Raw genomic sequence first — 72,089 nt, 5'->3', positions numbered from 1 at the left:
CATGGGCATGACACACGAGCTGAATCCGGGCTTGAATACTCAACATTTTTCCTTCAAGATGGTATCCGTATGGATCCATCAAAGTTAGAGGTAATAAAAGCATGGCCTAATCCAAGGAATCTACATGAGCTAAGAATCTTTATTAGTATTTGTACATACTATAAACGCTTCATAGAAAAATTTTCTCAAATAGCAGGACCATTACATGACTTAACAAAGAAGAAGGTTAAGTATTCATGGACTGCTAAGGAGAAAAAAGCTTTTGACAAGTTAAAGATAATATTACCTCTCAACCAGTCCTCATGCTTCTGGATCTCTCAAAGCCATTTGAGGTTTAGTGTGATGCTTGTGGTGATTGCCTTGGAGTAGTCTTGCTTCAAGAAGGGCATGCCATAGCATATGAGAGCCAAAGGCTCAATATGGATGAACAAATCTTGGGCATTTATGATAAAGAGCTTTTAGCTGTTCTACATGCCCTAGACACATGGAAGCACTATTTATTGGGGACTCCATTCATTTTACAAACAGACCATCAAAGTCTCAAGTACTTCATGACGCAAACAAAGCTTTGCAACAAACAAATGAGGTGGGAAAATTTTCTTTTGCAATTTAATTTTCACATTGCTCACATTGCTGGTAAGCACAATAAAGTGGTGATGCACTATCACGACGATCGAAAGTTAATGTTGTGTCTATAGCAACTCACGATGATCTATCTTCTATGATAGATGAGTATGATATTGACCCTGACTTTAAAGACATAATGTCAGTCCTTGCTTTGGGAAAAAAAGAGGAACCATTTACCTTGCAGGATGGTTATCTTCTCGATCAAAATAGGCTATGTGTTACCCACTCTCTTCGTGAGAAAGTCATGTATGAATCCCATGCTCCTCCCTATGTGGGGCATAGAGGCATTCAACCTACTCTTCGAGGAGTAGAGACGTTGGAGAGGGGGAATGGGGAACACACCCGACACACACACAATGGCCCCTATATAGCTCAGGGTATTCACAACACCCCTGTCCTCTCGAAAACACCTTCAAAAAAGACGATTCACACTAGCAAGGCCTCGCCTGCACTTCGCCCAACGCACACACAACCTACACAATCCTCAAAGAGCGACCACACCGATACTGGCCTCTTCCAGCTCTTCCACAACTCGACACCTCTCTCTCTTTCTCTCTCACACACACAGGGGGCCCGGGGGACGCACACGCTCACACACACCAGCACCACACACCTGGGAGCCGAGCAAAGAAGAAAGGGGGGAAGGAGGGAGAGACGACAACAAAAATCAGCAATGACAGCTTCTCCTTGAAAGAAAAAAACTCCATGTACAACAACCATATTGCTTGCTCTAGGTCGCAACATGGCCATCACACATCCTTGCAGAGGGGCACACACATCCCTCAAGACCGAATCCATCGACACAAACCTCGACGGCAAAATTCACCTCTCGCTTCACTTCCGCAGCACTCTTTCCTCTTGGCAGCTCTCGTTGGCTCCCTCTTCAACAGGGAACTCGCCCTCCCGAGCTGCTTCGTGAACAACACATCTCGGCTTCGACCGTCGAGCGCGAGCGTATGAGGAGCTCCTTCCTCCTTCCTTAAGCCAAAAAGAAAACCTATCAGCATACTTTGCATTGCATAGCACACTTTATAGTGCGGACCAACTTTGGCTGCACCAACGTATTTCTATTGGCCTACCATGCAAGTGGACATACAAGAGTATGTTTCAAAATTTGTGGTATGCCAAAAGACTAAATATGATAGAGGGAAGAAACTTGGATTACTCGAGCCATTACCCAACCCTAATTCACCATGGGAGTGTATATCCATGGATTTTATCTATGGATTACCCAAGTCTATCCATGGGAATACAGGAATATGAAAAATAGTCAATAGGTTTAGCAAGCAATCACACTTTATTCCTATCAAAAATACAATTAAGGCACACCAAATGGAAACCATCTTCATAGCTCAGATTTTCAAACAACATGGATTACCAACATCCATCATGTCACATAGAGATCCTAGAATGACCAGTAATTTTTGGAAAGGTCTCTTTGAGAATCTAGGTACAAGATTGAATTTCTCTTCGGCCTACCACCCACAAACGGATGGCCAAAGTGAGATAGCCAATCTTACGATACTCGATCTACTAAAGACTTATGTTACAGAAGTAGATCAACGATCACAATGGGAGAAGTACTTACCCCTTGTAGAGATGCGTACAATAATACTATCCATACTAATACAGAAAAAGCACCTTTTGAGATCATAGAGGGAAGACCTAAAAGTCCCTTTCTACTTAAAGTACATGGGAAGATCTTCGCTGCTGTTGGAGAGAATAGCCGTAACCTACAAGAATCTTTTCAAAAGGTTAAGGAGGCTATATCCATCTCTCAACAAAGGCAAAAAGCTGTTGTTGACAAGCACATAAGGGCCTTAACATTTTAAGAAAATGAATGGATCTTACTTAAGTTTCCAAGGATCGATTGAGACAAATGACGGGCAAAAATCCTACGTGCCATCGAAAGTATTATGCTAAATTAGTAAAATGATACTATGGTCCTTTTCAAATCTTGAAGCCAATCAATGACATGGCCTATCAACTCAAGTTGCCCAACCATTGGCTCATACCACTACAAGAGGCTATTCATATTAGCGACGCTCACACAGCGACGCTCAAAAAAAAAAATCCCGGTGTCGCTATGAGCGTCGCAAATTTACTTGTAAATTTGCGACGCTCATAGCGACGCCGGCTGGGCTAAAAAAATAACAGAGAGCGCCCAAAAACTCAGATCTCAGATCTGAGTTTTTCGGCGCCTTCAAGCAAGGAGCAGGTAACGCTCTCCCTCTCCCTCTCTCTCTCTCTCTCTCTGTCTCTCTTTCTTCTCCACACACACACACACACACACACACACACACACGAGGAGAGGAAGGAGAGCCAGGTATGCTCCTTCCCTCTCCTCACTCTCATGTTCCCTTCCCCTCTTTCTCTCTCCCTCTCTCTCTCTCTCTCTCACACACACACACACACACACATAGTGTTTTTTAGAGAGAGAGAGAGAGAGTACAAACATAAACAAAAACGCGCACACACATACATAAACAAAGAATTCACACACACATTGAGAGAGGAAAAGAGAGAGAGAGAGAGCATGCATAAACAAAAAACGCACACATTGAGAGAGGAAAAGAGAGAGAGAACATGCATAAACAAAAAACGCACACATTGAGAGAGGAAAAGAGAGAGAGAAAACATGCATAAACAAAAAAACGCACACACATTGAGAGAGAAAGAGAGAGAAACTAATTTAACGTCGTAGGAAACTAATTAAAATTAAAAGACCTAAAGATCTAGCCGACGAGGAGTTGAACTCAAGACCTATTATTCAAGAGGGAAATGGCATAACCAATCTATCATACTTGGCATGGGTGATAGAAAGGTTATACCATTTATCTCTTTTTATTGGCACACACATCCACACACGCGCACACACACAAGAAGAAGAGAGTTATAACGTCGTAGGAAACTATCCTAAAAGACGTTAAAGATTAGGTTAGATGTAGACTTACGTTAAATTAGATTTAGGTTTATTTAAGTTAAATTAGATTAGATTTAGGTTTATTTTTAATTAGATTTACGTTTATTTACGCTAGATTTAGATTTACGTTATATTAGATTAGATTTAGGTCTCCATAGACTGCGATGCCTGCATGAAGCGGGTGAAGAAAGCCCTCAATGGAATATAGGGTATTGCTGCCTTCACTCATGGTGGGCTCCGTCGATCCAAAAGTACTGGTGAAATGTCTTCAGAAGATAGGGAAGAAGGTGGATCTTCAGGGCGGCAAGAGTCACTACATCCCCGACACAATGACCATCTAGACAACCTCCAGTCATTCAACAACAACTTCAAAGTTAGTAACAAGAGCAAGAATGGTCTAAAGGGCCGATTGCTGTCGTCAGATGTGGATGGAGATGAGGCAGCGTCACCGCCGGAAGTTAACTCTCACATCTTTAGTGATGAGAATGCCAACTCTTGCCGAGTTATGTGAAAAATTATGTGTTAAATCAGTTTTAAGGTTCTTATAATCCCTGTTAGTTTAGTTCTTTGTTTTTAATATAACATAATTTACGTTAGATTTAGATTTATGTTATATTAGATTAAACTTAGGTTTATTTAGGTTTACCCCCCCCCCCCCCCCCCCCCCCCCCCCACACACACACACACACACACACACACACACACACACACACAAGAAGAAGAGAGTTTTAACGTCGTAGGAAACTATCCCAAAAGACGTTAAAGATTAGGTTAGATGTAGACTTACGTTAAATTAGATTTAGGTTTATTTTTAGTTAGATTTACGTTTATTTAGATTTACGCTTATTTACGTTAGATCGAGTCCACACAAGAATTACTTACGGTTTAGGGTTTAGAGTTAGACGAACAGTGAAAAGATCTACTGTGAAAAGATGTTAAGATGCTGTGAAGTGCTACAACTAGAGAAGAGGCAAAGGGGTTTTGTCCACTACATGCAGTATCATGTAGACGTGGGTCTGTAGATTTCTTGTACCCACAAATATAGGTATTGACCAATAAAGACGAGATTATAACCCGGTGGTTCTGATCTCCGTGCACCTCTAGACCGAGGTGTGCGGGGATTGGACATGACTAGAGAATGTGAGGTAGAGAGAGAGAGAGAGAGAGAGAGAGAGAGAGAGAGAGAGAGAGAGAGAGAGAGAGAGAGAGAGAGAGAGAGAGAGAGAGATAAGACGAAGAATATTAAATTTGTTGTCCAGGTTATAAGATTTTTATCCTCATTATGAGTAGTGACGAGGATGTGGGACCGTCCAACCGAAACACCTATCTCTCAACGAGGGTCTTATGTCCTTGTAATCAATGCAAGCATGCTGTGCGACGGACAAGACGTGTTTCTTTGCAGCACGTTCGCGAATTTGGCGAGTTTGATCCATCTATTATAGATCGAGTTGTTGCCAATTATAACTCGTTGGACTCTGACGCTGGCCAACAAGCAGCAATCTTGCAACCCAATAGACGTGTTCGCAGGCGCTTTGGTCAAGCAGCATATGTGAGGCCACAAGATGTAGCCTCTGACAGCTCGGGGGATGATCATGCAGAGCACATTCCCAACGAGGCAATGTTTGAGCCCGAGATTGATGAAATGATCAAGACGATCATGGATTCAGAAAGTCTTATCTATGATGATATGAAAAGTGAAGCCGATACGCCATTGTATAATGGAGCACGTATGTCTAGATTGAAAGCACTCCTGGTTCTTCTCAACATGCAGGCAAAGTTTGGATGGAGTGACACTAGCGTCACAACGCTTTTCAGGTGATCTATTACAATTAGTTTACTTTAATAAAACTCTAAATGTATAATGATCTGATAGATTTTTACACGACTGTATCGTATTTTTATGTTGTGTAGATTGCTTAAAGAGCACATACTACCAGCTGACAATGTGATGCCAGATTCCCGAGATGAAGCAAGAAAGATTTTGCGAAACTTGGGGATGGATTACAATTCTATCGATGCTTGTCCTAATGACTGCATTCTTTTCAGAGGGGAATACATAGACATGGAGAAGTGTCCGAAATGTGATTCCGAAAGATATCGAGTAGATCTCCACGGGACAAAAATTCTACAAAAGGTTTTGCGACATTTTCCTCTGCTTCCTCGCATCAAGCATTTCTTCGAATGTAAGTCCATGGCCGCCCTAGCATCATGGCATGAGGAGAATAAATCTTCGGATGGTGTGCTACGAATTCCTGCAGATTGCGCAGCCTGGAAACATATAGATGGAACATGGTCGGATTTTGCCAGGGAAGCTCGAAATTTGCGCTTAGGCCTGGCTATGGATGGCGTAAATCTATTTGGTCAAAGATCAACATCTTACAATGTATGGCCCGTTGTCATCGTCAACTACAACATTCCCCCGTGGTTGACTACGAAGAAGGGGAACCTATGGCTAAGCTTGATTGTGCCAGGGCGATATAAAGTGGAGAATATGGATGTGTATCTTCGTCCACTATTGGAAGAGCTACAACAATTGTGGATTGGCATAGAGGTGGTGGATATGAGCCGACACACAGGAAGACGGAATGCTTTGATCAGAGGCATTCTAATGTTGACCATGCATGACTATCCCGGGCTAACAGAATGCTCAGGTGATCTATTGACACTCCTCACTCAGACACTGTAAATCTTGTTTTTTCCCATAGTTGATCTATTATCATGTGTATACATGCAGGGCTTCAAACAAGCGGATACAGAGCATGTGTCACATGTGGACCTAGACTGAATGCACATAGGGCGCCCTCACTGAAGAAGCAAATCTACAAAGGTCATCAAGCGTATCTTCCAGAGAATCATGTGTTACGCGACGGCTTTTTGGGAAGAGAGCCACCAAGGATGTCTGCACAAGCATGGTTAGAGCAGAAGGAGATGTGCGATGACGGATTTCCTCCAGGGATGAAGAGACTATCTCTATGGTACGAGTTACCATACTGGCCCCGACTCATGATCAATCACTTGCTCGATCCAATGCACATATTCAAGAATGTGGGTAATCTACTATGGGACCATCTGACCGGCAAGAAAGATACTTTGGGAGCCAGAGTTGACCTTAGAAATGTGGATCGTATGGAGCAATATTGGCCGCAAACAGCGTCTGATGGATCGATAAAACTCCCTAAAGCACCATGGATTTTCACAGGAGCCCAAGAACGCAAAGTAAAAGAGACCATTCGATCTTTGCGGACCCCCACTGGCGTAATGCACTCGCTCCGAACGTGTTTTACTAAAGAAGGAAAGCTTACCGATTTGAAGTCACACGATTGGCATAAAATGTGTCAGGTACGTTCATAGTGGAATTTAATATCATTGCATAAAATGTGGACTTTAATATCATTGCTGCACATACTTTACAGTTTATTTTACCGGTTGCCATTGAGGGATGTTTGTCTCTCGACATCCGTAACACAATCTATAAACTTGCAAAGCTGGTGCAATGGATCTCACAAAAGGAGATCAACGTAGACTCCATACCATTCGCCAAACTAAATGCTGCGGAGCTTGTGTGCATGTTTGAGAAACATTTTCCTACTACCATGCTAACCATTCAGGTGCATCTTCTTGTTCACATAGTTGATGAGGTGGAAATAGCTGGCACAGTTCATTCCAGATGGATGTTCTTCTTAGAACGTTTCATGAAAACGCTTAAGGGATATGTGCGTCAAAAGGCACGTCCGGAGGGTAGCATGGCAGAAGGTTGGTTGGTATCAGAGTCCCTAGTGTACATTGGAGAGTGGCTAGACGGATTTGATAAAGCCCGGGACACGCTATGGCGAACCATAGATGATGAGCGCATATCTGGGATTGTCATGTGCAATCTCGATGTTGAGAAGAAGATGACGGAAGATCTAGAGGCTAAAATCAATTGATTTTGCATGCTTCACAATCCAGTGATGCAAAAGTGGATTTCACAATATGAGGATGCAAAGCAAGAGCGACAAAGGGCACGAATCGAGTGGAGACGGGGAAGACGACCACTAATGCACTATCTGACGGTTCTAGAGAGCCTACCAACCTTCATGAGCTTAAGATGGTTGCACAACCAATTGAAAAGCGCACAACAATGCGGTGACGAAGTGACTGAGGAAGAGTGGGAGTACTCTCGGGGTTGCGCGACCAAGGTAAGTTTGCAATGTACGACTAGCTAGTGACTTTATTTCTAAACGTTTGAACGGCCACTCATAATCTTTGTTCGTTGTAGTATAAGTCATACACAGCAGCATGGTGTAAAGGTCGACATTTTAGGGTGGAACGAATCGACAAAAAGCGTTTTACTCAAGATTGTGGAATCATGGAAAAATTTGAACAGTCTAGTCGACGACGTTCCTCTGATGCAGATCCTGTGGTGGCGGAACTCACTTACTTCGGCACGCTGCAAGAGATTTTGAGGATCGATTACAGAGGATTTTTTGTCGACTTGTTCGACGTGCAATGGTTCAAGATAATCATGGAGGGTCGCAACGCTACTGTGCGTAGAGGAGAGTCTGGTTTTCTTGAGGTGGATTCTACTAAGAAATGGACTGACTTAAGAGACACTTTCGTACTACCCGAGCATTGTGAACAAGTAAGTATGTAAATAGTTAACATCCCCCTTTTACAAGTTATGTGCTTGAAAGCTCTCATGTCAGTTATGTGGCTCTGGCAGGTAATATTTCATCCTACAAAGTCTACATCAAACTGGTGGTACGTCATAGAGGTAGCCCCTCGTAGTGCAAGGACGTATGAAGGCTACCATGTGCCAATCACAACGGCATCAATGGAGGAGATCAGAGAAGATGCTTAATCAAAAGCCGCTGCGGTGGTGCCAGACGAGCATCAAGATGGTACTACTCTATATGGGGTGCATGCAGAGGAGCTACAAAATGAAACAGAGGATATGTGTTTAAACGGAGAGCTCTATATAGATATAGGAAGTTATGTTGAGTTATGCGAGGATGAGAGAGAGATCTCTTAAAGCCACAAATATTGTATTTGAACAATTTTGCTCCGTGTTGTAAAAGCTCTGGCTCTCTAAGTACCTTCCATGGTGTATAACGCTCTTTTCTACTCGCGCTCACATCTTTTGATTGAAAATTTTGAGTTTTCGACTTGCCTCTTCTATCACTCAATTCATTGCGTCATTGTATTTATATGTGTCATTACGTCATTGTATTTAATGGTCTTTGCGTCATTGTCTACTCTATTCATTCAATATTAAGTTTAAATATTCGTGTGTTTAATGCAGGTATGGATGATGAGGAGTTTCTTTCTTCTTTGTCACTGCAGCAGAGACAGTGGTACGTGGAGCGTCATCGCTCTGGCGCATCATCGCGCATTCCTACTCCATCTGCATCTCCCTCTCTTTCGGAGCATTCGGCGCGCTCCGAAGCTTCGGCGTCGACGAGACGAGCTTCACACTCGTCTAGACACCGGCGCTCTAGTGGTGGCGGTGGCGGTTGTTGTGGGGATTCCGCCACCGATGCCTCCACACCGCCTCGTGTTCGACGAGGCTCTTTACCCTCCCCTTCTTTGACCGCCCCCACACCAGCCATAGCATCGCCATCTACGCCAGGTTTTGCACTGCTGACTGTTCCTAGCAGCTACACACCTCTACCTACTCCTCCAGGAGCCACCCCACTCGACACTCCTCGCTTCGGGGCCCAGACGCCGGTGGAGACACCTGACGTCCGTACCCCCATCGACACGCCGTTAGAGACCCCTGCCGGGACCCCCAGGTTCACGCCTCACCGGCCAGAGGGCTTGCCTTACTCCGTCGACTTCAGCGGCGGCATCATCATGGATGATGACGGCAAGAACGTGATCTCGCGCATGCGTGGTCTTTGCTCTCAGTTGTTTAGACACTACATACTAAACAAATGGAGTGAAGTACCAAGTGATTTAAAAAACAGAGTCATCAACATACTTCATGATGAGTTTCCCATTCCAACACGGGATCAGCGCTTCAATGAAGACCTGATGAAGATTCGAATGCGCGAATACTGCAAACACAAGCGTTCCGAAGTGCAAAAAGCAATCAAGCATGGGTGGAACACGCCAGATTGGCTGGCCAAAGAAGATTGGAAGAATGCGAAGAAAGCAGCGCGCGAGAATCCCGACAAGTGGAAGCAACAAAAGGATGCAGCCAGAGCACGAGTAGAGGCAGGGAGCTCGCACCACTTGGGGAGCGGTGGATGGGCATCATTTGAGGCCGATTTTGTAAGTGTTTTCGCATTGCTCTTTATGTTCGATAGTTTAGGGTTTATGAGTTTGTTAATTCTAACATAATGAATTCTTTGTATGTTTTGACAGTGGTCGATGACAGGACGTGATCCCACACCGTACGAGCATGAGTACGCAGGCAGGAAGGGCTTAAACGCCCTGATGGACATTCTCAGTTCTCGCGGCGGCATGGTTAGTATTAGGGTTTACTCTTTTCTATTTTTTGTATTGTTTTATAAATGTCGTTATATGTTTATACTTACTGAAAGCTGTCTTATTGTCTTTTTTTGCAGAATCCGACAGATACGCCGCTTGGACGCGATGAGACGTCTGACTAGACGACGTCAGTTTAGCCGTAGCTAGATAGCATTAGTTTAGGGTTTCTCATAGCTTATGTATCATGAGACGGATTTTATACGTCTTTTTGAACCATGTATATTATTAAATTTGTCACCGCAGTTCATTTTGCCAATCAATTCTTTATGCCTATGATGTTGTACAATTGTCATTATTACATTTGCCAATCAATTCATTTTGCCTATGATGTGTACAATCGTCAATTTTACGCTTGTCAATTTTGCAAACAATGCGTCTTGTGGGTGACTATTTTGGGTCTATTATCTACCCTTGCACTTTTTTTAAAAAGTGAATCAAGTACAATATGGTTGATGGGTGGCAGGGCATTCAATGCCCTGTCACCAATTTTTTTTTCTCTCGGACGTCTCTATAACCGTCGCTATTTATGGCTCTGTAGCGTCGCTATAGACTTCTGTGTAAATGTCGCTATAGGCGTCGCTATGATCGTCGCTATGAGCGTCTCTATATAGCGACGCTTATAGCGACGCATATAGCGACGCATATAGCGACGCCTATAGCGACGCTATTAACGACGGTTTTAGCGACGTCGGGGGTTATAAAAACCCAGTGTATTTCCGTCGCTAACAACGTCACAAGAGCACACAACCTCTTGTAGTGTACACAATGATTTTCATGTGAGCCTACTCAAGCCCTACAAACGAGAGCCACCAATAGAACCAATTATTGCCCTCCATAAATCGAAGACCAAGAAGAGGTGCTATAACCCAAAGCTATCCTTCGGCATGAAGACAAGGTACTATTGAAGATGCTAGATGGATGCAAGGAATCCAGCTTAAGGATAGTATGAACCTTGCCAACACTTACAATGCTACATTAGAGTAAGCAAATGTACATGTTTCTTTTAAATAATCAATGTTTTTGTCTTATAAGACTAATTCTCTCTTTATTGTGCACAAATTTAAGTAGTATGCATAATAAGAATCAGGTTTGTGATGACGACGTCTCTCAAAAACCATGTAGAATTGGTCACTCTACTTGGGAGGTTGAAATGGACTAAAGAGCAAACATGCTTGCGGCAGCTATGTCTCCCAAGCACCAAATGGATTAGTCATCCATCTTGGAATGATGTTGTAGGGTAAAAAGGGATCCTCTACCCGCTAAGACAATTTGACTAATGACTATGGCTTTATCTCTCTTACCTCATAGTCGAGGATGACTATGATTTCAAGAGAGAGGTAATGTCATAAAATATAATATCTAACCAACCCAAACGATTTTCTCATATTAAACTGATCATTTAATGTGGGATAATAAACGGGAACAAGGCTTACGGATCTATCTCAACATGGGGCCAACGATAAAGGGGTCCAAATGAGAAATGGTCTATCAAAGAGCAATGCTACTTAATGGAGCTTAAATACCGTAGGGTTAGCTTCATTAAAGACCTCCAAAAGTTAGTGTTCAAAAGTACTTTGACCTTAGGTAAGCTAGGGCTGACCTTGAGGTGGGAATCCTACCCAAGCATGAGGTGCTTGTTGGTTTGCTAAGTTTTAGTGGGAACTTTACCCAAATGCTTGAGGTGTTTCTCACATGCTTAAATTATTAAAGTTCTTGAAGTATTCAATTCAAAGATAGCTCTCAAAAGACATGAAGGTGCCATGCTTGATTGATTAAGTTATTGAAGTATTCCATTCCACCAAATGACTTAATAAGCACAATAGACACATGTTCAAATGATCCTCCACACATGTGGCCCTCATGATGTGTTTGAATGCTATTGGGTAGGATTTAAAGGGGTCCAATGAGAATTTAGATACATAAAAATAAACAATTAAGCTCTTTCTCTCAAAGAGGAAAAAGAGGACACATGTCCAAATGAAATAATACGATAATAAGTAAGAGAGAGAGAGAGAGAGAGAGAGAGAGAGAGAGAGAGAGAGAGGTGTGGACCAAGCATGAGAGGGGGGTATACTCTCCCACACACACACACACATTCTCTCATTGTGTGGAGTGCAAAATACAAGAGCTCCATCTCCTTCTCCAAGTTTGTTGAGAATCGGAGAGCCTACACCAACACTCTTGGCTATGGAATGCAAATCGAACCAAGATCCATGCTTCAATGCTTAAGCTTTTCATCTTCTTCATCTTAATTACTATGCTATTATGTTATGCTAAGCAAGAAGAGTTATGATAAGTGAGGAAATATTTCTTTCTCCTATGGAATGTTCGTCTTCCCTACCCTCATTCCCCGCTAGCTCTCTCCACCTTCAAAGGTGTTTGAGGCCTTCGGATAGTTAATGATGTTTGCAAAGTTTATGTTAAGCTTATGATGCATGAATCTTTCCATCTTCATAGCATCACCAAGGTCACAAGGAACACAAAGATTGTATTGTAACAAAGTCTCTCTTCATGGGAAAATCTATAATACAAATGCCTTTTGGAGGGGGGACTGGCTCCAAGTAAATCCAGTCCTCATCTATTGTCATGTTCTCTAATACTCTCTCTCTTGCAAAAGTATTGTTCATGCCAAGTTAATTAAGTACTATGTTTATGTTGCTACCATCAATTAAGTTCACTCTCCAAGTTTTCAAAGTAATCTCACAAAAATGCTCACTCTAATTCTCTTAATTCCGCTATTCTCAAAGTTCATAGGCCATTTACATTACACCTCCTATGATATGTTGTTGGGGAGGCCTTGGTTCAGATTGGTTAAAGTCAATCAGGATTGGGGTGAGAATGAAGTTGTTATAAAGAAAGGGAAGCAGGAGATTGCAATTCCTATGCTTGGGAGAAAGAACATTCTTTTTAAGGAAAGACCATTGTATGCTCAAGAAATCAATTTGGCAGAGGAAGTGGAGGATGATGAAGAAGAAGCATTCTTAAAAGAAAATCCAACCATTATACCAGTATTTGAAGTTGATGTTGAAGGCATTTTGCAGAAGGATGAAGAGATTGAACAAGAAGATTTTGACTTAGTACCTGGACAGATACTACAGGGATCAAAATTAGTGTAGATGTTGGATCGGAATTTGATTCCTAATTCGAAGGAAGCATTGTTGTTGGAGGAGAAGGAAGCAAGATATTTGGCTGAAAAGATTTATAATAAAAGATTTGAAGAATCAACTAGAGTAACACAAGATGAGTTAAAGGACCTCAATTTGGGTCTTAAGAGGATCCCAAGTTTGTTAAGGTCAGTATTCATATAGATGGACAGTTTTTGCATGAGTTGTTTTAGTTGTTGAAGGAGTACAAAGATGTTTTTGCATGGGATTATTATGAAGTAAAAGGTATAGCTGATTTACATCAACATCATATTAATCTGAAGGAGGATGCAATTTCAATTTTGCAACAGAGGTATAGAATGAATCCAAGCTTTATAGGACAGGTTAAGGAGGAGATTGATAAGCTATTAGCTGTTGGGTTTATCAAACCAATTCATGAGGTTACATGATTGCCACCAATCATTGTGGTGCCCAAGAAAAATGCAAAATCAGAGTTTGTGTTGATTCCAGAAAGTTGAATGCAACCACTATTAAAAATCTTTTTCCAATGCCATTTTGTGATGCCATATTGGATGTTGTAGCAGGGAAATAAATGTATAGCTTTTTGGATGGTTTTTTAGGGTACAATCAGATCCAAGTGACTGAAAAGAATAAACACAAAATAACTTTTATAACAAAGTGGGGTGCTTTTGCATCTAAAATTATGAATTTTGGACTCAAAAATGGACCACCATCATTCAATTTTACAGCATACAAGATATTTGAACCTTACTTGCAGGATTTCATGAGAGTTTTTATGGATGATTTTTTAGTATTTGGGAAGAAGGAAGTACATCTACAACATTTGAAGTTGTGTTTTGAAAGGTGTCGACAATTCAGAGGTGTCAAAAATTCAGAATGTGCCTTAATCCTTTTAAGAGTGTCATTGCTGTCAAAAGTGGAGTACTTTTAGGTCATGTGGTTTCTCATGAATAGATGTCCATTGATGAGAAGAAGATTGAAGTTATTAAAGGAGGAAAATCCCCAGAGAATGTAAAGGAAGTTAGTAGGTTTGTTGGCTAGGTGAAATGGCATGCTAGATATGTTAGATATTTAGCAAATGTTTGTCTGCCTATTACTCATCTAACAAAGAAGAATGTGACTTTTATATGGGCTGAGCCTCAAGAGAGCTCATTTTAGATGTTAAAAAAGATGTTGGCAGTAGCACCAATATTACAACCTCCATATTGTTCATTACCATTCCATGTATTTGTTGATGTGGATATGGATATTGGTGTTGTCCTTGTACAAGAAAAAGTGAGGGGATGGTTCAGACCTGTTTACTATGCTAGTAGGGTTTTAACATTAGCTGAAAGGAATTATGATGTGACAAAAAGAGAAGCTCTTGGTATGGTATATTATTTAAACACATACAAGCATTATTTGCTAAGAGTCATATTTCATGTGGACTATCAAGCATTGCTTTACCTGATTAAGAAGTCATTATTGACAGGAAGATTAGCTAGATGGATGTTATTGTTGCAAGAGTTTGACTTTGTAATTGTTCATACTCCTGGAAAAGAGCATACCATTGCTGATTATTTAAGTATAATTGATTTTGGTTGAAGAATTAACAAGTGTTCAAGATGATCTACCTGATGCTGATTTGTTTGAAGTTAAAAATACAGTCTCTGAATCATGATATGATCAGATGTTACTATTTTTGATAGATGGTACAATGCCAATGGGATTTTCAGGTGAGCAGAGGAGGAAGTTTGCTTTAAAAAGTAGACCATTTTTGGTGATAGCAAGAGAATTATACAGGAAAGGGATTGATCGAGTCATTAGAAGGTGTATTCTAGATTTTGACTGTCTTGCAAGAAGCCCATTCAAGAACAGTAGGAGGACATTTTCCAGGTGATATAACAGGTAAGAAAGTGTTGCAAGCTGGATTGTGGTGGCCCACTGTATTGAAGGATGCCCATGAGCATGTTAGAAGTTGTGTTATTTGTCAAAAATTGGGTCAACCAGATTCTAGAGATCAAATGTCTGATCAAAAGTGGGAAATGGACTTTGTGGGACATGTCAAGCCCACTACCAGTAAAGGATGTAAATAAATTCTGATGGCTACAAATTATTATATTAAATGGGTTGAATCTGTTGCTCTCAAAGACAATAAAGCTCATAGAATAGCTAGATTTCTCTATCATAACATCATGACTAGGTTTGGATGTCCTGTGGAGTTGGTGAGTGATAGAGGAAGCCATTTTCTCAATGAGGTGATTGCTGAATTAACAAAAATTCATATGATTATGCACAAAAAGTCCACAACTTATCATCCTCAAGCTAATGGATAGGCTGAAAGCACTAATAAGACCTTGGTGAAGATATTGAAGAAAATTTTTTAAGATAACAAGAAGGATTGGGATCAGAAGCTTGATTCAACATTATGGTCCTTTAGGACAGCTTTCAAGGTCACCACATGTATGAATCCATTCAAATTGGTTTAGAAAGCCGTGGTCCCTATGGAATTTGTGGTTCCAATCCTTAGAGTAACTGCAGAAAAAATGAGTCCCGAGTTGTTAGTCAGGTCCAAAAGCAGATATTTGATGCAGTAAGAAGAGGATAGTCTGATTAGTTCCTATATATCTAAAGTGATTTAGAGAAGGATAAATCTTGGGTGAGTATGAATGCTAAGCTTAAAGTTTACCAGGTTGGAGATTGGGTAATGTTGTATAACTCCATATTAGGCCCCCATCCAGGCAAGTTAACTTTGAGATATATTGGTCCATATAAGATTGTCTAGGTTTTGGGACAACGAACATTCATAGTTTCTGATGTTTTTGGTACGAGAGTTGAGAAACTTGTTAATGGTTTCAGGTTAAAGAAATTCCAACGGAAACCACCCCATTTGGAATGGCCTTTAGCAGGATTGATTCAACCAAGAGAGTTTGCAAAAAGTGGTATGGGAAGAAGGTTTGTAGCTCATCAATTTCAGAAGGTTATGACCAACACTGATGTTGAGGCTAATTGTACAATGCACATTAGTTCAATAACAGGACAGAGTAACCAGAGTTCAGAGTGGTCAAGTTGGATTTTTGGATTACCTAAAATCGGAATTTCGCTAATCGGATTTTTTGGGGTTGGACTTTTCACTAAGGGAGATTTAAGAATAAACTCTAAAATGCAGGTTGATTTTCCATTAGGTGAAATCATCGTGCAGTGGATACCATTAGTGATGAGTGTAAAGCAAGGTGTGCTATTCGAAGGTGTGAGCTATCACCTCTGTCACATGTTACATTACCATATGTTGTCACCCGACTTTTTCAAGTACACACCCACCCTACACTTACCTTCAGCCATGGTGAGAGGGAAGTTGACCAATGCCATGCAGCCTACACTTGGAGAATGATGAGCTGCCAAGAGGATTGTGTCACAAGGGATAGGTGCTAAGTGTCTGGACATCAGTAGCCCAGAGGAAGAAGAGGCTTCAGGTGAAGAGGAGGTTGCTGCAAAGAGTCCTCTTAGCACAGTAAAGCTGCAACAATCCTTGATGGACCCCTTTACAGATTTTAAGGTATCCCTAGAGCTAACACTAGAGCCTAATGTGGTGTGGTTACAAAGCATAGGATTGCATGAATTTGCAACTTTTCCATGGGATGAATGGAGGCATAATTACTATGCAAAGTCACAACTGGATATTCTTAGAAAAACCAAGGGTATGATTTCAAGAACGTTATCCTTTACCCCGGAATTGGTATCACATGTATTTCATCTGCCATTGAAAGGTATCACAATTCCTAAATGCTCTAAAGATTTGTTGAAGAAAGACTTTGGTCCTACTAAGGGTGGTAGGAAGTACTATATGCTGAAGAATGTAAACTATGTGAGGAAAGAGCATCTCAAATGGTATTTGGAGAGATTATGCTTTCTCATAAAGTTTGATTGTATGCCAAAGGAGAACTATGCTCCATTGTGTTTTGTAGAGCAGGGAGGTAAGGTAAATTGGGCTGATTGGCTGTATGACAAAATTTCTGCGCTCAGGTTTATATGTCAGATAAAAGAAAGTCTCAGAATTGCAGTAGGTAATCTGCATTCTTAGCAGCTATGCTAAGTTTTCCTCATAAATCTCTACGTGAGGATAAGGGTGCATATGAGCACGCATGTACAAGTTTGTTGGGCATAACAAAAGTGTTGAATAAGGATGAGAGTTCCAGTAAAAAAGTGGAGCTACTAGTAGATATACAGGAGGATGAAGAAAATATGTCATCCTTTAGGTTTTTGGTACAAGTTGGATATCTAGAGGAGGAAGCACTGAAGGTTGTGCAGAATTTAGCAATGATTGAATCCATGAAGAAGTTGGATGTTCCAATCATTACCTCTAATGAGAAACTACAAACACCAACCAAATTGGGAAAGGTATTCACACTCTCAAAGAAGAGAAAGGTAGACTCTGAACTGTTCAAAGCAGTGAGACAACTAGACTTTGAACCTAGGACTGCCAAGAAAGTGCAACAGAAGGTTTCCATTGAGGATGTAGGGATGGCTATACACATGTTAGCAGAGGCTCATAAGTTTCTGAGAAGGCAGTAGATAAAGTTAGATAATCAAGTGCAGTCTATGTCAAACACAGGGGAAGCACAGGTGTTATTGTAAGAGCAGGCTGATATTGTGCAAAATTTGAACTTGGAGATGGAGAATTTGAAGCTAAAACTTAAAGATGAGATGCAAGATGTTTTGATGCAACATAAGAGTGAATTAGAAAAGGTCAAAATGTCTTTAGGGATGTTCAAATAATGGACAATGACTTTGGAAGGGAAAGGGAACCATGAGCTGAAGCAATTGGCCAGCAGAAATGCAGATTTGGAGGTGCAGAATATGATGTTTGATCAAAGGCTTAAACCCTTGTTGGATATGGAGAAACAGGTGTTGAATCAAGAGGATTTAGATGTTAATGGAGTATTAATGTCAGAAGGGGATGTGCAAGTGCTTAGGCAACAATTGAAGAGTGCAGTGCAAGAGGCATGGAAAGCAATGAAAGATAGATTGACCACTTTATTGAAGCACCTATATGAAATGGTTAGAACTGGTTTTGTCAGTACCCATGAGGATGATTTGATGATGGAAGTAGATCAACTAAAGAAGGAAAGGGAGCATTGGATTAAGCAGGTCCAGGAACTTAAAGCAAAACAGAAGGAGAAGCTGGTAGTTGAAGACGAGTAACAGTCTGCAGAGCAAGCTAAGTGTTCAAAAAAGCCATTGCAGGAAATGGAGAACCAAGAGTCAAAACATAAGGTGAATGCTGAGCATGAAATGGAGCTAGATGGAATCGTCTTAAGAGATTTTTCAATACCAGCTGATGGTAATTTTGAGTAGGTGGAGGTTCCTTTTGATGCAGTTGAAGGTGGTGCTATTTCTGCGGCTATTGAGAAGTGAAATGTAGCTTTAGTATTTTTAGACTAAGTAGCATATGTAATTTTTTGAACTTCTTTGTGGCCACATTCTATTTTGGATCAAGGGATATGTAAGTTTGAGTTAGATTCTACAAAATCCACCACCGGGCCATGCCATGTGTTGAGAGGGTAATTGATTAGCCAAAATAGTGCTTAGTCGGATTATGCTTTGCTGATTGGAATTATACTTAGTCAAAATGTTTCTAGGTTGGACTTTGTTGAATTGGATGTACAAGAACATTTAGTTAGGAAGTTGTAACTCTCTTTTATAGTAGAAGTCATGGGTAACAAAGACACAACACACGAGATGTACTCAAGCTATATCAATGAAGTTTCTTGTTGTGTTTGATATTTCTCTTGGCTCTGACTTTGCTCTGCGTGAGGTGGTCTAACTTTGTTATTTGCTGAGTCTCATTATCGAGTGAAGTTTGATTCTCTGATTGGAGAGCATGTTTGTTGAGAGAGATTCTTGTGTTGATGAACCCCAACATTCACACATTGTATGAGAGTAGCTATGCCTCGCAAAGTAATGATTTCATGAATTTTTAGATCCTGAAAAATCTTTGTGATTTGTTTCATAGACTGCTTGACCATGTTTAATAATGAACTTGATGTCATTAGAGATATATCAAAAGCAGCGGGCGTAAATACAAGCTAGATCTGCTCAAATACAGACGTCGCTACGGCCTCTGTGAAGTAGTAATAATTCTCCAGAGCAGAGGGGTTTAGGCAACGAGAAAGCTTAGGCTTTGACATGTGATGAAAGTGATGTACTATCACTTCAAAGGCAAATTTTTGTTGATGTTCTGCGAGCTTAGTACCCGTTATATCTGCAAGATATAATTTTAAAACATAAACGTTGTCAGAGGAGAGGGTAAACTTTCAAAATTGTGTCCCGACCCTAATCCATAAACAATTGACATAATTTATAAGAAACAACAATATATTATGATTGCAATCCATACATTGCACAATAGAGAGGAGAACACACAAAGAGAGAGATGGAGAGAGGTGAACTTGCCAGGAGTGTGAGAGACACTCATCACAAGAACTGGACCCTATTATGTGAATTACATAATACACATAAACGATTGGAGCGTACATGTGAACAACCCTGCTTGTGTGAGATATGCTCAACACAAGTACGGGATGTTGTTGTCATGTTGATTGATAGTTTAATCAATCTAATCCATGATGAAGTGTGTGGAACACACAACACAACCATCACGGATAGTTTAACAATCTCACGTTGTGGTCAGACATTGTACACATTTACATCCAAGACAACACCAAGTCATCTAGTGATGCGTGGCGTATCTACGGATAAAAAAACACAAGGGCAAGGCGTGTCATGCTTGCTAAGATGAATAGGGCATAGGTATTCATCTCTCCACTCTTACGTAGACAAATGTAACACTCATATTTCTATGTAGTAAGAATGATGATGTGACTTAATCTAATCCCTCATGAAGTGTGTGGAACTCACAACATAAACATCAATGGCGGACAACTTAACAATCTGAGATGCAAGCCAAATATCGTATGTATCTACATCCACGACAACACCAAGTCATCTAGTGATGAACAATGACGTGTCTTTGGAGGCTGAAGCACAAGAATAAACAATGCATCACACAAGGATGAAGAGGGCATAAACTATGCATCTCTCCATTCTCTATTTGACAAGTAGAACATGTGTGTTTCTATGTGGTACAATTGATGATTTGAGTTAATCTAAAATTGAGAAACCTATAGGTCACTAAAAGTGAGAGGTGTAGCATCATGCCTACTGCACTCCACGAGTCGACCATTAAATTCTAACTCATCTCTGTGGTGAGAGATATACTATTGCACCACACGAGTGAGAATCTAAGTCTGTCCTAAACCTTTCCCTGCAGTGAGCCAAGTGGCTGCACAACACAAGAAAAGTGATTAGCCTCTACTCGCTTCTGGAGTGAGTCGGATGACTACAAATCACAAAGTGGCCTATAACCTGCAAACCAACTTTGTGGTGAGATAAAAACTACAACACCGCATGAGTCTGGCACAACAAATAAAAACAAGTTGGTACACACTAATTAAACAAGTTTAAAAGTATATCTCAATAGTCTCTAGTTGTCTATTTATCTCTAACTGCAGTCGTCGATGGTTTCGATCGAAATCGGCAATTGCCTTTATATAGACAATTTTTTTGATCAAAAGATCTTTTGATAGAAAGATATTTTGATTGAAAAGATAAAATACGGCAATTTGGTGATTATTCAAGATTTTGGCATGTAGTGACGTTTTATACGTATATTGTTTTCAATACGGACGTGTAAATGCAACCCAACTCTAGGTACTTTGGGGGTAGAAAAAAGTATAGAGTCCCTTTCAAAGGTAGTCATGGAAGTAACATGATAGTAAAGAGATCCATGTACTCTTGAGATACAAATCATAGAGTACCCTCTCAAAGGTATTCTGGTGTTTCATGATCATTGAATCAACCATATTCCTCACATGTTCTCAAAGGTACTCATGGAAGTACCAAGACAACAAAGGGGCTCTCTAGGTACTCTAGAAAGCCTGGTTGTCTCTTTGTGATTGTCTCGCATTTTATCCTTTTGCTATGTGATTTGCATTAGGAAAAATTTGGACTTTGAAGAGGCCCAATACGGAGGTTTGACTTTGCCTCTCTTGTCCAAAGTGGGCAACCTGGTGAAGTACATAAACGCTTTGTCAAAACCCTACCAACCAGCTTATTGTTGGAAATACCTAGAAAGTAGGTTCTAAATCCTCAAACTCCAAAAAAAATGGAGTTTATTTGTAGAATGTATGGCCTCCCACTGAAGTTGAAATGTGGGGAGATATTCCATTTATAAGATGGAGTTGTCACATCAAAAAAATGGAATCTGATAGAATATAAGGAATCTGATGGCATGATATATATGAATGGATAGATCTTGATGAGTAAATTCTAAATCCAAAAGGTCCAACAATTTTTTATTTCATTTGTAAAATTTTACCGTGCGCTTGTTTTGGACAAGAGAGAGAAAGTCAAAGTCCTTATATGGCCCCTTTGAGAGTCCAAATTTTCCCTTATGAAGGATAGTAGGCTTTAGTATCCATATTTGGCTATTACCATGATAAGCGCCTTTTTTGTAGTAAATGACTAGGTATACATTTGGAGGTTGTATCACCCTTTGTTGTGATTGGCTTTTGTCAGCTCTTGGTTGCGACTACTTGCTTTTGGGTGGAACCTTGTGCTACATGACTAACCTGAGTTGTTCCAGATTGAGCTATTACTTTTGGTAACCATATCTAAGAGTTATCTTTGCAAAATCCTTTTGCTTTGAGTATTTTGAATGGGATCATCCATTGCTTCACCTATGTTTTTTGGGTAGCTTGGTAGAATGCTGATTTTGGTACCCATACTAACCACATTGCTTGTTGCTTTGAAGGTCTTTGCTTTTTCCTTTTGTGGTTGATCTTTCTCCTGATTGAGGTGTTTGTCTTTTGTTGATAGCTTGGATTTCTCTTTATAGAAGTGGTGTTTTGAGGTGAGTAGGTCTAGGCTATTACTTTAGGCTTTGTGGTCCAAACATTAGCATTTCTTTCAAAGTATCCTTGAGCAGTGATTGACTCATTTGATGCTATCCACCTTGTCAACTATGGTTGGTCAGGTTGAACTTGTAATTAGTGTATCCAAACTGGTTCTTTGACTTTGATGTTCTCTTTGGATACCAATACATTGATTCTTTTTGTCTTTGTTTGGAGTCTTTGTTATGATGGAAACTTTGGTTGAAAAACTTTTTGCTTGAGTTTCCATTGTATTGTTGATGGCATGGCTGTTGATAAAGAGGCTGCATGGAGAGCTTGATGGATATTTGTTGAAGGTAACTCTGACTTGCAAGGTTGGTGTGCTTTAGTGCTCACCTTAGATTTACCTTTCTTTGCAATGGTTGGTTGTTTGTTTTTTGCATGGATCTGAGATGCTTCTAGGAATGCATTTTTTCGAAAGAAGATATTTATCCAAATTTTTTCTAGGATCAGATTCTCTTTGATGTGATGGGATTTGATTACGCAAAATGTGTCCTTGAAATCCCTAGTACTCAGTTTGAGTACAACTTCTACCACATCAAAGCTAGGAATTGGCGTTCTAGAACTTGTGTACACTATTTCTTCTGACTCTTTGATTGGTGCTCTTAAGCCTTTCTTGGTATGCTTGCATCATGGAGTCTAAATGCTCATTAACTTTTTCTACTCAGACTGAACCTTTCGATGAATTTTTTGACACTTCCGCTCCTTTGACTTTTCCTTCGTTTTCTTGCTCATGCTTGAGTTGTTCCCTTGTTTGCTTTAGCTTTGTCTCTAAGGTCTTTTTTTCCTTGAATCTTTTTGCTTTCCATGATTTTCTTTGAGTCCTTATTGGTAGGCTCTCAAATTTATTTTGAATAGGCAATATGGGTTCCTCAATAGGTTTGTTTTTGGCAGCTTCTTGAACATGAGCTCTAGTTATCACATTTATAGGAACCATTGGGTGCTTTTTATAATTAGGAATGAGATGTGTAGCAGCACATTCAAGAAAATACCCACATATGTCCACTGTCATTCTTTGTTTGACAAGGACAATTTCTTGCCCAATGATCATCTCCACACTTGTAGCATGGTCCTACTTGTTGCATAGTTGGTGGTGCAGTTGATGGTTGTTCTTTCTTGGGAAGAATGGTCTTTGAACCATAATCTTGATTGGCTATAAAAATCCATGGAATAATGATTTCTTGGTCCGTGGTACATATTTTGGATGAGTGTAGTTAACTACTACTCTACCATTTTTCAAAAGATGTGGTTGTTGCCCTAGCATACATTGTGGTCTTGGTTGAGTGTTACATCATTGGGTGGGATGTTCCCCTCCATAAGTGTCACATCTTCTTGTGGGGTGTTTTCATTCATTCAGGTTCTTCCTATAGGAATGGTTCATTCTCCTTACCACTTCTTCAACCAATTAATCAATGCTCGGCATGGTAGGAGTTCGAACACTCATATTTCTTATGGATTTTCTCACCATAGAAGAGTCACTACTAGTCGCATCGTCTATATCTTCCATCACCTCTTTAGAGGCCTTGCAATTGTCAACTAGATATAGCACTTCTTTAGTGACTTTGCTCAAACATTGTGCATGCTTTCAAATGTAGGTCTTTTTTGAATGTTTGTTCCTCGATATCTCTATGAAGAGAACTAAGAGCCTCTCATCTTGTGGTCACTCGTTTATGAGACATCTCTCTATGTATTTTTTGAAGCAAAGCAAAGCTTCCTTCAATTTCTCATTCTCCCTTTGTTTGAAAGTGTAGATTTATGACACTATGTTGTGCTTGATCCCCCATTTAAAGAACTCCTTTGTGAATTTGTTCAAGAGTTGTTCTATGTGTGGAAAATCATCTTTGCTAGTGATTTTCCACAACAAGGACATTCCTTGTTGTGATTAAAACCACAACAAGGACATTCCTTCCAATGTGAGCCCAAATTGTTTGTACTTGGTATGAAAATTCGTAATCTATTCAGCTCTCATAACTTGTTTAAAGAGTGAGACATGAGCATATGGATCCCGTGACCCATTGTACTTTGTTTTGATACATTTTTGAACTTGAGATGGTCTCAGTTGTCATGGTTTAGTCACCCATCTGACCAATTTGAGGTCTCTTGTGAAGGCATCTCTTGCTCTCTCTTCTTATCTTGAAGAAAATATTGGTGGAATCCTCTTTGACACATGCTCCTGCATAATTTTTCCCTAAAATTAAGCAAAAAATGGGTTACCCTTGTATGTATATTTCTCTACTCCAAATGGATCCACAAGTTTGTACTCTTGTCCATACTTGTCTACCATCAAAACTTGCACTCCTTGTGGGAATTTGTATACGTGAATACATAGAGGTTCTTATGGTTAGTCAACTCTATAGAATTGGGTTCTACACACTTGTAGAAAATGTGGCAATCCATGTTTGCGAACCTATATAAGCCACCATCTAGTAAGGGCTCAGAAGGGCTTATAGCAATCCATGCAATAAGGGCTCATAAGAGCCTATGCAATCCATGTTCCACCACATCTAGTCTTGGTCTCTGGAGGGCTTGTTACACTATATGTCTATAAGCTATATCTCAAATATTTTTGAATCTAGAGCTATTTTTATAGGTCAAATGCCCAACCGTAGGAGATCTGCTCTGCGGTTTTCAATCGCTCACATGGTTTTCTCCCTTTTGACCCAAATTTGCTAAATTATTTCCAAAGTTGGACTTAGAGATATGTTTCCTTATGTACGCACTACATATCTAGAAAATTTAGGTAACCTTTCACCATGGGTACATGGATCATGATCCCTTTTTGGAGGCCAAATTGAATTTTCTTGGTACCGTAAGGATCAGCATGACTAGTAAATACTATGGTGTCAAGCCTTTTAGAGTACTTGGTAGTTCTAGGATGCTGACTTGGGTTTTGATGTCCAAATGATATGAAACTTTGGGACTAGGCTAGAAACAACATGTAGAACACAGTGGCTAAGTTTTGGTTTCAAAATTTAAGAAAGATACATGGATCGCGATCCCATCGCGATCCACGTTTGGAGAATTTTTAATCCCAAATTTGAACCACAAAGAGATGAAGGTATTTCTTGGCTTTCCCCAAGATCTTTTTGGATCTGGACAAGTTTTGGTTAGCCAAAAGTGAAACCCTATGTCTACTTTAGCAATTTTCCACTTTGAAGCATTTTTAATCCACTTTTGATCGTTTTTCGCGACCATGCTTTGAAAAGTTTTGCTCACAATAGTCTTTGCTACAAGTTGCTATATTGTCCAAAAATTTAGATGAGATAGATGGATCCACTAGAACACCTATGTAAGAGTTTGATTTAGCTACATTAGTAGGATTTGAACTCCAAGCATGGTTAGGAAGATCCAAACAACTATGGATGTGCGGAGCTTCAAATTGTGGAAGCTTAAAGCAACAAGAGTGCATCTTGAAAGGGTTTTAGAAGACAAAAACCACATCCCAGAGCGCTTTCTAGAAGAAGACCTAGAACCTTTAGGATGGGAACACATTTTGGAAACTTTGGATGTGTGCCCAATGGTTGACGATCCCATGATTAAGTTCTATGACAAGGATGGTTATGATGTGATCCCATATTACATGGTCAATATAGTTGAGGAATAGGCTGAGTACTCAGTCCTATATACTTCCCATGTATTATGCTTGCTCTTCTGAAGCGGCTTGCAATCTTGAATTTAGTAGGAAGAGTGCACGCCGATGTGTAGAGCTTGGTGAAGCAAATCTAGAGTTTGAGTGGTGAAAACTACATGGTGTGAATCTCATTGAAAGAGTGCATGCCGGTGTGTGGAGATTGGTGAGTGAAAGTATAGCTTTGAGGAGTGAAAACTATTAGAGGCACAAACTATTAGAACGATCACTTTTTTATTAGGGAAAACTACCAAAATGCTCTTGTAATTTGCGGAAATTCCCAAATACCACTCAAACTCGACAAATTCCCACCATACCCCTCATATTTGGACAAAAATTCCCAAAATGCCCTTCAATTTGGACATTATTTTTAAAATAACCGTAATAAACCTAGCAAACATCTCAAAAACAATTCTTTCGCAATTGTTCATTGGAAGACTGGCTATCCTCCATAGAAGATGATAGAATCAGGATTTAAAATGGTATTGAGGGCTTTTCACATGAAATCGTTCATCATTTTTTAACATGATGCCTCTATTTGTGAGCTCATTGGTGAATAGTTTTTTCTGAGACACTAAAAGATGGATCTCCATTGTTATCAACATTAGACTATGTAAAAATTGGGGCAAATCCATCCCAAAATAACCAGAGTGATGAAAGGGTATATTGGGAATTTTTCAAATTTGAGGGGTATTTTGGAAATTTACAAAAATTATAGGGGTATTTTGGTATTAAAAAAATTTAGGTGGGGAACAATTATTTTTAGGTGCTTGTTTATGGGGTATCTAACAAGATGCTTTAATGTTTTCTAGTGAAAATGAAGGGTGGTGGCGAGAGAGAGAGAGAGAGAGAGAGAGAGAGAGAGAGAGAGAGAGAGAGAGAGAGAGAGAGAGAGAGAGAGAGAGAGAGAGAGAGAGAGAGAGAGAGAGAGAGAGAGAGAGAGAGAGAGAGAGAGAGAGAGAGAGAGAGAGCGAGCAACTAGGACAACAAAGCTAGAGAGAAAGAATTTTTTGACATGAAATTTGACCTATCAAATGAGGGCAGGGTAGAGAGACAAAGAAGGACCAAAACTTGAAATGGATGGAGAGGCATTGAATTTTGGATGTGCACCAATGATGGGCTACACTTGTGTGTTGAGTCCCAGTGTGTCTAGTCAAGATGAGAGAGGAAGAGAGAAGTGCAAGAGTGATGTTTGCTTGCATAAGTGCAGGGTTAAGCTATGGTGTTTCACCACAACAAGCAACAAACCACAAAAGATGTGTGGCATTTTGCATTGTGTTGCAGAGCCAAGCAGGGATCATGTAGGTTGAGAGAGAAAGAAGAAGAAGAGAGAGAGAGAGAGGGGCGGGGGGGGGGGGGGGGGGGGGGGTGTGCCATATTTGGTAGAGTTCAAAGGAAGATCCGCCTAGGGAGAGAGCAATCAAAGAGAGAAAGAGTGAGAGAGACGGCAACCATAGTGAGGGCAGGGGTTGCACAAGGTTGACGCTTTTCCTTTCCTATTCATAGATTCGATGCAAATCTCCAAAACAAATTGATTGAATTTTCAATTTTGGAGCGAGTAGTAGGTGACCAACATCAATATGTAAGTGAATAGATAATATTAACCAAAACAATGCATGATAGTCCGTGCTCACCACAAGCCACACATACCCCACCAACCATATAAATTAGAATTTTTTAAAAATATTATGTATACTTAACTCTTATGTGGTTAAGATGTGATCCATATATGAAGTGCCAGCGGCAAGGATCACTAGGAGGAGGTTATTATAGTCAATGATATGTGTATGCACTAGAGTTTAAATAATGTTATCCCTACTATTAATTTTTTTGTTTGCAGTACAATAATTTGATGTTGTTCTTTATTGACAGGTATGGAGCACCATCACCACTTTACATCACCAAAATCTTACTAAAAGTACACCACTTTTTCTTGCATATGTCACTCTCTATGTATATGTTTTGAGATACATTTTTTCTTTACATGCCTTGTATTTTTAATACCATGGTATGAAAACACTTAGGAGGCTATTGGTGTGGTTCTGATTGATTTTGTGCTCACTCTATTTGCACCATTTTGTCTTGATCTCTTTTCTTTGATGTGCTGATTTATGTTTCATTGAAGTGCCTTGCTAGTGTATATTGAGATCATAGGCAAGAAGGACGGTGCAAGATCCAAGATGTTTGTTGGGTGATGATGGATAGGGAGGATAATAACTAAGCTTTTCCATGGCAAGAAATAAGCATGCGAGAGAGAGAGAGAGAGAGAGAGAGAGAGAGAGAGAGAGAGAGAGAGAGAGAGAGAGAGAGAGAGAGAGAGAGAGAGAGAGAGAGAGAGAGAGAGAGAGAGAGAGAGAGAGAGAGAGAGAGAGAGATAGATTTTATTATCATCTTGGAAGGTCAAATATGACCTGTGGGACCAAATTTACATGTGATGTAGTATGTGTATGAATAATAAGTGACTGTTGATGCTCCAAAATTATGGTGATGAGAGTGGCAAGGGAGAGCACACGCTATGGCTGGGTGAGGAAAGTGTGTAGGTCTAAGTCATGGATGAAAATGTGAGAGAAGCAAGTTTGGATGTGACTAAAATCTGAGCACTCTAGTAGTGTGGTACTCAGACTCTCAAACTTGCAGTGAGCATAATGTGCATAGTTGATTTGAACTTTCTCCATTGCCCCAACGCCCTGTCTCACATCGAAGGAAATGGGAGCTAAGCCCTCTCCAAGAGAAGGAGAGACTGTAGGGATCAATCAATGAGGATACCAAAACATATTTTGCCATAAATGGTGAGGGTGTTGTTTGTGCATGTGGGTAGTTGACATTGGCAGTGCAAAGTAAAATGAGATAATGTGAATGCCGTGAGCCAGATAGAGGCAAGATCTGTAAAATCAATTAAAACAAAGTGTGTGAATAGAGCACCCACATCTGGAGTACTTTCTTTTGGAGGAATCAAAGGGAATGCTCGGCTAGAGTTTTAATTTTGACTTTGTAAAATTGAAGGGAGAGGACTTACTATTCATAGAAATAGAAAGCCGGTAAAAAATTAACCGGCCCCCAAATCACTTTCAAAAGAAAGAAACCAACATCAGTCTCTCTCTCTCTCTCATCTCCCTTGTGCACTCTATCTTTGTCTCTATTAGCTCCCTTGATTGCTACATGTCGGAGTTCTCTCTCTCTCTCTCTCTCTCTCTCTCTCTCTCTCTCTCTCTCTCTCTCTCTCTCTCTCTCTCTCTCTCTCTCTCTCTCTCTCTCTCTCTCTCTCTCTCTCTCAGGCACGCATTGATGTTTCAGTCGGCTTACCTGTCCACCGTTGGCACTGCTCTCGCAGTTGGTTCCAATTATAAGATAATAGGTAAGTACTAACACTATCGTTTGTTGGACATTTTGTGAAATTGAGGGATCGTGTGAGTAGGGCACACGAACGATCAATAATATCTTATAAGATAATATGTGAATAACCTATGGTAGGTTGCTGGCAGCATATGGCAACTAGGCAAGCCAAAGTTGCAACTTGAAATTCAAAAAGGGACACACAATCAAGCATGGCCAGCCATATCAAGCTACATGGAGAAAATACTATTTTTTTTTAATGTGTTTTGTTTTGAAAATTTTATTAAGGAATTGTTCCCCAAGGGCAAGTGAGGGTGAAAACAAGATGTGGATGTGGCTGAAGCTGGATGTGAGGATATGAGAAGGAGATCTCTTTGCAATCATACACAATTCATTTTCAAGTCTTATCCAAGAGATTTGAGCTCTTCAAAGTGACCAAAAAAATTATTCTCATCTATCATTGAAAAATTTAACTCATATCCAGCCCTCATACCAAATCAATTTGAATTAATCTCCGCATGCATAATTATGGAAGTTTCTTTAAGTTTGTGATGCCATATTACATCAATGAATGTTATTTTCAGTGGCCGCACATAAAAGATCTTTAACTTGACTTCAATCAAGCAATCATAGCTAATCCAAAGCAATTAATAGGACACACAGTATTAGCCATTTCATAGGGCACACACCTACATAATGGAAAAATTAAGCACAATACCAATCCACATGCTTTCAGTTGGAATGCACACATGCTTGATTTTCTTATGTCAAGTTCAAACGTTGATTGAAGTTACACTCAACTGAGCAATGTACATATGACATTTGATTTCACACGTCCTCTTCTTTACAAAATCAAAGCATTTTATCAATCATCGCAATTTGAGTTGCTAATATCATCATTAGAAATCATTCAGACCTAATGGATTTTTCATCTTTGGTTTTTACAAAGCTTCATGCTTGTGATTATGAAACTCATGGATGTGCAACTTAATGAAATTCTTACCATATCCAATCTTGTCATACATGATCATGGTAAAACATAAAATCATTTTCAATTAGGTACCAATTGAATCATCCCAAGTCGCACACCAATCTTTAGGTCTTGCAATCATCATGATTGGCAACCGAAACCAGCCATTCATTCCCAATTCGGATACCGAATGCCACTAAGTAGGCACACATACCTAAATTTAAGCCAAAATTACATGCAAAAAATCCAATTACTCATTGCAATGCTCAAATTGCAAAGCTCGTTCAAGCATAAACAAATGCATGCATGCATGCTCAATTTCTCAAAATCAAACTTAATTTTCCCTAATCAATCAGAACACACACTCCAAAATTAAGCACAAAAATGCAAGTTTGGCTCAATTGGCAATGCATTTAGGCTTCTCCCTAATATTTGAACACACATTTCACACAATTCACAATAAAAAAGCTTTTGGGTGTCCCAATTGACCATCAATAATTCAATCAAGTGGTATTCAATTAGGCACAAACACTCAAATTTTTCCCACTTTTTTGGCAATTAGGCACTTCTAATGATTGGATTAGCCTAGCATTCATATCATTTACATGATTTCATACTTATACATCATCAATTTCGTCAATTTCTATGCATGCACACACTCAAGACTAGGTGCACACACACTTGAATTTTATGGCAGTTTTTTCCCTCTTTGGTGCATTACACACACGTTGATCTTTACACACACATGAATTCTTGATGAGAATTCAGAATTATCTTGAGACACACAAGGTTATTTAGTCAAAATTGACTATCAATTTCATCCCAAGAAAATCAAATTAGGTGCAAATTTTAGGTCAATTGATTTAACACCTAATTTTAGCAAGTGATTAGCACACATTGAACCACATTAATCAATCAAGAACTGAAATGAGCAAGTGAGTGCACTTAAATCATAATTATGCTCCAAGCTATTCCTTTGCTCCATGCAAAGATACATCCTTTCACACACAACCGTATGAACCACCAAATTGGCTCCAAAATTGACCAATGTAGGTCAAAAATCAAACACTCAAATCATCAGATTAGGCACAAATTAGCACAATTAACTTGATTAGAGTGATAATTCCACCTCTTATAAGGGGATTAAGCATGCATTACACATCAATGTTAGTGGTTAGGTTAGTGAAGTTAGTAAAAAAATAGTAAAAATGAGCATGGAATTAATACAATTAGCATGGAAATGAAAGGAAATTGGTAATGGTGGTTAGTGAGTGAGAAATTAGTGAAATTGGGAGTGGAACGGGGGGTTTGGGGTATTCATAACTCAAAATTTAGCTTCAATTACTTGCACACACATCATCAAATCACACTAATTTGAGTTATGCACACTCAAAAACAATGAGATTAATAGTGTAATACTCTTATCAAAGCATCATCTACTCCTCTAGCTTAGGCAACTACTCCCCGGCAACTACACCAAATGTAAGGAGGTAATTGTACCATAGGCTAAATCCAACAAGATCATCAATCCAAAGAGAGAATCACCCGGCTAGGACATGGAAATATCACACAACTAAGTGTGAGATCATCATCGGACACTATGAATAAGAGGATTCAAGAGAATGCCTCGTCAATGCAAGTAGTGCTTAGCCATGGCAAGACTAACTCTAATCACACTATGAATAAGAGGATTCGAGAGAATGCCTCTCTAATGCAAGTAGATATTAGCTATGACAAGACTAACTCTAATCACACTCTAATTACTAATCAAGTAACTCCTACACACATCAAGCCCACCAAAGTCGGACTTGACAATCTTATTTGAGTCACAAGAGCACATCGTCAACACAAGCATCCATGACCAAAGCACATAATAATTGCATTGAAGTTCGCCTCCCCAATCATCACATGCCAACCAAGGTACTCTAATCATATCACCAGTGTCATTGAGCTCAAGTCTTTACATGCACAAACTCTAATCACATGACTAAGAGTGCACACACACTACACCAATCAAGAGAATTAGAGAATTCATCAACTAATTGAAATACTTATGGTAGAAGAGATTTAAGATCAAAGAAAGAAGTCATTATCTCTCTCAAATCTAGAATAATGAGAGTGTAAAACTACTTCATGACACATTGAAATGTAGAGAAGACAAGAGATTTAATTAATCAAGAAGATCTATTCATATTACAAAGGATTAGCACTAGCCTTCTAAACATGGGCATTAAGATCAAGGTTAAGCCATTCATAAAGTGAACACTCAAGAGTGAGCTCTCAAGAATGATTCTTGTTTGCATAAAAGGGCTTCTTATAAAGGCATGGACTCCAAGCATTTCTACTATGGGATTAAGGTGAGCCCTTTAGCTTATACAATTTGGAAATTATAAATAGGCCCAAGTCTACCTTTTACAATGTGAATAGGAAATATTGTGCACATCAATAACACATCCCCAGCTTGGTGCATAATCGGTGTAGCATGTGTTAGTCACTGCTACCAAAAACCATAACAAAATTCCAAAACCATAACCAAAGAGTAACTCCATAACCATGACCACGATCAGAACCATAACCGTAATTATAATAATGATAATTTCATAACCATAACCATGATCTTGATCTGTATCATAACCAAAATCAAAATTGAGTATACATGAACCATACTCAATGAAAATATATACATAAACCGTCAAGGTAATGCTTCCCAATTGACGGTCTCTCCCTCATCTTAAAGTTCGTACGTAAGATTTGAAAATCCATGTTTGTATCCATACTTTTATTCATTACGTATTGAAGAAAGCTTCATGGAAATTTTTTGTAAGATAAAAATTTAATCATAAGATAAATATTAAAAAGAATATTTGCATATGCTATTTAAATAGTATATGACACTTACAAACTCATTGCCAAAGAGTATCGTAGCCTCCAATCCCAAGATGTGATGATCCATAGATGTTGGCAAGGGGGAGGTGGGAAAATTCCTAGCACACAACAAAACGCCTCTCTACAGGTCAAGGCTTTCATAGAACCCCTATCCCCTAATAATCACCTTAAAAAATTCTCGTTTCCATGCACAAACAACGACCACATAAATGCAACGCAAACACACACCACAAACTTGCTTTGATTGCACACACCCAAAAACCACTTTTTTCCTCTCTCTTTACACCACACACAAGAAAATTGGCCCGAGGGTGATACACACACACATGGATCTGGCAAGAGAGGCAAAGATGAGTAGAGGAGAGGGGGAAAGAGGAGAACCAAAAATCAAGCTGCAATGGTGAAATCCGGCTTCTTCTTCTTCAAAATAGGTACAAAACGGTCCTCTAAACTTAAAATGGACAAAAAGACCTTCTAAATTCGTGTGAATTCCCTTCAATAGGGCCTTTACAAAGCATTAAATAGAAAAACAATTGGTATTATCTAACTTGTGCAGGTAACTGGAGCCTCATTTGACATTTCTTGTGCTTTCTCTACAAGTAGCATACTTATTTTAGTATCTCCTCGCATGGATTGACACATTGGCCACCTCTTGTCTTCTCTGTCTCTCTCTCTCTCTCTCATACACTACATAGAAACTACCCCTCGGACCTTGGGATCTCTCCCCTTTGTTCCACATGAATAGCACCCTAGGGGAAATGGCGATGCCATCGTTGCTCCTCAAGGTCTCCTTCAAGAACTTGTCGCCCTTGTGGGCATGGGAAACAACCCTGGGCAATCCTACCCCCTACAACATCATCAACTACCAGTGGGTGCCGCGAATGTCAAAGTCCAGTAAAACAGCCACCAAACACCCAACTCTTCCATCACTGCCACCATGTGCGTGCACACAGTGGTGCTAGTGCTAGATGCCATAGCTCCACGAGCTCAAGTGGGTTATCCTCTCCTTGTCATGCCCATAATAGGCATCCGCTTTGGGCCTTATACCTTGTGGTTTGCACCCCCCAAATTTGCATGTGGGTCTTAAGCCCACACCCCACGTGTCATGCCCTGCTTAATGCCCCCCCCCCCCCCCCCCCCCCACCCCTCTGAAGATCTTGCAAGCTTCCAATTTCCCCTAAAAACCTTTAAAAAAAGCCATTTTCTCCCCCAACTTTTCCTACCTGCCATTGCTTGCTCACAATGGGGATTACCGGGCCGTAAATTCCTAGCTCTAGACTTGATTCTTTGATTTAATCCGTGCCAGTATCGACCCATTCTAAGTTTTTCATGGCTTCAAACTGCGCAACCCAACCCGACAAAAAAACACTAGATCACTTGCAATTTCCACGGTCGTCAAAACACAACTAGCCATATCTCATCGTCCACGCATTTGAGTGATAAGAAATCACTTTTTGTTGACTTCTCACAGTGCATACCACATCCTAGAACTCAATTAAGCTTTAAAAACCACCAGATGGCTCGTTCTCCAAAGCAGCCAAACGGTCACAAACGTGGCCCTCGACAAAAGTTCAAGCCATTGTAACTTGGCATCCATGACTCAGATTGATGATTTGAGAAGATCGACAGGTTCCACAATGCAATCACTACACATCTATCCATTGAAACCAGCTCGTACTACCTGACACCACCTGCCCTCTTCATCTCACCTGCCCCAACTTTGCATGTGGGTCTTAATCCCACACCATGTGTCATGCCTTGCATAATGCCCCCCCCACCCCACTCCACCCCCAGGGTCCTCCAAGATTCCAATCTCCCCTAAAATCCTTTAAAAAAGGCAGTTTTTCTCCCCAACTATTCATGCCTCCCATTGATTGCTCACAATGCCACTTGGCAAGCCATAAATTCCCAGCTGTAGACCTAATTCTTTTCTTTAATCCATGCCATTCTCGACCCATTCTAACTTTTGCATGGATTCAAACCAAGCACCCCAACCTGATAGACAAACACGATCACATGTGGTCGCCACGATCATCGAAACTCAACTAGCCACATCTCATCTTCTAGGCATCCGCCGATTGAAGACGATATACAACATCCTAGAACCCCCTGCAGTTAAAAAAATCACCACATGAATCATTCTCCAAAGCAACCAAACGGGCATAAACTTGGCCCCTAGAAAAAATTCAAACCATTTTAAGTTTGCATCCAAGACTGAGATTGATGATAGAGAAAACCGACAAGTTTTATAATTCAAGCACTACTCATCTATCCGATTAAATTGGCTCAGACTACTTGGCACCACCTGCCCTATCCTTCTCAGATCTGGAATGCACTTTATAACCATAATGTGCAAACTATATCCTCATTTGAGGAATTGTTTGGACCAGCTTCTAGAGAACCTTGAGGACTTCATTTTAGAGCACAATTCCAACACTTGAACACTGGAATTGCAACCCACATTGGCTCTTTTTGGGATCCCTTTTGCCTAAAAAACCACATAAAGCATACATTTCAGTTGCACCTTGCCTACCTAGATCTCATGTACCTGCTTTATCTTTTCCCCTTGCACTTACCAACATCTCCAGCTCTGCCTAAAACTCATTTTTGTGCGGACAAACTTTGCCGGTACCATCATTGCCTACCCCTTGTTGAACATTTATGTTCAGCCAAAAGCAATTTCATTGAACTTGAAACCTACAACACTATTTTAGCACTCAAACAAGCTGAGAAAAGCACGACCATATAGTCAATATGTACAAAAATACATGGCCACCACACTCAATCCTATCTAGGTGGGTTGCCCAACCCCCTATCTATAATTTGGTTCACATTCGGTATCAGACTCCCGTCGAAGTACAACTTAAGCCGCACCCCGTTCACCCGGTTTCTAAGTAGCTTACTATTTGTCTGCACCAATTGATAGGTTCTTTTTGGGAAAGCTTTTTGCACTTTGTATGGACCCATCCACTTTTCTTTTTGGAATTTTTTCTAAAAGGTAAAGTCCAAAACACTCTCATGCTTCATGACCAAATCCCTTTCTTCTATCTTCTCATCTTAAAGACTCTCTGGTTCAATTTTGCAATCCACTTCTCCCGCTGCTTCGTATAGTATTCTACCCCTTCTTCTCTATCCATCCACAAGGTCTCAAGGTTGGTAATCCAATCTTGTGACAACTCTTGTTGTGTGGCATTGATCCTCCATGCTCCCTTACAAACCCCTAATTGTGTGTGCAATGGTAACACTACTTCTTTTCCATACACCAACTTGAACGGAGTGAAACTAGTGGCTACTTTGTATGAGGTCCTGTACACCCATAAGAATTCCTCAAGATTCACTTCCCATTTTTCTTCCTACTTATAAAGATATTTAGCTAGCATTTTTATAATTTGTCCATTTTCACTCTCCACTAGACCATTGCACTAGGATGGTATGGCAAGGAAAATTGGTGTTGGATTCCCAGTTTCTCCACCAAATCTTTCAATGGTTTGCTTCTAAAGCCTTTCCCCCTATCAGAAATGAGTACCCACAATGCCCCAAAATGACAACAAAGGTTATCAAAGATAAATTGAGCCACCACAGTAGCATTTACCTCTTTCACGGCCTTCGCCTCTACTCACCTAGTAAGGTTGTCGATGACTACCACAATGTACTTCTATCGAACTTGATGACTTCAAGAGTGGAGCAATGGCTTCCAAAACCCATTTTTCAAAAGCATTTTGGGCCAGGATAGCGCCTTCTGATTTTTCTATCAACCTTCTTTCTCCCATTTTCTGACATTCATGGAAGGTTTCACACCAATAATGCACATCTTGCACTATTGAAGGCCACCAAAAACCATCTTGCAAAACTCAAAATAGAACTTGGTCTTTATTGTGATGTTCACACTCTTCATGGCACTGTTGCAACAACATCCTGACCTCCTCTTTGTACAACACTCTTTGCAACACTTCATCTCGTCCATAAATTATCAGCTCCTCTCATATTAAGGTAAACTTACAAGCTTTCTGCACAATTATTGTCTTTTGTAATCTGGACAATTCTTTTGGACATTGAACCATGTAGAAAGTCTTCAATCTCCTTCAAGGACCCACATAAGTGGTTGGAGCTACATATATACCTGTGACTTGCAGTTGCACCTTGCTGCTTGCAAGCTAATCTGCCTCTTGATTTTGTTCCCTCTTAATATGCTTGAACTGAACTTCTTCAAAAAACTTCAACAACCTTTTAATGGCATCAAACCAATGCTTCAAAGAGTCCCTTTTTACCTATCATTGGCCTAGCATCTCTTTAATGACCAATAGAGCATCACCTTTTACTATCAACCTAGATATGCCAGACTCTATACACTGCTTCAAACCCAAATGAAAAGTGAGGTATTCTACCTCGTTGTTGGTGTGGACATTCTCTAAATCATAGGCCTTTGAAAAAACATCATGCCCCGTGGATCTCGTATCACCACATCTCCGCCATATTTTGTATCACCCTAATGGAAGCACCATCAAACCATAAGGTAAAGGCCCCTACCAAGTCAAGCTCTTCCTTGGATTCGTCTAATACCACCCTTGGATAGACTGGTAACTCATCTTCCTTGTTGACCAAAATGTCTGCCAAATGAGATCGACTCGTATGGTCAACCTTGAACTCAAACTCGAACTCCTGTAACTCTATCACCCACTTCATAATCTGCTTCCTTGGCTTTAGATGCAACGCCACCACACACAATAGATTGTTATCCATCAACACATAAAATTTACGAACAATGCAATACACGTTAAATTTCCTACAAGCAAAGACTAGAAACGCACCCACTTCTCTACTTATGTATAGGTTGCTTCACCTAGATAAATTACCCTACTCTCAAAGTAAATCGGCTTGTAGCTCCTTCCACTTTTTGCAACAACACTGCCCCAATGGCTACAATACCTACCGTCATAGCAACATATAAGCCGTCCTCTTGGTTGGGTAGACACACTATAGGCAATTGACAAAGGATTCCCTTGACCTTGTTGAACACTTCCTGAGCTACACCATCCCATTAGAACCCATGCACCTACTGAGATCTCTTTTTGAGAGAATATGCGTACTGGGACAATATCCAAAAGAACCTTGACATATATTTTAACTTATGTACAAATGAAGCCAAACCATAAGTACTAGATGGAGGTTCCATGAGAACCAAAGCTTTAACTTTTTTTGGATCCACTTCAATTTTGTTTTGTGATACCACATGGCCCAATAGTGAAGCTCGAGGTTGTGCTAACTTGCATTTCTTTGGATTCAACTTCCCTCCTTCTTCATCTAGTCTTTGAAAACACAGTTGTATCTTTGACAAATGCTATGCTCTAGAGCTATAATAACCTATGCCATCCATAAACACCTTGATAAACCTGCCCAAGTAAGGACCAAACACTCTATTCATCTAATCCTATAAAGTAGCATAAGCATTAACCACCCAAATGGCATCTTGCGATAAGCAAAGGATCCCCTTGGGGAGATGAATGTGGTCTTCAACTGGTCTTCAAGTGCAATCCCTATCTCAAAATACCCTAAAAAACCATCAATTATTGAATACCTTTCATGAACAACTACCTGGTTTAGTATCTCATTCTGGAACGCCAGTGGCTAGTGGTTTCATTTTGTAGCTGCATTCAAAGGTTTGTAGTCTACACATACCCTCCACTTTCCGTTCTTCGTTGGAGTAATAACCACTGGAGAGACCCATTCTGATTCCTTCAGTGGGTCGATGATACTTGCATCCAACAACTTGTTCACCTCTTGCCAAAGGGCCTCCCTTTGTATCTTGCCTAGCCTTTTCAGCTTTTGTGCCTTTGGCTTGCATCCCTCCTTAAGAATAATCTTTTGCTCCACTCCCTTTTCACACTGTAGATACTTTTACTCTGTTGCAAAAAGAATTGGGTAGGATTCAAAAAGCTGCATATAATTTTTTCTCCTATTTGGACAAATCCTCACTCACCATACTTGCTACTTCCTCAGCCCCAAGACCATGAACCTACGGTGCTACTTTGTCTTTCTCTTTATTTGTAGTTCGTAGTCATATCCCCATCACCTCCTTGATCACCTTTTTCTGCCATAGGATGAGTATTGCTTTCTTTGGTCTTCATATCCAACACAATTTGCCTTCCTTTCTCTTTGTCAAGCAGGGTGAACAACCCACTTACCCAGTCTTGTTTGGCTCCAATTTCCAGAAGCCACAACCTTCCCAAATAATAGGATATGCATTATCACCTGCCTTCATAACACAAAAATTGATTAAACGTTCCATACCCATCACCTTCAATTTTGCGTCTTGGGCCATGACCAAACATTTGGATTTTACATGATTCGCCATTCTCACTTGTACATTCAATCTAACCACAACCTTCACACCTGTCTCTTTCATGGTTGCTTCCATCATCAGACATACATGTGCCACATCATCTATGTAAGCATGCACCTGCACCTGCTTTTCAATGACCGCATCCACCAAAAAAGGACATCAAATGGACTACCTACCCTCAAAGCCATATTTTGTACCGCCTGCACATTTGGTAGCCTGGTACTAACATTGGTAGACCACTGTCTTCTTAACTTGGGATTCAAAACCAGCAATTGCCCAAAGGTTGTATTAGCTTTTTGACTTTGAACATCACTTTCTAGATTATATTTGGGGTAAGCACGTCCTAGCTGGAAGTCTGCTTGCTAGATCCTGTGGCTCCTTCTCCTCTTACTGGTTTCATGTTGTTCCCTCCCTTCATACGCTTTCTCTTTACCTTTACGAGCTCTTGTTTCTCTTTCACTTTGTGTCTCCCCTTTTTCTCTTGACCTTTTGTTGGCCAGGACATCAACCTCTTGCCTGTCAGTTCCTATGATATTCACCCTCTGGACCTCACCACCATCAATTTGAACCTGTTGCCTTGGATTCTCAGCTACCTACTCCGTTTGACCATTGTACTGCCCTTGCCCTCTACCTCTGCCAAACAAAGGATACATACCTTTGTTAAAGTTTAGGCATCTCAAGTGAGCTTCCCAGTGTGATCCCATTATTTAGTTTGGCTTTTAAGTATTTATTTTACTTATTTGTCAAAGTCTTGGGTACGGCAATTTATTGGGATTGCTATATAAGAAACCCCTTGCCTTCATTGTATACACATTCAGTTATTCATTGCCAAGGTTGATTGGTTCATGAGACTCTCTCTCTCTCTCTCTCTCTCTCTCTCTCTCTCTCTCTCTCTCTCTCTCTCTCTCTCTCTCTCTCTCTCTCTCTCTCATGCTCACTCCCCTTGGTCTGTATGCTTCCACATTGTTGACTTTGACATGGTATCAGAGCTGGGTGCTTCTTGAAGGCCTTGGCATGGAGGATCTGCCCAAAGAAGAAGAAGATACCTCCCTCATCGTCAACATCTCCCAATTTACATTTCAAAACTCTACCTACTTTGGTGCCATTTTCTCCCTCTGTCGCAAGCATTTCGAAATGCTGGCCGCATGGCCACTCACTATTGCTCCCCCCCTCTCTCCTGTTGGTGGTGCCCTCTCACCTACACTTGCATTTTGAAATGCGTGCTGCCTAGCGGCGTGTGCTAGGCGGCTTCCCTCCTTGCTAGCGGCGTGTTGAAACTCTACTCCCTTGCCTTGCTTAATGGGGATCCTCCATCCAATCCAGCATTTTGAAACACTACGCCAAGATAGCGAGCCCCAGCCTTCCCTTGGAATCAACATCCTCCTCAACCCCAACATTTTGAAACATTGAGCTAAGGAACCAAGACCACAGTGCCCACCCCCGCCCCCCTCTTTTTTCCCCCCCTTTTAAAATGTTGTTTAAAGAGGTTGGGGCAGTTCTCCTTGGGCAGAAGGTGCATTTTCCAACGACCACTTTTGTGACGTGGCAAGGTGACAACCAAGGTGCAGAGAGGGAGAGGTTTGGTACGAGGGACTAAAGAAGGAGCAGCTTGGATAAGAAAAACAATCAACCTAGAGCTTAAGAGAGGGTTTTGTATCCAATCTGTTGAGCAGTTTGGCATAAGTCGTGGAGCGGACTGACAACGGCTTGGATGGAACTCTTAGTGCTTGTTATGCACAGTTTATTGTGAAGCTTTGGATTTGTTCAAGGCCTACCACAGGGCAACATGCAAAGCGGCTATCGGTGATAGATTTTTAGATCTTAGAGAAGGAGAGCAGATTGTGCGGAGCCCGTTGCGTGTGGAGTTCCCTTTGAGGTGTCGTGCCGCTCCGCTTCCATGACAGAAAAATGAGAAAAGGGATGCCAATCAGGTGTATTTGAATCCTACATAATTATTCAGCACTTATAAGGGCTTGCTAACAAGCCAATTTTTAAGCTAAAAGTGTACCAAATGGGGCTCTAAGGGCCGAAAGATGTCTTGGTAATGCTAAACAGTGAGTATGCTTGAAGTGTTCATAGCTAGGATTTTATTAATCAAAGTTGAAGTACTTGAAGGGCTCTACCTGTCTGTCTTTACGGCTCATCAAGCGGAGCTATGGATAAGAAGTTATGACAGTTCTAAGTTGAGTCAGTAGCAGATCCGTACCGAATTGAGCACCTACTGATAAAAGTTCAAAGATGAAAGCAATGCATGGGTCCGAAGTGCTCACTTCTAGGAGCATGTTGGTCTTTCCAGTTTGTGAATCGGGGTTTTGGTTGGCAAGATATGGCCAGTCTAAGTATCATCGGGGGCCGGTTCTGGTTCCCAGTCCAGTCCGCTCGTAAGGAGTGCCATCTGGAAAGTTCTGAATTGCAGCCAGTGTTTTCAATGCATTAGAATAAGCGCTTGAGGAGTATCATGCCTGGTGTGCCATCTCTTGAAGTACATTGATGACGAGAAATCTATGGATGGCTTGGCACTGGATCCAGGCCAAATGCGGTACTTGGATGAATATTTGGCCAATAAGTATGCCTAATACAATGCTTAGCAATGCTTTGCCCGATATGTGTACGAAATGTGGTGCCATTACGACAGCACAAAAAGATCTTGGTAAGAATATTGTTCAAATTGAAGCCTCGTGGAGTGCATTGAGTGGAGATAATGCTCACCTTGCCGGTGCCCTGGTAAACTTGCATGCCAAATGTGGTACCTTTATGAATGAAGGGTCAAAGCCCATGAACTTAAAGGAAATAATAAATGGCCGCCCCAAAACCAAATAATGAAGGCCGCCCGCCCAATGGGGTAAATTAAGGGAAAACTGTGTATAAGCAAATCAAAAAACAAGGGAGGCGTTGACGAGCGCAGCGAGCCGGGAAGAAAGCAAGGAGAAAGAAGCACGCGCTGGGCTGTAGAAAGCTCAGTTGAGCACGACAGAGAAAGGAAAAATCTTCAGCAAGCCAAGGCGCATGCATTCGGAGATGGTCCCGGCGGATTCCGCGCTGGTCGGCCTTCACTGCCACGTCATCGAGTGGGTACCCATTAGCGACATCGCTAATGGGTAGGCCCTCTTTTAGCAAGAAATAAAGTTCATGCAACTTATAAACGGAAAGGATGCAGCTCTCAACAGCTCTCTCATTTTTTTGGGATCTCTCCTCTTCTTTTTGAACGCTCACTAAGAGCAAGCCATAAGTAGGATTCCATGGAAACCTCTTGAGCAAGCAACTAAGCCGGGATTTACTTCCTAAACTCATAATCTTAAGCTCTCTCATCGATTTCTTTAGCCATAACCATGCTAAGCTTCATAAGCTTGATAAGCCAAGATTTCCATCCTATCTCAAGCTCCTAATTCTAAGCCTAATCTCTTAAGCTGGGACTAATCTTTCATTAACCAAACATAACCTTGATTTCATAAACACCCATTAGCCGAGCCAAATCTTGATTTCATTAATCTCTTAACCCAAGCCTAATCCTAATCTCGCCTAAGCCTAATCTCGCCTAAGCCTTAATCCTAAGATCGCCAAGCCATAATCTCCAAGCCGTTAACCCCGAATTAATTTGGTAACCATAAACTGGATAGGACCACCCTAGGCTTTGGAAGTTGAAGGCAGAAGACAATCCAAGGGAGTTTCTACTGATCGTCTTGATAAGCACCTGGATTAAGACAGGTTAAACTTTGTAAAGTGCATAAACGTTTCCATTATTATTTGATTAAAACAGGGATACTGTGGCTTATTAGGCTTAAGCTAAGTTGTCTGTTTTGAGCTCTGTTTCCGTTAATTGTGTCTATTGCACCTATTTTCCCCGCACCTCTCATAGCCAGGGGCCCTGTGCCGTCATGGCTCACCTTTTGAATACTTATCCGCCGAGATTCTTGGTAAATCCAATGCGAAACGAGCCGGGGTGAGAAGTGTTGTGGAGAAAGATGTCCACACCGCAAGAGGCAGCCATGCAACAAATGATGCAGTAGTTTGCTGCTTACATGCAACAACAATAGGCTGCCCAACAGCATTATAATTTGCAAGAGAGGATCCATAAAGCTCAACACATCGTTACCGAGAAATTGCATCGATTTGAAGGCCGAGATAATAGCAAGTTTTGCAATATCTACGAGAAGGCAATGGAAGATAATGGAATCGAATCAGAATGTTGTGGAAGGATTCCATTTAATTGTGGAGCCGAAACTTAGGAGCCGAATAAAAGAAATTCAGGCGGTTCAAGGCCCAAATTGTCTAGATTTCAAGAAGGCGCTGCAGGAGGAATACCGTTCCTTGAGGATTCACAAAGGGTAACCAGGCAAAGCTTTATGAAGTGGGTGCAGAAGAAGAAAAAAAACCTATCTGCATGAAAGTTATTACGGGAATTTGAGAAGAAATTTAAGCAATTGTCCTTGACAGAGCAACGTTCAATGAAGGATCAGAAGGTTAAACTATTCATTCATGCTGTTGATCCACGACTTCAGAAGAGTCTATTGTAGTTGCTGAAAGATTCAACAAGAGAACTAGGCTTAACATCCGACTCAAAGGTACTCACTGAAGCAGTCAACATTATCATGAAATGACAGATGAGAGTTGATAAGTTGATCGTGGTTGACATCATGGATGTTGTGGAAGAGGAACCTAAGGAGAAAACAACCTAGGCAATACCCAGACTGGAGGAGCTAGTTCTTGGTGAATTGGTGAAAGGTATTCAAGAATTAAATTTGAATTTTAAAGCTTTAAAATTTGGAGGGCTAGCTACAAACGGGTCTACTTCTGAGCCTAGACAGTAGCCTCCACGCAAAGGCTGGGACCGATGCATGTGGTGTGATAGTGAAGACCACAAGTACGTTAAAGAATGTGATGGATTTGACGAAGCATATAAAAGGAATGTGGTGTTCCGGAAGGACAAGAAGATACACCTTAGGGCAACAGGCGACTTGCTCCACCTGAACTTCGATAGGGGTGGCATGAAAAAGATAGTTGAAGAGATCCAGCATAATGTTGCTCTTGTGGAAGTAGCTACATATGGGCTGCAAGTCTGTGGGAAGGGTGATGATGATGGTGCAGGTACCAATGGTCAATTATGTCCTTATGCTTTGAAGACAGTAGAAATAGGGTAGGTAACTTATGGGAAGCTGCGGCAAGTAAGGAATTCAATTCCGAAAACCCCAAGGTGGACTGATCCAGTGGATTCCCTCTCAGTGTATGCATTTATTGCGAAGTCTCAAGATAACGAGGCTATGGTGGAGGAAAAGCGAAAAAGAGATGAAGAAGCTCCTGGGACATCGAAAAGGACAACGAGATTCAGCAGCGAAAAAGAAGAAGGTCCTACTCCTAAGCCCGCTCTTGAAGTGGTGATGGAGGATTCACCCAAGGACAAAAAGCAAGGTAAACCCAGGGGACCCTTATATAAGCTCAAATCTGACATTGAATTAGCTACAGATTTAAAGAAAGTTTTTGAAGAGTGCATTCTGAATAGCAAAGTGGAGCTCACATTGGGTGATATTTTGGGCATTTCCAAACGTAAGTTTCACAAGGAGATTATTGATATTATTAAAAGAAAGCGGCAGATACCAAGTGAACAGGAGCCGGAGTCAGTTAAGAGCCAAGCGGTACGCCACATTGAAGCAATTTTGGATGACTATGAAGAGTATTTGGAAGATCTTGAAGAAGAAGAAGAGTTGAGGTCTGTGGTGGTGTCAAATCCAACCGTACCTGAGGTAAGGCATGTTCATTTCAATGAAGATGAAGATATTGAAAGTATACCAAGGAGTCACTTTTCAAGGACTCATTGGGCAAGAGCAACAATCGAAACTGTTGTGAAGCTTGGCAACATTGAAGAACCGGTCTTAGCACTCATAGATCATGGATCGGAGATCAATTTGAAGGCTAAAAGCTTGCACAAAAAGGGGAAATGGACTATTCATTTGAACCATGGTTGGCAGATTCGAGCTGCCAATATGCTTCCAGGCGACCTCTATGGTGCATGTGCCAATGTTAAGGTAATTGTAGGGGATGTCTGTGATGAGCAAAACTTCTTTATACAGGAGCACTCCTCTTATCCATTAATTTTGTGCAACCCTACATTACAGTTGTGCCAATGGAAACCAAGGTGCTGGTGGATGATGGCTCGGCCTATGCTAGGGTTCAAAGCCGAGATGGTAAGAAAGCAGTTCAATTCTTGACTGTATGTGTCGACCATGCCAGGAACAAGGATAGTCTACGTGATCATCCAATGCCAAACATACACACGGAATTTAGAGAACACAGGTTTGCACAAGATTTTCTCGGAGTGCCATTATAAAGCGGGACTATGGTGGTACAAGTGAGGAGAAGTTCTCGCAAAGAGAAGCTTTCTCTTCGGGTTTTTGGGGTTAACCCCGAAAAGTGGGAAAAACAGTATGTTTCAGGTATCCAAAGTGAACTGCAGGGTTGTGATGTGCTTGAATCAGATGATGTGATTTCAGGAATCTTTGAAGAGGTATCTTATGTAGATACTATGTCAAAGTGTGACTAAAGTGGTTAAGGTCCATTCAGTGGACATGTAGGATGACTTAAGTATATATGAAGCACTTATGCATATTGGAGATGATTCAGGTGAACCACTTGAAGCACAGGTAGAGACAAAATACAAGACTCTTGCAACGAAAGTGAGGCCAATGGCTACATCGCTGCCATTAGGAAGTGATGGGATGATCAAGGAGGCTTCTCGATAGCCTATACTCAGGAATCCAAAAAACATAGGTCATAAGTTTACTAAGGAGACGTTGCAGCAGCTAAAGGTTGGAAAAGATGGTTTCCTCAACGAAGAGGAGATCAAATGGTTTCAAGGTATGCTCGAAAAACATGGCAAAGATTTTTCTTTTTAGCCAAGTGAGATTGGTTGTGTGGATCCAAGTGTTGTTTCATCTATGGTTATTTTCATTGTTCCACACATGCCATGGAGCTTACGTCCTATTCCAGTTCCTAAAGCTCACTTGCCAAAGCTTATCAATTTGCTAATGAAAAGATTCAAATGGGAACTTTGGAGCCATCATGTGCACCATATTCTCATCGATGGTTTACTGTTCCAAAGAAAAATAGTACATTAAGGTTCATTCAGGATGTGTAACCAGTTAACAAAGTAACAATCCGCAATGTGGGTATTGGCCCAATTGTGCCTGAATTTGCTGAGGCCTTTGCAGGTAGATCTATTTACTCCATGGGTGATCTTTATTTCGGATATGATCAATTCGAGTTAGCTTTGGAGAGTAGGGATCTTACTATAATGCGTACTCCTCTTGGTTTGGTAAGGATGTGCACTCTTCCACAGGGTGCTGCTAATTCAGTGGCTCATGTGATGAATGGCATGAATAAGGTATTAAGGGACTTTATCCCACATGTTACTATGCCTTTCACTGATAATCTACAAATTAAGGGCTGTGAAGAAGGCTCAAAAGATGAAACAAAAGACCAGAGGGGGTGCCGACAGTTTGTTGCACAACATATTGCTGAGTGATGTTATTCTATCGAGGCTTGACGAAGTTAACTTAACACTTTCATGTCAAAAATCAACTCTTGATGCTTAGGAGGTCTTATTTGTGGGACATATGTGCAGTTCTAAAGGAAGAAGGCCAAGTCCATCAAAAGTTGAAGCTATCCAAAAGATGAAGGAAACATATTCTTTGGTTACTAAAGTTTGTCGATTCTCGGGTGTGTGTGTGTTCTATCGTATTTAGCTGCCACACTTTGCTCATGTTGCAGAGGTGCTGTATCAATTGCTACAAAAAGGTAAAAGGTTTGTTTGGGAAGAAGTTCACACACAAGCTATCAGGAATTTAAAGAAGATGCTTCTTGAGGCTCCGAACTTGAGGAAAGTTGATTATAAATGCGACAAGCCAGTTATTTTGATAGTTGACACTAGCCCGACAAGTATTGGGTGGTCTATAGGTCAAGATGATGCTGAAGGACACAAGTAGTGAGATTCGGAGCCAAGGTGCTCAATGCTCATCAAAGAGGTTATCCACAGGTTAAGAGGGAACTTTGGGGCATTGCTACTTCTCTAAGGACCAATAAAGAATACTTTATTGGATCTTCTATTGTGGTAGAGACAAATTGCTTGCCACTGATAGGGATGATTGCAAACTGCTCTACTCTGGACATTGCTATGCTACGATGGATAGCCTATATTAAGTCTCTTAACCCTAAATTTTGTCATATTGCAAGTAGAGATAAACCTGTTTTAGATATGTTATCAAGAGCCAGGTTTGAAGATGAAGAAGTGATGCTGACCACGAGTGACGATCTTGGCTTGGAGTTCTACACGTCTTCTTATCTACATGCCAATTGTGGAAATATTGCTCATGTTTTTGAAGTATTTTTTGAAGAGTTTTATGATGGAGATTGGCTTATGATTGGCCGCTACCTGAGTACTCTCACTAGATAGGAAGGATAGAGTGACCAGGAATTCAAGAAGATCAGGAAAAAGGCCTATGGCTATTTCTTGAAAGATGGACATTTATGGAAGCAACCGAAGCGCCCAGGAGGGGTACCACAATGAATTATTTGTGACAAAGCAACTTAACAGCAGGTAATCAAAGAGTTTCATGATAGTCTATGGGCTGGACACAGAGGACTCTGGGAAACCTTTGTGAAGATTAAAGCTAAGACCCTCTGTTATGGAAAATCTTAGTTCTAATTTCACATGGATCATGGATATGTCCACGATTTATGTTCGTGGACAGGTATGTACAAAGATGTTGTTCAATTTGTGGAAACATGTTTAATATGTCAACAATACTCTAATGTACGACATAGAGATGGATTGCATCCCACCTATCCACTGGCGATGCAGTACTCCAGTGAGTACAAGTGGGTGGTTGACCTTATTACAATGCTAGTAGGAGTGGGGCAGATGAGGTATATTGTTCTTGACAGAGAAGATCTTACTAATCAAGTTGAAGACAGAGCTTTGGGTACCAAAGCTACCAGTTCAGTATGCAAGTTCTTGATTGAAGATGTTATCTTCAGGTATGGATGTGTTGGCATAATTACTGCAAATAGAATAGAGCTGGATGCAGATGAAGCTCAAACTTTTTGCTCATATGGGCACTAAACTTGCTCTCACTACAGCATATAATCCAGAAGGTAATGCGAAAAGTGAACAAGGACATCCGCCTATTGTTAAAGCTTTAGCAAAGGTGTGTAAAGGACATATTGATGATTGGCCTAAACTCTTGCCATTTGCTTTATGGGCTGATCGTACTACACACAGTTCAGTTACAGGATTTATGCCGTTTGAAATGATGCATGGGCAAAAACCCATTATGCCTATAGAGGAAGCAGTTATGACTTGGACCATAATGCCATGGGAAGAAGGTATGTCTATTGAAGACTTGCTTGCTCTACGTATGCCCCAGCTTGAGAGGCATCAAGAGGATAATGAACAGGCTAAAGAGAAGCTTAAGGAGGCAAGATTCAAGAATAAGGCAGCATTTGATGGGAAGCATAGAATACGACCACATGCTATCAAACATGGTGACTGGGTACTTGTCTATGACAGTAGCTTGGAGAACCAATATACTGCTATGCGGAAAATGGTTAAACGTTGGTTTGGACCATATGTGGTTCAACATGTTTTTGATAATGCGACATATCAATTATGTGAAGTAGATGGCACTATGCTTAAGGTGCCTATTGCAAGAGAAGGGATCAAGCTGTTCAAGAAGCGAGAAGGCAAGATTGTTCTTGAATATTCCCATTCAGATCCACCTCTAGAGGATCATGTTATGTATACATCATATGATACGTCTAATGATGATTTTAATGAAGCTGATTAAGTGCAATTGGCACAGATCGGAGGCTGAGCAGGTTCAAAGGGGGTGGATGTCGTGCCGCTCTGCTTCCATGACAGGAAAATGTGCAAAGGGATGCCAATCAGGTGTATTTGAATCCTACTTAATTATTCAACAGTTATAAGGGCTTGCTAACAAGCCAATTTTTAAGCAAAAGTGTACCAAATGGGGCTCTAAGGGCCGAAAGGTGTCTTGGTAATGCTAAACAGTGAGAATGCTTGAAGTGGTCATAGCCGGGATTTTCTTAATCAAAGTTGAAGTACTTGGAGGGCTCTATGTACCTATCTTTACGGCTCATCAAGCGGAGATACGGATAAGAAGTTATGATAGTTTTAAGTTGAGTCAGTAGCAGATCCATACTGGATTGAGCACCTGCTGATAAAATGAAAAAGATGAAAGGAATGCATGGGTCCTAAGTGCTCACTTCCAGGAGCATGTCGGTCTTTTGAGGTCATCAATTAGGGTTTCGGTTCGCAAGATATGGCCAGTTTAAGTATTGTCGAGGGGCGGTTCCGAACCAGTCCAGTCCGCTTGAAAGGACTGCCATCTGGGAAGTTTTGAGCTGCAGCCAGGGTTTTCAATGCATTAGAATAAGTGCTTGAGGAGTATCATGCCTGGTGTGCCATCTCTTGAAGTACATTGATGACGGGAAAGCTACGAATGGCTTGGCACTAGATCCGGGCCAAATGCGGTACTTGGATGAATATTTGGCCAATAAGTTTTCCTAATACAATGCTTAGCAATGCTTTGCCCAATATGTGTACGAAATGTGGTGTTGTCACGAAAGCACAAAAAGATATTGTTCGAATTGAAGTCTCGTGGAGTGCATCGAGTGCAGATAATGCTCACCTTGCAGGTGCCTTGGTAAACTTGCATGCCAAATGTGATACCTTTATGAATGAAGGGTCAAAGCCCATGAACTTAAAGGAAATAACAAATGGTACCCCAAAACCAAATAATGAAGGCCGCCTGCCCAATGAGGTAAATTAAGGGCAAATTTTGTCTAAGCAAATCAAAAAACAAGGGACGCATCGACGAGCGCAGCGAGCGGGGAAGAAAGCAAGGAGAAAGAAGCATGAGTCGGGCTGTAGAGAGCTCAATTGAGCGCGGCAGAGAAAGGAAAAATCTTCAGCAAGCTAAGGTGCACGCATTCCGAGTTGGTCCAGGCAGATTCCGCACTGGTCGGCCTTCACTGCCATGTCATCGAGTGGGTACGCATTAGCGACATTGCTAATGGGTAGGCCCTTTTTTACCAGGAAATAAAGTTCATGCAACTTATAAAAAGGAAAGGATGCAGCTCTCAAGAGCTCTCTCATTTTTTTGGCATCTCTCCTCTTCTTTTTGAGCGCTCACTAAGAGCAAGCCATAAGTAGGGTTCCATGGAAACCTCTTAAGCAAGAAACTAAGCCGAGATTTACTTCCTAAACTCATAATCTTAATCTCTCTCATCGATTTCTTTAGCCATAACCATGCTAAGCTTCATAAGATTGATAAGCCAAGCTTTCAATCCTATCTTAAGCTCCTAATTCTAAGCCTAATCTCTTAATCCGGGACTAATCTTTCATTAACAAAGCATAAGCTTGATTTCATAAACACCCATTAGCCAAGCCAAATCTTGATTTCATTAATCTCTTAACCCAAGACTAATCCTAATCTCGCCCAAGCATTAATCCATAGCTCGCCAAGCCATAATCTCCAAGCCGTTAACCCGGAATTAATCCGGTAACCATAAATTGGATAGGACCACCCTAGGCTCTGGAAGTTGAAGGCAGAAGACAGTCCAAGGCAGTTTCTATTGATCGTCTTGATTAGCACCAAGATTAAGAAAGGTTAAACTTTGTAAAGTGCATAAACGTTTCCATTATTATTTGATTAAAATAGGAATACTGTGGCTTATTAGGCTTAAGCTAAACTGTCTGTTTTGAGCTCTCTTTCCGTTAATTGTGTCTGCTGCACCTATTTTCCTTGTACCTCTCATAGCCAAGGGCCCAGTGCCTTTTCGGCTCACTTTTTGAATACTTATCCCCCGACATTCTTGGTGAACCCGACGCGAAACGAGCCGTGGTGAGAAGTGTTGCGGAGAAAGATGTCGACACCACAAGAGGCAGCCATGCAACAAATGATGCAGTAGTTTGCTGCTTACATGCAACAAAAATAGGATGCCCAACAGCAATATAATTTGCAAGAGAAGATCCGGAAAGCTCAGCACATAGGTACCGAGAAATTGGATTGATTTGAAGGCCGGGATATTAGCATGTTTTGCAATATCTATAAGCAGGCAATGGAAGATAATGGAATCGGTGATCAGAATGCAGTGGAAAGATTCCATTTAATTGCGGAGCCAGAACTTAGGAGCAGAATAAAAGAAATTCGGGTGGTTCAAGGCCCGAATTGGTTGGATTTCAAGAAGGCGCTTCAGGAGGAATACTTCCTTGAGGATTCGCAAAGGGTAACCAAGCAAAGATTTATGAAGTGGGTGCAGAAGAAGAACAAAAATATATCTACATGAGAGTTATTACGGGAATTTGAGAAGAAATTTGAGCAATTGTCCTTGACAGAGCAACGTTCAATGAAGGATCAGAAGGTTGAACTATTCATTCAGGCTACTGATCCATGACTTCAGAAGAGTCTAGTGCAATTGTTGGAGGATTCAACAGGAGAAGTGGGCTTAACATACGATTGGAAGGTAGTCACTAAAGCAGTCAACATGATTGTGAAACGACAGATGAGAGTCGATAAGATGATCGTGGCTGACATCATGGATTTTGTGGAAGAGGAACCTAAGGAGAAAACAACCTCGGCAATACCCAGAGTGGAGGATCTAGTTCTTGATGAATTGGTGAAAGGTATTCAAGAATTAAATTTGAATTTTAAAGCTATAAAATTTGAAGGGCTAGCTGCAAACAGGTGTACTTCTGAGCCTAAACAGCAGCCTCCACACAAAGTCTGGGACCGATGCATGTGGTGTGATAGTGAAGACCACAAGTACGTTAAAGAATGTGATGAATTTGACGAAGCTTATGAAAGGAACGTGGTGTTCTGGAAGGACAAGAGATACACCTTAGGGCAACAGGTGAGATGATCCACCTGAACTTCGGTAGGGGCGGCATGAAAAAGATAGTTGAAGAGATCCAGCATAATGTTGCTCTTGTGGAAGCAGCTACATATGGGCTGCAAGTCTGCGGGAAGGGTGATGATGATGGTGCAAGTACCAAGGGTCAATTATGGACTTATGCTTTGAAGACATTAGAAACAGGGCAGGTAACTTATGGAAAGCTGCAGAAAGTAGGAAATTCAATTCAAGAAACCCTAGGGTGGCTGATCCAGTGGATTCCCTCTTAGTGTATGTATTTATTGTGAAGTCTCAAGCTAATGTGGCTATGGTGGAGGAAAAGCTAAAAAGAGATGAAGAAGCTCCTAGGACATCGAAAAGGACAACGAGATTCAGCAGCAGCAAAAAAGAAAAAGGTCCTACTCCTAAGCCCGCTCCTGAAGTGGTGATGGAGAATGCACCCGAGGACAAAAAGAAAGGTAAACCCAGGGGACCCTCATATAAGGTTAAATCTGACATTGAAATAGCTACAGATTTAAAGAAAGTTTTTGAAGAGCGCATTCTGCATAGCAAAGTGGAACTCACATTGGGTGATATTTTGGGCATTGCCAAACGTGAGTTTCATGAGGAGATTATTGATATTATCAAAAGAAAGCAGTAGATACCAAGTCAACAGAAGCCGGAGTCAGTTGCCAGGTGGTACGCCACATTCAAGCAATTTTGGATGACTATGAAGAGTATTTGGCATATCTTGAAGAAGAAGAAGAGTTGAGGTCTATGGTGGTGTCAAATCCAACCGTACCGGAGGTAAGGCATGTTCATTTCAATGAAGATGAAGATAGTGAAAGTATACCCAGGATTCACTTTTCAAGGACTCATTGGGCAAGAGCAACAACCGAAACTATTTTGAAGCTTGGCAACATTGAAGAACCGGTCTTAGCACTCATAGATCATGGACCGGAGATCAATTTGATGGCTAAAAGCTTGCAAAAAAAGGGGAAATGGCCTATTGATGTGGACCATGGTTGATGGATTTGAGCTGCCAATATGCTTCCAGGTGACCTCGATGTTGCATGTGCCAATGTTAAGGTAATTGTACGGAATGTCTGTGATGAGAAAAACTTCTTTAAACAGGAGCATTCCTCTTATCCATTAATTTTGGGGCAACCCTACATTACGGTTGTGCAAATGGAAACCAAGGTGCTGGATGATGGCTCGGCCTATGCCAAGGTTCAAAGCCGAGATGGTAAGAAAGCATTTCAATTCTTGACTGTATGTGTTGACCATGCCAGGAACAAGGATAGTCTACGTGATCATCCAATGGCAAAGATACGCAAGGAATTTAGAGAACACAGGTTTTCACAGGATTTTCTTGGAGTGCCGTTATAAAGCAGGACTATGGTGGTACAATTGAGGAGAAGTTCTCTCAAAGAGAAGCTTTCTCTTTGGGGTTTTTGGGGTTAACATCTAAAGGTTTAGTATCTTTCAAAAAATTTAATGATTTGCCAAAGTGGGAAAAACAACATGTTTTAGGTATCCAAAGTGAACTACAGGGTTGTGATGTGCTTGAATCAAATGATGTGATTTCAATATGTAGATACTATATCAGAGCTTGAGGAGATCAAGCAAAACAGGTTACAAAGCAGAACTGAAGTGGTTAAGGTCCATTCAATGGACATATATGATGAGTTAAGTATATATAAAGCACTTATGCATATTGGAGATGATTCAGGTGAAACTGTTGAAGCACAGGTAGAGAAAAAGTACAAGACTATTGCAAAGAAAGTGAGGCCAGTGGCTACACCACTTCCAGAAGGAAGTGATGGGATGATCAAGGAGGCTTATCGACAGCCTATACTGAGGAATCCAAAGAACATAGGGCATAAGTTTACTAAGAAGACGTTGCAGCAGCTGAAGGTTGGAGAAGATGGTTTCCTCAATGAAGAGGAGATCAAATGGTTTCAGGTATGCTCTAAAAACATGGTAAAGCTTTCTCTTTTGAGCCAAGTGAGATTGGGTGTGTGGATCCAAGTGTTGTTTCACCTATGGTTATTTTTACTGTTCCACACATGCCATGGAGCTTACGTCCTATTCTAGTTCCTAAAGCTCACTTACCAAAGCTTATCAATTTTCTCAATGAAAAGATTCAAATGGGAATTTTGGAGCCATCATGTGCACCATATTCTAATAGATGGTTTACTGTTCCAAAGAAAAATGGTACATTAAGGTTCATTCAGGATATGCAACCTGTTAACAAAGTAACAATCCGCAACGTGGGTATTGGCCCAATTATGGATGAATTTGTTGAGGCCTTTGGAGGTAGATCTATTTACTCCATGGGTGATCTTTATTCGGGATATGATCAATCCAATTAGCTTTGGAGAGCAGGGATCTTACTACAATGTGTACTCCTCTTGGTTTGGTAAGAATGTCCATTTTGCTACAGGGTGCTACTAATTCAATAGCTCATATGATGAATGGCATGAATAAGGTATTAAGGGACTTTATCCCACATGTTACTATGCCTTTCATTGATGATCTACCAATTAAGGGCTGTGAAGAAGGCTCAAAAGATGAAACAAAAGACCAGAGGGGGTGCGGACAGTTTGTTGCTCAACATATTGCTGACTGTGATGCTATTTTATCGAGGCTTGAAGAAGTTAACACTTTCAGGTCAAAAATCAACTTTTGGTGCTAAGGAGGTCTTAATTTTGGGACATATGTGCAGTTCTAAAGGAAGAAGGCCAAGTCCAACAAAAGTTGAAGCTATCCAAAAGATGAAGGAAACATGTTCTACGGTTACTGAAGTTCGTCGATTCTTGGGTGTGTGTGTGTTCTATCATATTTGGCTGCCACACTTTGCTCATGTCGTAGAGGTGCTGTATCAATTGCTACAAATAGGTAAAAGGTTTATTTGGGAAGAAGTTCACACACAAACTATAAGGAATTTAAAGAAGATGCTTCTTGAGGCTCCGACCTTGAGGAAAGTTGATTATAAATGCAACAGGCCAATTATTTTGACAGCTGTTGACACTACCCCGACAGGTATTGGATGGTCTATAGGTCAAGATGATGCTGAAGGAAACAGTTATGCAGTGAGATTCAGAGCCAAGGTGCTCAATTCTCGTCAAAGAGGTTATCCACAAGTTAAGAGGTAACTTTGGGGCATTGCTACTGCTCTAAGGACCGATAAAGAATACTTTATTGGAGCTTCTGTTGTGGTAGGGACATATTGCTTGCCACTGATAGGGATGATTGCAAACTGTTGTACTTCGGACATTGCTATGCTACGATGGATATCCTATATTACGTCTCTTAACCCTGAATTTTTTCATATTGCAGGTAGAGATAATCCTATTGTAGATATGTTATCAAGAGCCAGGTTTGAAGATGAAGAAGTGATGCTAACCACGAGTGACGATCTTGGCTTGGAGTTCTACATGTCTTCTTATCTACATGCCGAAGCGCCCAAGAGGGGTACCACAACGAATTATTTCTGACAAAGCAACTCAATAGCAGGTGATCAAAGAGTTTCATGAAAGTCTATGGGCTCGACATAGAGGAGTCTGGGCAACCTTTATCAAGATTAAAGACCATTATTTGTGGAAAGGTATGTACAAAGATGTGGTTCAATTTGTGAAAACATTCTTAATATGTCAACAATACTCTAATGTAAGACATAGAGATGAATTGCATCCCACCTATCCACTCGCTATGTACTACAAGTGGGTGGTGGACCTTATTGCAATGCCAGTAGGAGTGTGGCAGATGAGTTATATTGTTCTTGCCAGAGAAGATCTTACTAATCAAGTGGAAGGCAGAGCTTTGCGTACCAAAGCTACCAGTTCAGTATGCAAGTTCTTGCTTGAAGATGTTATCTCTAGGTATGCATGTGTTGGTAGAATTACTGCAGATAGAGGAGAGTTGGATGCAGATGAAGCTCAAAAATGTTTTGCTCGTATGGGCATTAAACTTTCTCTCACTACAGCATATAATCCAGAAGGTAATGGGAAAAGTGAAAGAGGACATCCGCCTAATGTTAAAGCTTTAGCAAAGGCGTGTGCAGGACATATTGGTGATTGGCCTAAACTCTTGCCATTTGCTTTATGGGATGATCGTACTACACACAGTTCAGCTACAAGATTTATGCCGTTTGAATTGATGCATGGGCAAAAACCCATTATGCCTATAGAGGAAGCAATTATGACTTGGACCATAATGCCATGGGAAGAAGGTATGTTCTCTGAAGACTTGCTTGCTCTACCTATTCGCCAGCTTGAGAGGCGTCAAGAGGACATTGAACAGGCTAAAGAGAAGCTTAAGGAGGCAAGATTGAAGAATAAGGCAACATTTGATGGGAAGCATAGAATACGACCACATGCTATCAAACATGGTGACTGGGTACTTGTCTATGACAACATCTTGGAGAACCAATATACTGCTATGCAGAAAATGGTTAAACGGTGGTTTGGACCATATGTGGTTCAACATGTTTTTGATAATGCAACATATCAATTATGTGAACTAGATGGCACTATGCTTAAGGTGCCTATTGCAAGAAAAAGGATCAAGATATTCAAGAAGCGAGAAGATGAGATTGTTCTTGAAGATTCCCATTCAGATCCACCTCCAGAGGATCATGTTATGTATACATCAGATGATACGTCTAATGATGATTTTAATGAAGCTGATTAAGTGCAATTGGCACAGATCCGAGGCTGTGCAGGTTCAAAGGGGGTGGATGTCATGCCGCTCCGCTTCCATGACAGGAAAATGTGCAAAGGGATGCCAATCAGGTGTATTTGAATCCTACTTAATTATTCAATAGTTATAAGGGCTTGCTAACAAGCCAATTTTTAAGCTAAAAGTGTACCAAATGGGGCTCTAAGGGCTTAAAGATGTCTTGGTAATTCTAAATAGTGAGAATGCTTGAAGCGGTCATAGCTGGGATTTTATTTATCAAAGTTGAAGTGCTTGAAGGGCTCTACGTGCATGTCTTTACGGCTCGTCAAGCGGAGCTACGGATAAGAAGTTATGACAGTTTTAAGTTGAGTCAGTAGCAGATCTGTACCGGATTGAGCACCTGCAAAGGTCAAAGATGAAAGGATTGCATGGGTCCGAAGTGCTCACTTCCAGGAGCGTGTCAGTCTTTCCAATTACGGTCAATTGGGGTTTCGGTTGGCAAGATATGGCCAGTTTAAGTATCGCCGGGGGCGGTTCCGAACCAGTCTAGTCGGCTCATAAGGAGTGCCATCTGGGAAGTTTTGAGCTGCAGCTAGGGTTTTCAATGCATTAGAATAAGTGCTTGAGGAGTATCATGCCTGGTATGCCATCTCTTGAAGTACATTGATGATTGGAAAGCTACGGATGGCTTGGCACTAGATCCGAGCCAAATGCGATACTTGGATGAATATTTGGCCAATAAGTATGCCTAATACGATGCTGAGCAATGCTTTGCCCGATATGCTACAAAATGTGGTGCCGTTACAAAAGCACAAAAAGATCTTGGTAAGAATAATGTTTGAATTGAAGTCTCGTGGAATGCATTGAGTGCACATAATGCTCACCTTGCCGGTGCCTTGGTAAACTTTCATGCCAAATGTGGTACCTTTATGAATGAATGGTCAAAGCCCATGACCTTAAAGGAAGTAACAAATGGCCGCCCCAAAACCAAATAATGAAGGCCACCCGCCCAATGGGGTAAATTAAGGGCAAATTTTGTGTAAGCAAATCAAAAAACAAGGGAGGCGTCGACGAGCGCAGCGAGCAGGGAAGAAAGCAAGGAGAAAGAAGAACGCATCGCGCTGTAGAGAGCTTAGTTGAGCGCGACAGAGAAAGGAAAAATCTTCAGCAAGCCACGGCCCACACATTCGGAGCTGGTCTCGGCTTTCGCGCTGGTCGGCGTTCAGTGCCACATCATCGAGTGGGTACCCATTAGCGACATCGCTAATGGGTAGGTCCTCTTTTAGAAAGAAATATAGTTCATGCAACTTATAGAAATGAAAGGATGAGGCTCTCAAGAGCTCTCTCATTTTTTTGGGATCTCTCCTCTTCTTTTTGAGCGCTCACTAAGAGCAAGCCATAAGTAGGATTCCATGGAAACCTCTTAAGCAAGCAACTAAGCCGGGATTTACTTCCTAAACTCATAATCTTAAGCTCTCTTATCGATTTCTTTAGCCATAACCATGCTAAGCTTCATAAGCTTGATAAGCGAAGCTTTCCATCCTATCTCAAGCTCCTAATTCTAAGCCTAATCTCTTACGCCGGGACTAATCTTTCATTAACCAAGCATAAGATTGATTTCATAAACACCCATTAGCCGAGCCAAATCTTGATTTCATTAATCTCTTAACCCAAGCCTAATCCTAATGTCGCCTAAGCCTTAATCCTAAGATCGCCAAGCCATAATCTCCAAGCCGTTAACCCAGAATTAATCCGGTAACCATAAATTGGATAGGACCACCCAAGGCTTTGGAAGTTGAAGGCAGAAGACAGCCCAAGGTAGTTTCTACTTAGTGTCTTGATTAGCACCTGGATTAAGACAGGTTAAACTTTGTAAAGTGCATAAACGTTTCCATTATTATTTGATTAAAACAGGGATACTGTGGATTATTAGGCTTAAGCTAAACAGTCTATTTTGAGCTCTGTTTCCGTTAGTTGTGTCTGTTGTACCTATTTTCCCCGCACCTCTCATAGCCAGGGGTCGGTGCCTTCCCGGCTCACCTTTTGAATACTTATCCCCCGATAGTAGTGGAATTGAATCATCTTGGATCTTTTCTGGCTTGTTTTTTACGACGGTACCCGATTACCAGGTCTTGCAACTTCAATATGTCGCCTTCCTTGCTCAAACACTCACGACAACAACGACCAAAACATACCAAATTAAAGCTATGAATAACGGATTATCAGCCATCCATTTAGCGGCCTATGCAATGGCTCAGTTCTCAAGGAACCAGACAAATTGTTTGGCTTGAGTTTGTGAAGTCAAAAGCAAATGGCAGAGTTTGCTAGAGGACAGCAGCGACAAAGGTCAATTGGACAAAGATGGCAGTACCAGTACTCATTTAGCTGCCTAAGCTGCATTGTACATTATATGGTGTACGTATAATATGCTTTAAATAGACGTATTATACGACACCTATTTTTATTCATCCATATTATACGGTGCCACATCAACAAAACCACCATATCATATAATTTATTAGCATTTTGATCGAATAATAATTCGATCTATATATTGGTTCGATCGAAATATTATTCGATTGCAATAAATATTACGATCAAAATAAGATAATTTGTATACCATGAAAACGGCTTGTGTTGCTCATTCCATTGAGCTCTCTTCTCCTCTTCTCATCTATAGGTGAGCCTCAACAACAAGAAAAATATATAAAAATCAGATTTAATGTTATTGAAATTTTTAATAAAAATTTAGAGCTTTAAACAAAATGTGTTTTTATGTTTTGGAGTTGATTTTAGTCTTTATCTGCTCTGTGTGAAGTATATCTTACACTGAGAGGTAAGTTAAGTAAGGTAGTTAATGATTACTTGCATTGTGTAGGGGAAACTCATGTTATAAAAGTAAAGTTAGCAATTATTTGCTTTGTGTTGAACTATGTTCACACTTAGAAGTAGCTTAAGTTAAATAGCTACAGCGAGGAGTTACTTGTTGTGTGTTGTACTATGTTCACACCTAGAAGTATTTTAGGTTAGATTTATGTAATGATTGTATGTCATGTGCAGAGTAGTACTCACACTACAAACAATCTAGGTAGATTAAATAATAATCTCTCTCTTTGTGTAGAGGTATTTTCACACCTAGAAGATATTTATAGAAGTAGTGAATTTTGATTGCTTGCCATGTGTAGAGTTACGCTCACACTTGGAGGTAATTTAGATAGATTTTTAAAAAGTAACTTGCTATGTGTAGAGTTTACTCACACTTGGAAGTTATTGAGATAGATTAAGCGATTTATTTATCATGATTCAGATGTAAAGTGAGAGCTCACACTTGAAAAAAATTTCTATTTTTGGTATTTATTAATTAAAGAGGTTGAAAACGTTAATAAATAAAGTAATGTAAATGGTATTAGAGTTTGATTTTAGATGTGTATTTAGTAATTAGTTCTATTTGAGTTTGTAGATCTAAGAAGATGGTGAAAGGATATAAGTGGAACTACATAGACCAATTGGTCATTAGAAAGACTACATCAAAGTTGAAGTGTAAGACCTGCGGCCATAATTTTAGCGGAAATGCGCACAGGATAAAAGAACATGTGTTCAAAATTCATGGAAACGTTGTAGCTTGCAAAAATCCCCCAAAAAGGTATTGAAGAAAAATTTCCCGAGTGGGTGCTCAAGGCAAAGAGAGCACTTCTTGAAGGCAAAGAAAAGGGAGGTCTCAAAATGGTGGCTCCATCTATGGCTAGGGAGATCGAGATGACACTCGAGAATGATCAAAACCCTCCCTCTACCCCTGCTTTAGGTCAAGGAGGGCGTCATTCATTCTTTGCTGGGGATTGTAGCTCTAATCCTACCGGAATCTAAGCCGAAGTGAAGCATGGATTGGAGGAGAATCTGCATCAAGTGGTTCTACTTTGCCTCAGGCATTTGGTAAACAATTGCTTCTTGAACTCCATCTTAAGTGGATGCAAGCATTTGTTGCATGTGGAATTACTTTTAATTTCATTCGAAATGCTATCTTCAAAGAGGCTTTAATGAGCACGACGAAGAAGGGTTTTGTGGTACATGATTATAGTAAGATGCGTACAAAATACTTAGATAAAGTGAAAACTACATCAAAAAATATTTTAAAGCACACAACTCTTGATTATGTGCCACAATATGGATGCAAAATTTCTCTAGATGGTTGGACAAATTGTTAAAAGAAACCATTGATTAATGTGATGTTGATTTGTCCAAGAGGTTTCACCTTTCTTGAGGCGGTCGATACATCCTTGTAAGAGAAAACTAGTGGATATCTTGCTGGTGTGTATGAGCGTTTGATCAGAAGGGCATGAGGACCTAAAAATGTGACAGCCATTGTCACAGATAATGCATCTAACTACAAAGCAGCTAGAAAAGCAATTGAAGCAAAGTATCCAGAGATAACATGGATTCCATGTGCTTCTCACACTTTGAATCCGCTCTTAAAGGACTTTGGGAAAGTCCCTTCTATTAAACAAACTCTTCTAGATGCAAACCACTTGGTGAAGTTTATAAGAAAGCATTCATTTTCTTATGCTTTGTTCAGAACAAAGTCCCCCACAAAAAAATTACAATTTTTTTGTGTGACCCGTTTTGCAACAGCATATAACGTTCTGTCCAACACTGTAGCGGGTTAAAGTGGCCCTTGTTGAAATAGTGGTAGATAGAAGATGGGACATTTGGCTTGATAAATATCCAAAGTATGAACCTACCTACAGCCAAATGCTATCAGCTTGTAAACTCTCCTGTTTTTTGGAGAAATGTAGACAAAATTGTTACTGTCACAGACCCCTTCACTCATCTGATACAATTAGTGGACAAAGAAGCCTCTATCTTTGGATGGGTTTACAGGTACATGCATGAAGCCACTCGCAAGTTAAAAGATTGTACATCTTATGCAGGAAAAGAGAAAGCCATGATGATGTCGTTTGCCAGAAGACGATGGGAGCAGCTGCATCCTCCTTTGCATGGAGCAGGTTTTGTTTTAGATCCTAAGTTCCAGATGCACAAGCAATCCTCAAACAATGAAGTGATAAGTGATTCCAAGAAAGTGTGTGCTCAACTACTAGGCAATGTGAATGGACAAATGGCATACACACAGAAGACGACATATATTAGCAGAGAAGGAGTTTCTGGGGATCCTTGGCATATAGATGCTATCAAGACAATGAGCACACCAGTTTGGTGGAAAGAGGACGGTGGAGAAAAAGTGGAACTTCAACGTGTGGATGTGAGAGTATTGTCTATTGCTACTTTGAGTGGTAGCTGTGAAAGAAATTGGTCTTTATTTGCTTTCGTGCATACTAAAAATCAAAATTGATTAAGTCTTAAACGAGCTGCGGATTTGGTTTATGTATTTTGTAACATGCGACTTATGCACAAGCCAACGAAGTTAGCCACACATGCCACAGAAGAAAGCTTTGGGCACGTGTGTTTGAAAGCTTTGGGCGCTTCAAACACACGAGGCAATCGCAAATGAGCTCAACTCTAATGATGAATTGGAATGGAATCCAAAAGATATTGTTCATATGTTGAAGAAATTGATGACATGGTGCCTGTGATTGAGGAGACAGATGAGTTATAAAGTTTTTATTGTATTCTCTATCAATTTTGCAATGCGAAAGTTATGTAGAGTCTAGCTTCAAAATCTCTCTCTCTCTCTCTCTCTCTCTCCCTCTCTCTATCTCTCTCTCTCTCTTCCTCTTTCTTTGTCTCCCTTTCTCGCCATCTGCTCCATATCATTGTCAAAAAGAGAGTGAGAGAGAACAAAACTTACACAATTGTAACAACAGTCGACATGTTCATTTATTGCAATAAATAAAGATTTACATACCAAAAATAGGTTTTTTTTACAAATCTTGAGATTTAAGATACAAAAAGAGCTTAGTATTGTGAGGGGCACTTAATTTAAATCATGGGTTGCATCTCCTAATAGGTCAGATACGCAAAATTTTGATTGGCCAAATGAATCTCTTACACCCGCATTGCCATGTCTTCTTCGTTAATAGGCCCATACTTTGCCTCGTACCATGCCAACTTTCTTTCTAGATACAAGCGTGTAGCATGGCTGGGGTCTCTCCTTGACTTGCCAAATCCATGCCTTGGGTTGCAAGCTGCTCTATGACTACGGTTTCTTCGGGAAAGTATGTATATCCTCCTTTTCAAGGAGGGTCTTCTTGATTAGCTTCCCATGCATGAATCTTCTCGATTGGGCGTCCTTTGCCAACACCTTCTGTAGTGGGATGATCGTTCCAATCAACTTTGACCTGCAATACATAGTAGCAATAGCATTGTTGTACAAAGTAAATTGCCACTTGATTATTGTTTGGTGGCGATCTGTACACTTGGATAAATCTTGCAAGGATATTTCTTGTGAGGACAGTGTGTTGCAAATTTGAAACTTTCAAGGGAGTGGAAGGTTTAGCATTTTCACTGACTCAAAATAATGCATTGCATACAAAGTGATTCGGGCATAGCTGTCTGCATTGCCTGTAATTCAATGGCTCCCCTTGAAGTTCTAATTCGTCTTGTTGGGTTGCAGCCAAAGCGCTAAGATCTCCTTGAGCCACCCGAATCTCTTTCTCTTTGTAAATTTGATGAGCCAATGCATGATTAAGCAAAGGATCATTAGGCTGTTGTGCATTCTGGTTGGGAGCAATATCTTCCATAACTAAGTTGCAAAATAATAAACTTTAGTGAAATAGGTCTTAACAATTGGAAAAGAGAGCTGTTTTAGAGAATTGAGCGATCCAACTTGAAATACTTTAAAACCTCAACTTGAAGAACTTTAAAGACGTAATTGAACACCATTAATGAAACACTTTACATATCATCACACTAAATATCACCATGCATTGCACACCATTAATGTCAAAAAAGTTGATTAATGGTTTAATCATCAACCGGCCTTAGATTTGATTACAATATGATAGCCAATATTATGGCCTCCATTTAAACAAAGGCTTTAATCCCATATCTTAGGTCTATGTAAGGGTTTGGGGGATTTTCCACTAGCAAGATGTTTATTTAAATTTTGCAAAAATTCACGCTTGAGAACCTCAGCGAGCTCTGGAATACACGCAATCAAGCGTCTAAGAATATATGAGAGACTATATATAGCAGATGACTTGGTGAAAGGAGGAGGATTGGTGCTGATATTTTTAGGAACGATCCATGGATAAATTCGTTCAAATTGAGCTCTACATTGAGGGGTGAGATTTGGCAGCTTGGGAAATATTGCAGACGTGCTTGATGGTGTGCTTTGCCCCCAGTCCACAATGCCAGCATACACTCCTCGCTCGCCAAAATAAAGTAGAATATTTCTAGTGTGTAGATCATTATGAATGAATCTGTGACTATGCACGAAGTTAATCGTCTGCAGAAGAGCATTAAGATTGGCAAAATGTTGTCTCTGAATCGATGTATAGTTCCAGACGTGCGTTGGAACTCTCTAATTGCAAGCTTGCTTCCATCATGATGACATGCCTGAATCCAGTGCTCAAGTTGACCTCCATTCCAAAGCTTGAAGATCAACATAGGTCTTTTGCTATATCGAACAAGAACACGAGGCAATATCATGCCACAATGCTGAACAGTTGTAGTAGTTGCATCCTCTAGCATGATCTATAATGTTGGCTTGCTTCCTATTTGGTCTTTGTAAATATTTGCCACATAGACATGATCTTTGAAGAGAGGATGAGCCACTGATACTTGTTTCACATTTGCAAAACGTCCCTCACCTAATTGGGGTGCTTGCAAGTGAAAGATGGAATGCTCCCCAAGAAAGTGTAGGACAAGAGGACATATTGTATCATCTAGGTGTATAGCTAAGGGTTGAGCACCTGATGGAGGAGGTACATCCTCTTCTATCCTAGGATGTTTAGAAGAGCCTTCAATCTTACCTTTGCTCTTCAATTTTGAATGTAGCTGTGCTACAAGCTGCATTTGCTCTTTGATTCCAGGTTTGGTTTTGATCTATGGATGAACCATACTTTCAAAACTTCTAGTGACCTGACCCAATAATTGATTTACTGTGTTATGCATCACTCCATTAGTGCACAGAGTTGGGTCAAACAAAACTGGGAATGCACTGCGCAGCTTCAGCCAACACTGTTCCACAAGTTCAATCACAATATCATCAAACTTTGCCTGCAGTGGATCAAATGCTCGTCGCAAATGATCGTCTGAAGCTCCATAGAGAGACAAAATTAAAGCATCACTAATGATTTTACGATGTTGATGCGCTAACTTTGTCTCTACCATGACTGAAGCCTGAAAATACATGAAGCAAATATAAGTAAGGTAAATCTAGAATACATAAAAATTTGAAATATATGATTGTAAATAATTCTAAACAAAAACATTTCATGGACAATAATAACCTCCAGTAATGAAAGATCGAAACATTTCATGCACCATAATAACAACAATAATGAAAGACTTTAAAACATATATAATTTTTTCTGCAGTGTGATGCAGTGGTCAACAACAATCAAAGACGAAAAAACATATAATAACAATCTCCTTGCAGGACAACAAGGAAGTCAACAATTGTTAGGGATGAAGAATTGATACTACCAAACTTCTCTCTATAGTGCGACATGGGGGTTAGCAACAACTAGAGACAAGGAATCTATTAAATCCAATCAACCTAAACTGCGACGCGATGGTCAAAGCATTCAAGATTGAAGGATGTAAATTATATATCTCCTCCTTGCAGTGCGACACGGTGGTCAGCAGCAACTAGAGACAAATAATCCAATCTCCTTGCAGTGCGGCGTGATGGTCATCAACAACCAAGAACGATGGATTTAAAAAGTCTAAACCTCTCCCTACAGTGTGACACGGTAGTCAGCAACAACCAGAGACAAGGAATCTATTAAATCCAATCTCCTTGCAGTGCGACGCGATGGTTAGCAGTAACCAAGGACGATGGATTTAAAAATCATAAACCCCTCCCTGTAGTGCGACACAGTGGTCAGCAACAACCAGAGACAAGGAATCTGTTAAATCAAATCTCCTTGCAGTGCGACGCGATCATTAGGAGATTTCATAGGTCTTTCGGAGGGCCTTTTAGAAGAGAGAGAAAAGAGTGCTCCTCCAATGAAAGAAGAGCTTACATTATGTAGAAAAATAGATTGATATTAAGAAAAAAATAAAAAAGGTGCCAGTAGTCCTTGAAAACGGGCGTCTTTTCATTCAATGCGAATGTCTTTTTCATGAGGTAGGCGACGATCATTTAATATGGCTTTCGTCATCATTGAAATTTAAAAAAGAAACATAAAACTGTCAAGTGGTGTTGGAATTTGAAGCTTTTGACACCACCAATGCGTCCGAAATGTCCAAAAACCTAAAAAACGCCTATCTACTTGCCTCAATCTGACACACGGAGAGGGAGAAATTACCAAATACTTTTTAGGGGTATTTTGATAATTTCTCCCTCTCTAGCTGTCAGATTGAGGCAAGTAGATCAACGTTTTTTAAGTTTTTGATCATTTTGGATGCATTGGTGGTATCAAAAACTTTAAATTCTAACACCAACTAATAATTTTGTGATTTTTTTAATTTCAATGATGATGAAAACTATATTGAATGAGCGTCGTGTACTTCATGAAAACGACACACGCATTGAATGAAAAAGTGACCGTTTTGAAGGATTTCTGAAAAGTTAGGTTCATTTTTTAGAGTGTTCAGTTGTCCTTTTGGATGTACGCAACAAGTGCAAGTATATTTTAACACTAGGTTGGTAACCTAATAGGACATAAACGTGTCCTTTCAGGGTTTTGAAAAAAACCTCCAAAACCATAGTAGATCCACTCATTTTGTAAAATCCTTTCATGAGATTATATCTCAAGGCCTACTACACATGGAAAAAATAAGAAACTTGTAAAATTTCTCATCTTTTGGTCACACCAAGCCTCCAAAGTTGATGGACCAGTACATTTTCATCAAAACAGTGTTCTTACGTTTTGTTGCATAAAAATAAGATTAGGGATTTTTGTAGGACCTAAGATAAATTCCCTAGTTAACTTCAATGGGTTGGTGATTAGAACATATGATTACTTCTCACTCACTATTTTTTGTTTTGCCAAAAGAAATAGGTACAAAAAAGTTGAATTTTTACAATTCTGCAAACCTATCATCAAAGTTTCTATAGCCACGCTCAATACAAATAATATATGCATGTTTTCTTAGTTCCCTATTGTCCTTTAGGTTCATAAGGAGCCATGGAGCATGTCAAAAGAATAATACATCTCTTACCAAGGGGAATCTTGGGGACAAAGATGAAGTGCTAAGTACAGCAAACATGAAAAAACTGGGTTCAACATTATGAGTTGAATAATCCCATAGAAACTATTCAATATCTAGCCAAATTTGATCCTTATGACTAGATATGGTTACTACCTACAAAATGCATGTAGATGTCACAAGAAACTAACAATATTGAAAAAGCCATACTTGATATACTAGAATGTTTCGTTTTCTTCTATACTTGAAAAATCAACCATCGTTGTCTACTATGCAAAATAGGGTATTAGGTGCCCCAAAACTCAAGGAATATTAGCTTTATGTTACAATATGCGATATAGAAAATCAAAGCTTCATTTGGATATCATGAAAGCCATCAAAAAATCATAGAAGAGCTAAAATTGGCTAAAAAACAGGATTTGATAATTTTTGTAATTTGGTCATAACTTACAACTTTAACATTTATTTCTCCCTAGAAGCATCAGGATATGTTGAGGACTACTAAAGATAGTTCTCTAGCATTATAGACCTCACAAACATGAATTCTAGAGTGGTATAGTTGCAAAAAGTTGAAAAAAGCAAAAAATAGGACCCATTTTTTCACACTGTTTAGGTTGTGAAATGTTGTGCAAGGACAAGGTTAAAGATGGAATTGATATTCCAAAAAAATGTCGAGTTTTTTTCAGCTCATGAGACAACTTTCTAGATAGATAGCACCTCGAAATATATTTTGAAACTCTTGACATAATTCATGGAAAATGGTCACTTAACAGGACATAAAAGTGTCCCATTACCAACCTAGTGTTAAGAACATTTTCTAGAGAGAGAAATAGAATTTCTTAGAAGGCCCTCCAAATGACCTGTAAGGTTTCCAGTTTCTGAAACCTTAAAGATTGTATAAAGCTTAATCAAACTGATATGATTATTGAAAAATCAATGTAGAGATGTCTGACTATGGCAAATATTGGTATTTTTGGAATCTTAAGCACAGCAAACCCCGGTCTAGAAATTTTCAGAACAAAATTCCAATAAAATGTGGAAAAGTTACGGGCTCTTCAAGATTACACTAGGAATTTAATTAGTTACTAGTATGTGACCCGCGCGTTGCTGCGGCTAAGAAGAAGGTATACCTCACTCATGGCAATCTTGCTCTCCTCTATTCCACAATGACATGTAAATGCATATGATTACGTTTTGAGATTTTGGAGCTCTTTGATACATGCATCTTGTATTAACTATTCTAATTGAATAGAGTGTAAATTTTATTTTTTGTTTAGCATTCTATAATTTTTCTAGGGCAAGAAGTAGCAACTCATGAGATGTAGCTACTCTCCTCCTACCCTCCACATGATGCTTGATTGACCAAGATACAATCATCCTTTGTGGAAGCCCCCTTGGGAGACAATGACGGGCTAACAACACTCGACCCCCCCCTCCCCCCCCCCCCCCCCCCCCCTCCCTTTTGTGCTACTTCCCCACTTTTCTTTATTTTCTCCTACATTGACTTACGCTTATATGGCTCTACAGTGGACAATAGGTAGTACCATGAGTAATTTCTTGGTATCTTTTCTTGCGTTTGATGAGCCTCCACTAGGAAAATATTGGAGTAGGAGCTTCATCACCAAAAAAAGTAAAAGCATAGGGCACGGACATATATGCAATAGACAATAAAAGCAAAGCTAACAGTTGGCATTGATGCTACATCGGCTCAAATTCTTTGGCAAGTGACACATCAGAGGGATAGAATTGAAAGAGTGTAGGAGAAACATGATGGGTAGGAGAAAGAGGATGCAATCGGTGGCCACACAATCTGCATAATAATAACAACGGGTCTGGGGCTCTTGGAGACACATGAGTAATGGCTAAAATATTGTGCATGTGATGCATCTCTTGTAGTGGGCGCGACAAAGGTTGGGCAAGAGCAAGTACATCATTTTCTATGCAAATTGATTGTCGATAATAGTAGAGACAACATAGATAGATGTGTCACTCCTTCATAGACACAACTTTGGAAGTAAATGAATATCCTAATTTCCAGGCAAGAAGCTTGTCAAGAACCTGTTAAGCTTTTGGAAGTACACCGTGCTTGGCAGGCATGTCAATCAATGCATTGGCCAGCACAATAACATACTTACTTACCCATGACTAATAACGTCATCAATATTTACTGCCCACGTTAGCGTTTTGCATATTACGATGTCTTCAAGATGCAAGAAGAGGGATTCACAGCTGGAGAGTATCCCCGACTTGACACACATGTTGACCAAGCAAGCATGATGTTATTGTCCAATAGCCCTTGACTATAGATCTCATCATAAATTTGTTTGCCCATGTCAACAGTTTTTGCTTTAGCTACATGCCTTCAAAAAACAGCCACAATCATCACATTTGGAGAAAAATTTGGTTTTGCATTCCTTGAAAACAATTGATAGATGTTGTTGATTGCATTGGGAGGACACGCCTAACTCTCTAATTGTTGAAAAAAACCTAGATCTCTCTCGTCGTACGACACCACAATTGGCATGCATGTTGAGCACAACAATTCCAAACAATATTTTTCTTTCCAAGCACTTGCAACGAACCATCTCATCATTAATCTGTTTACCAATATCAACTACTTGCATAACGTCCTATGCCTTGAGGATGCAAGCATAGGTGACTGCGTCTAAAGAGTAACATTCACTCTGTATTGGCTTAAACAACCCATTGCTTGCTTTCTAGTCCTTTCTCTTTTGGCATATCATCCAACCATTGCATTCCAATAGACCAAGGAAGATCAAAATGATCTTATTGTGCTGTCAACAACATATCACATTTGACATACATGACAACCACAACATTGCAAGACCCCTAGCTAAAGATCTCATCATGAATTCCTTTATGTACATAGCCATCGCCCCATGATTTCAAGATGCAAAATAGCTGAGAGAATCTGGAGATTGACAACCTAGAGCTTCCTTGCCCTGCCCATACTGGATATACCCTACAATAAATGTACCAAGAAACAACATCCTTACATATCCAATAACTTTTTGTGTGTTTAGGAGCACACCACAATTGACATGCATGTCAAGCAAGAAAAATTTCAGTAATATTTTTTCTTTCCAAGACCTATGATCAACATCTTATCATGAAACTATTTACAATGCCAACTGCCTTTATAATGTCCTATGAATTCAAGATGCAAGCATAATGAGTGCGTCCAAAGAGAAGTGTTCACCGTGTATTAGCTTAAACAACTTACTCCCTGCTTGCTAGTACTATCCCTTTTGAGCATATTCAACAACCATTGCATTCCAAGAGACGACATCTAAGATAGGAAGTCGGCAAAGAACTATTTGTGATTTCAATAGTATACCATATTTGACATACCTGATGACCACAACATTGCAAGAGTTGCTAGCTAAAAATACTCATCATGAATTTTTTGCAACAATGTACACAGTCGTTGCCCCATGACTTCAAAATGCAAGCATAGAGAATTGCATCTAGTAAAAAATGTTGCCATTTTACCATTCTTGTATAATGCCCCATGCCTTTAAGATGCAAGCATAGGTGAATGCATATGGAAAGAAACCCTCACTCTGCATTTGTTGTTGTAAGTAGCCCACCACTCCCTAGTCCTACCTATTTTGGGCATATTCGACAATCGCTACATTCAAAATCGTCGTGTGCGTTTAAAATTATACCACAATTGACCTACAGCTCAAGCAACAATTTCAAGCACAAAATTATTTTCCCAAGATCCTCTAATGAACAATTCCATCATGAAGCCGTTTGCTTATGTCCATGGTGCTTCCTAGACCTCCCTAGGTTGCCCTTTGTTTGACAATTGCTGCATCCCAAGAACTTTTTGTGCATTCAAAAGTACACCACATTTGATATACATGTTGAGCAAAAAAATTCCAAGCACGATGTTTGGTATTCGATGAAACAATCTCATCATGAAGCTGCTTTCAGTATCCACAAAGTAGCCATGATGGTCAGAGATGGCATTTGCTGCCCCTCTCTCTCTCTCTCTCTCTCTCTCTCTCTCTCTCTCTCTCTCTCTCTCTCTCTCTCTCTCTCTCTCTCTCTCTCTCTCTCTCTCTCTCTCTCTCTCTGAGGACATTGCTGCCTCTCTCTCTTTGTGTAATGTCAAGATGTCCCCACTTGTTCACCTTTTATTGCACCAACCCCTGTTGACTTCCCCTTGCTCACGGCGATGACCCTCTCCCTCTTGCAACTTCCCCACTTTCTTTTTATTTGCAACCATGTCAGCTTCTTTGAATATGGCTCTGTGTAATAGAGTAAATAGATTTCACATATAGATCAACCGACACATTGTCAAGCACATTATGTTTCTCCAACAACCCCTCGTCCTGTCATGAATTCTCTCACCTACGTGAATGGCTTCCATACATCCAAGCATAGGTGAACACATTTGAAGACTCAGCCATTCCTTCAAATCTTCCAAAAATAGATTCCAAAACAGCGCAGAGCTTCCTTGCCACATTTGAAGGAAGGCCATTCCTTTGCATCTATTGAAAACAACACAAAGTTTCCTTGCCACACTGCTCTCTCTCTCTCTCTCTCTCTCTCTCTCTCTCTCTCTCTCTCTCTCTCTCTCTCTCTCTCTCTCTCTCTCTCTCTCTCTCTCTCTCTCTCTCTCGGGAAGGCCATTCCTTTGCATCCAGTGAAGACAACGCTTCCTTGCCACAATGCTATCTCTGCATGTAGAGAGAGAGAGAGAGAGAGAGAGAGAGAGAGAGAGAGAGAGAGAGAGAGAGAGAGAGAGAGAGAGAGAGAGAGAGAGAGAGAGAGAGAGAGAGAGCGACTTGGAAGTAGGGAGTGGAACCTGGTGACTCTCGCAAGCAAGAGAGGGTGAAACAGACGGGCACTTTGCTCATAATCCGTGAGACTAAGGAATGAGCTCATGTCCACAACCTGCAATGCCTC

The sequence above is a fragment of the Adiantum capillus-veneris genome, chromosome 16, assembly GCF_014529385.1.
Source record: "Adiantum capillus-veneris isolate H3 chromosome 16, ASM1452938v2, whole genome shotgun sequence".
In the NCBI taxonomy this organism is placed as follows: Eukaryota; Viridiplantae; Streptophyta; class Polypodiopsida; order Polypodiales; family Pteridaceae; genus Adiantum; species Adiantum capillus-veneris.
This window is presented reverse-complemented; position numbering follows the sequence as displayed.